This window comes from Ixodes scapularis, unplaced genomic scaffold (genome assembly GCF_016920785.2).
Source record: "Ixodes scapularis isolate PalLabHiFi unplaced genomic scaffold, ASM1692078v2 PGA_scaffold0__279_contigs__length_252992795, whole genome shotgun sequence".
NCBI classification, from domain to species: domain Eukaryota; kingdom Metazoa; phylum Arthropoda; class Arachnida; order Ixodida; family Ixodidae; genus Ixodes; species Ixodes scapularis.
The window spans coordinates 118216186-118287762 of NW_024609835.1; the positions used below are offsets into that span (position 1 = coordinate 118216186).

Consider the following 71577-nt stretch of genomic DNA (forward strand, 5'->3'; position numbering starts at 1 on the left):
GACTAAAAACACATCGAGGTACTCAGTTAGTCTGCTGTTGATTAAGTCAAAATTTGCTTTGCTGCAATCGTAATAATGTCTGACACTTTTAGGAGAATCACGCACGGTTGTACGTAAGTTGAAATGCAGAGCTGAATTATCACTAATGCCTGGTAAATAAGTAACAAGAGAGATAAGATTGGGAGCCGTAGTAAGAATGAGATATAATACACTAGCAGTTAAGTCAGTAATTCGGGTAGGCTCAAGCACAACATTAGAAAAGCTGAAATCAAAGCAAGGGTTAAGAAAGTCCAAATTCCGTGAAGAACAGCTTACAGCAGAAGGAAACTCGCCAGACCAATCAATGCACAGAAGGTTAAAATTGCCTAGTAAAAACATTGGTGTCAAAGAGAATCTAGAGCAAATAGCATTCAGAACGTCATGTAAATAAAAAAAAAAAGACCTGATTGATAAATGTTAAAAGCTTCAAAATGTTTAACAAACGCTGGTGAGAGACTTGGTCAAACGACTTCGAAGAATCAATAAAAATTACATAAATTTATGTCCGGGAATGGATGTTCTCATGCACATCAGCAAGAAATTCAAAAAGGAAATTTTTAAGGATCCTCCTTTACGGAAACCGTACTGGTTAGGAAAGAAGAGTTTATATCTGCGAGGTAACTATACAACGTGGCTGCAGATGACATGCTACTAATTACTACTACTCATTGCTACTACTAATCACTACTAATTACCAACACTTAAATGTACAAAACAACTCATGTTCAAGTACAGAACAGCGAGCGGAACAAACGGAACAAACATAGCTGAAAAGGAATCGCACGGCGAACGGATCCCGCAGCGCATTTCGTCTGCTACGTGCGGAAAAAAAAAAACAATCGCACGGTCGGGTGTAGTTACGTGACTTTCGCCACTCACTCTCTCCTCTCCACTTCTCCGTGCGGTGCGGGGGTTTCGGTTTCAAACAATTGCACCTTTTGGCTTTATTAAAAAAAAGATACCTGACTCTGTAGCAAAATATTTATTGGGTAGTATTCCGACCCCATAATGAATAAAAAAATTAAAAAAATTATTTGGGGGGTGTCAGTGTCCCTTTAACAATTTATCCATGAATCTATAGTATTCGCAATTCCTGCTCTAGATTAAAGCCGTTTTTTAGTATTAAGAAAGTTTTTAATGGTCTAGTAAAACAGGACTTTTGATTTTGAGATGCTATTTTTATTTTTTGGCACAAATATCTTTAGAGTTTCTAAAAGCTATTATTTGATAAAACTCCAGTTCTCTTCATTGATCTGAGATTTAAGGAACCCTGGAAGTCATGCAGGAACGTTTCAATGGATGGCGCAATATCGGAAGAATTTGCTCTGGCATTGTCAAAAATCAGCTTGTTTTCGCAACATTTCTTTAGAAACAGCAATGGTTCTATCTACCAAGCAGTGGCGTACCAACTTCTATTTAAGTGGGGTGCAAACCCGACCGCCCCCCCTCCCCTCCCCGAGGCCCCCCACCTCCACCCCAGGGCCGGGGGGTGGTGCCCTTAGTATCCCTTGGGCGCCGACGGCCAGTGTTTGCCCTGCCCAGTGGTGGCTGTTCCGAGGAGGAGGGGGGGGGGGGGGCAAAACACATGTTTTGGTCCCCCACTCTCACAACTGGGGGGGAGGGGGGGACACAAGCGCCCCCCTTGCCCCCCCCCCCCCCCCCTCCGGTTGGTACGCCCCATGCTACCAAGACAATTCTATGATCACTTGTTGCCGCAACGACATGCACAAATAATGTTAGGTCAAGGATCGATGAAAACAAAATTAGTCAAGAACATAATTTACATGCGTTAAAACGAACACAACCTGATCAAGTGAACAAGCTGTGCAAATGTCGATGAAGTCTCTACATTAAGAAACATTTCTACAATTACTATCAGGCACACACTGAACTCAGTCAATTTCAGGGAAATTAAAATCAACCCCAATATCTACGGGACGCTGATTATAACGCAGTGTTACGAAATTCAGAACACTGTACAAATATTGAATGAGCATGAAATCTGCATCTTGAGGTCTATAACAAACGTCTATCAAGATATAAGAACATTGCTAACTTAACTCGAACAAATCATATTTTAATATCAGTCTGTAATTCAACTCCCGAGGCGAACTTTTTTTTTTTTTTTTTAATTTGCACAAGGCACCTTTTTTTTTTTTTTTTTTTACAAAGATTCAGTTAAATTCAGTTTTTTTTTTACAAAGATTCATTAAAGAGCTCTGTATTGAAAGCTGGTCACTAGTTATATTACTTGAAAGCCACGTTTCGGTACCTAGAATAACCAAGATCTACGCACAGCGCGCACAACACGGACCATACTGATGGAAGGCCGATTCCCTATAAATAAATACTTTTGAATCATCCTTAATATATTGCAGCGCAGTACGTGATATATTAGAAAGTTCAGGCGTCATACACATGACTGATTCGAAACAGAAACGACAAAAGACTCAAATAAAATGAGCGACGCCTTTTTTTCTGTTAGTTAAAAGGACAGCTTTTAAATTCAATGGCACAGCCCGGACGCAAACAATTGTCCCAAGTAACTCGATTGAAATGAATATGGTGCGAATAATTTCAATCGAAACCTAGGCGTATTACCTTAATTTGGCACACGTGGCACTCTTATACTTGCTACCCATATATTTTAAAAATATATTTTAGTCAATATTTAATCCCAATAATAATTATTATATCAGTAGCCTAGCCTTCCGTAGTTGCTGTGTATAGCTGTCCCAATGGAGCTGCCCCTTTAAGGGCGTCATGCTTCAGTCGGCCCGAACTACTCCCAAATAAACAAAATTACAGAAGGACGCATAAGATTCGTCTTTAAGAGCGGAACGCGCTAGCTAAACATTTAAACCACACGCTAATTCCCAAGCCGTGAAAACGTGTCTGCGTGGCTCAATAAACAAAAACAAAAAAAAACAAAAGTGTCTGCGTGGCTTAGTGATTAACGTGTCTGGCTCGCAACCGAAGAGTCGCCCATTCGAATCCTGCCTCCACCTAAAATTCTTTCATTTTTTTTCTTTAGAGCAAATGAAAAACTTTATAAAGCAAAATCATTTCAGACAAGCGGCGACCTTTAATTCGCATTGAATGTCGTGTTTTTAATCACTTTCATTCAACGCGTGACGTTACGTTTCACGTGAGCGTTGTGGGTTGTTTGAAATCCCGCGCAAAGTCCTGTGTTTGTGACGTCATGACCCATTGACCAATCAGGATTTTCCGTCACACGCCGCCGATGCCAGCTTTTCTGCGACACGAGCTCCTTAAAACTATCACTTTAAAACTGAATTGTGCCACGGTTCGCATCCGAGGGTTATTCCTGTGTAGCCACTCTGCACCTCAGGCGCAAACTTCCCCTCTGACGTGCTCTTTCCTGGCGAGAAAGCGAGATAACAATAAATGCCAAACTGCAATTTCGTGTTTTTTTTGTTTTTTTTTTACGCGGCACAAAGGATGCTTTTCACGATAAGACTGACGGGGAAAGCCGAGATCCCGACTCTGCATTTCCGAAGGCGTCAATCTGAGTCGCGTACCAAGTTCTTGTCCTTTCACTATTTATTACCCTTCGCGGTAGCACGTGAGTCTGGAAATTCTATGCTACGTTTACCCCTAAGCTGACAGCGTAGTGGTATCTACGTGCTCGTTCGGCCTGTCATACGTCTAACTTTCGGCCCGTAATCACGCCCTCGCCTATACCCACATGCAGACAGTGGGGTCACATAATAAAAGGAAAGCAGTTGATTGGTCCGGCGAGTGCGTAGCTGCAACTGCACTGTCAGCTCAGGGGTAAACGGGCTATAATGAGGTAGCAACTTGAGAACTTCCAAACAGTCGAAATTTCTTTGGCATTCATCATCAAACCGTTTGCCGGTGCACCGGTTAAAGTTATGATTTTGCGGGGTGGACCGACTGCGGTTCGTATTCACCATAAAGTGTTCGATTTGAGTTTTAGTTTGGTGCATTGGTTCAACTCCCTGTTAAAGGGATCGTAACAGCCCCCCTCTGGTATGCATGTTAGCTGTCTATGCTCGATCATTGAAAATAGTCATAACAAGGCAAATGTACACCATACGACGTTCCATTCGGATCATTTCGAATACAGAGTTTAATGCGCAAGTTGTAATAATTAAAAGTGTAAAATTATACATTCGGTTCGTTTACAAGGTGCTGACACCCTTTTTTTTATATGCACAACAAATTAGCACTCGGGCTTTTAAGTATGACGTCCAATGTCTGGATCCCTTTAGTGTTGATGCTGTTGTTGTTTTTCTTTAGCATGTTAGAACTGTAATTTTTATACACATATTTTCTCTCTTTCAGAAAGCGATGACAACACGTCCTTCAATTAAATTTCATTCCAATGGTCAGGGCAATGAAATGGGGCGTTTTACCAGAAACCAACAAATTAGCACTTTTCTGAAACTCGTTCCAGGTTACTTGGTCATTCGAATCGCTGTTCACGCTCCTTCACGTACACTCAGGAAACGATTTCTTAAGTCTCCTTGTCACCATCTCAAAAGCAAGTATCCGTCAGTAAACAGCTAATTGTGCTTTAATAAAAAAAGTAGTCAAAGCGGTCTAAAAAGAATTGCGGACGAGAAAACGCGTGGTAGACGGTATATGCTGCACGCAATCCTGGGTCAAAGGTACCCTGTAATAGGATATTCAAATCTACGACAGCTGTAACATTGTGTCCTACACAACGCCACAATTTCTGACCTAAAAATACTATTTCAGTCCGCCCGTTCGCGGAACGAAAAGTATTTTATCTCTATTGCAGTAACGGCAAAACCACCGAAACAGCTGTTCGCCCCGAGCAACATGAGAATCAATTAATGCAAGACGCACCTAATTTGTTAGGCCATTACGAGGTACGGTTGTCCTTGCGGCCCTATCGTTGCTGTTGTTTTCATTGCCGTGGATACAACGAACGCTACTATACCCTCGCTCTACTTCGGTGGCCATCGCGCCAGCCGCCAACAAAATGAAATCAGGGAAGCCACAAAAGACAAGCAGAAAGCGCATAAGGACTTGCCCAATATCTGTTCCGGTCAGTACAGTGTTTGCCCGTTATGTGCCGTCCGTTTTGTTGTAGTCGTGAATATTGTCGCTTTGCCGTACAGCCTGCCCTTACTTTACTGCATTGCCCCTACTTTACAAGTATAAAAAATGTATTACTCAATATAAGAAGGGTGTAGCCAAGGATGCAGATCTCCTCTACGCCCTTTCTACACTCCTAAGGGCGTAAACTTTTAGTGTCGTGTCACCTTTGTTTTATTGAGAGTGCATGTCTATAATAAAGAAGAGTAACAATCGATATCCGTTAGTGGTCGAGCTAAACTGATTAAAAAACAACCGATGGTTAATGTTCCGAGGGCATCGCGGGGCGATATGCAAGTACTGGTAATGTATATAGTAGGCTCATTCAATGTACCTTCCCATCATGCACCAGCTGCACTTGGTACGCACCGCCGTATTCAATTTACGAGTTTGGAATATGAAAACGCAGCCCGAATTCGTTCTGAACTTTTCTGCACCACGCTACACGCGTCTGTTCCGGCGCAGTTGGGTGCAGTTAAATCGAAGAAGCCCAAATGACATCAGCAATAACTTACATGTTATAAGTTCAAAGCAACAAAAGGAGGTGCAGATACGAGCTGATAAAGGACAGGTGAGAAAAGTAGAAGTCAGGTTTAATACTTAAAGCAAATTTACAAAATAGCAGCGTTCGACACCAAAAATAAAAATTAAGAGCGAATAACATAAAAATTAAAAACAAGGGCTAATAGAAGAAAGTTTAAAGAAAAAGTAAATTAGAAAGGAGACATTAATGAATGAGCTGCATTGACTTTCCCGACAGTTTTGTACACTGTTGAAACGGAATCACGTACTTGGGCTAATTCTGGGTGTGGCTACCTGATTGTTCGTAAAAAGGAAGCCAGGCCATTCTGTGTTTGAATGCGAGGCCAGCTCTTCGGTCAAGTACGTTTTTGTCTGGGAAAGGTGGTGGGTGGCGACAGTTGTGGTTTTTCCTGTGCTTCCGGATTAAAGGCTCAGTGACTACAGTGCATCATTGGATAATACGCAATGCCTTCTCCAAGTTAAGGTAGGTTCTCGTTGGACCACAGATTCATCACATCACTGTCCGCGGTTCTCACCGCAATCCAGTTCTTCATACCCCTCACCTGATCTTCGGTGAAGTGGTTTTTCCAGTCTCCGATTACGCCCTTCCGTACAGAGTTTCTCATGAAAAGTATTTTCGCCAATAACCTGAAGGATACCTCGCTTGCTTCCTTGGGCGTTCTATTTTTCACCGGCGACGACTCGGTTGACGCCTCGGGAGGCGGCATAAATAGAAAGTTGCTTAACGTTTTCTTCGTGCTTTCACTGCTGCAGACATGCAGTATCCGTGCTACGATGCCCGGATCGTTTCGTAACCACTCGCCGTGGTCTTTTCCTTAAAATTCTGCGATTTTCAGCACCCCGCTTTTCGTGTCTTTCTTGAGGTCCTCGTAAGTCATAAAGAGGACGTTGGCGTCATTTCGATGCTCGTACTAAGAGCGGAGGCTCTCAAAGTAGTCACCGAACTCTACCTTCCCTTCTAGAAACATGTCCAAGAACTCCTCGAAGGTTCCCTCCTCCAAGGCGTAGGCAGGCGCGACTTTGATAGCGTAGAGACAGGAGACGCAGCAATCGTAAGGATTCCTCGCGAGATACAGGTACTTGGCCTGCTTCGAATATGGTTGTTTCGGGAAAGGAAGGTGCGTCTTAATGGCGATCGGTCTGGGAGTTCTGCCAATGTGTCCGCAAGCCTCCAAAAAGGGCATCTTCGACCAGAAGTCTTGACTGTTCACGGGGGGAACTCTGTCGTTGAAGATGGCGCACAGAATGTATTGGAGCCAGGTTGTCCCACGCTTCGGATAGGTCACGACGAACACGTCCTCTGGTTGCGCTTCGTAGGAAAGCGCCGAGCGAACGCAACCGTCATCAAAACAGTAGCTCAGGAATAGGCCTTGAAGCATCCTGTAAGCTTGACGATGTTTCCTGGTGTCCTTGTCGCTCTGCATCGTCTTTGTTAGTCGCCGTACCTACCGTAACCGGAAGAAAGCATTGGGCGTGATCAAAAGGCACGGAAGTAGACCGAATTTCGAAGTTATTTCATACTCCTATATGCTATTCAAGCAAGCCCTGAATAAAAAGCAGTTACCCTCGCTCTGCATAAAATTTTTACTAATAGAGGGGACCCACGTATTCCTTGATCCGGTAAAAAATCAATAAAAAAAATAGAGAGGAATGAGTCACATGGGATAAGCTGACAAGGAAAAAAAATCGCAAAATTCAAACTCTACTGGCATGTACGCCGTATAATGCCGAAGCAACCAGCCCCAACGCTTTGGGTCCCCCGAGGAGAATGTGGCATCTAAAACACCATATGCGGTCTTGTGCGCAGCAAGGACGACGACAAAAGGAAGGAACAGGACACAACAAGGCGCACAAGATTGCATAAGATGTCAAACCAACTCGCCCAAACAACCACTCTTCCAAAACACCAAGCTTCTTGGTGTACCGAAAGCTTTACAGTCCCCTATTCTAATACTCTCTAATAAATCAGCACGGGCACATTCCAGAAGTTATATATAGTCGGTGGCAGATTAATAAGCTCCCACTCGAGCGCGAGCATATTACCCAGTTTACCATATATTATGCTTGAGTTGTTTGCATAATGAAGCTCCGCATCTTGAACTCAGGGACTCTGGGGTCCACCCCTTCATCTAGATTTATACTTAGTAACTTCCCTTTCCCCATCAACCCCCACAATCCTTTCCCTCTTACCTCGGGAACATCAACCCTAGACAAGTGAACCTTTCATTAAATAAGACATGTTTTCTCCCTCTCTCTCTCTCTCTCTGTCTCTCTCTCTCTCTCTCTCTCTCTCTCGCAAATTGCTGAGTGAGTACTGCACCGGCAATGCGATCGGAACACCAATTATGACCTTCCGTTCGTTGAAGTCCAACCAGTGCGCCGCCATGTAGCAAACAGAATAATTGTATATGTTCCTAATTTCCACTGAGAACGCAACTGAACCAAACTGGTGGACGATTTTTGCCACTGAGGCATGATTTCTGGGGCGCATTGCCGCTTGCCATTCTCATTATGCAAATTTAATGAGGAAACCGAAATGATTGGTGTACAGTGCCTTGCGTGAGCTTCTAAGAGTGCAGTGTCTTAAAAAAAATTACACTTTTACTTCGAAGACCGAAAAAAGGGGAGGAGGGGGGGGGGGATTTTGTGGCAGGAATTATAATAGCGAATTCAGAAATACTGCTTCCGTGTTCAATTCAGACGGACTTCGACGCGACTTCAAGTAAACCTACCAAGTCCACACAAGTTCTGAAGGTAGCCAAAGGTGATTGAAACAACTTGTAAGGGAACTTTGCGGGTACCTCAACGTGGCAGTTGAAGTTCCGCCAATAAAATTATCCTATTACCAGGGTTCCGAAGACAAGAAGTTCCCAAACGAAAAGTCGGCTGCTATTCTGAGGCCTCCAGGAGGTTTGTTTTCAAATGCTACAAAATACCATTCCAGAAACGGTCTTCTGACCGCTGAGCGTTCGTATGGAGCATACTTTGCTCGCTTTCCGAAGCGACGACCAGCTAGGCTGTGCGAGGTCGGACGCAGAGCTCTGGTTTTTTAATGTTAGGTAGCCGCCTGGTCAAACATCAGACAAGTAAACATATAACTGAGCCCACCCCAAAACAATAAGAGATACGGATAAAAAAATACTACGATATGGTCATCATATTCTGCACCACATGTGACAATCCCCCGAAAAAGCAAAACAAAACAAAATGAAGTGCGGCAGTATAATCCGTGTTAGATAATGCAATGGCCTGACATAAAATAAATAAATAAATAAATTTCGGATAATCAACAAACGTTGTCCACGTAAAGGTTTTTCTTGCCTTCACGCGTAAGAAGATAAATGCAAATACCCCAAAGATGCTACAGATGGCTAACACGATAGCGAATTTATAAAAGGACAAAGCAGAACAGGCGGCCTGTAACTTCTTCTCTTCAGATATTTAATCCTATATAGGCTGTGCACTTTCAAGTTGAATAAGGTAAATGGCGAACGCAACGACCCCATGGGCCGATCAGAGCAACGGAGCGAACGAAGCAAGTGACGCGTACCTCTTTACGACTTGAGTGCACTTCTCCCCGGCGCCCTGATTCACTTGCCGTATTGTTCGCCTTGTTTCGGGTTATGCTGAAACCGAGTATCGTGGAGCTGCGAAAGTAATCTACTATCCTGTCGGTTCATTGTTCACCAATCTGGGGCTCATAGAGCCCCAGATTGGGGAAGCCTCGTTTCACAACCGGCGTGACATCGTGATAGTATTGATATTGATTCCCGTCATCTCACTACCGGAAGGTCTATGAAAAAATACTTCCCTGGGAAATGTACCGCGTGATGGTCGGATATTACGGCGGTTTATTTAGTTTTCGCGGAACTTGATTGAAAGCCGCGCCTTGTGTTCCACTAAATCTTTACATACTCGCGAGCAAAAAGTGAGCAATCCTGTATTACTCAACATCACAAATAGATTTCACACTGTAACGCCGCCACTACAATTTGTATTTCTTCTTTAATTCAATTTATCGGACGCTTAAAAGTGTAAGCAAAAAAAGTGGATTTTTGTTTTCCTCAGAATTAGTATATAAATGAATAATAAACATAAAATCAACTTTAATTTTTTTGTTGTTGTTGTTGTTTTTACGTACAATTACTTTGATGCTAATAAGGTCACTATAGTTGCTAAGAAGAAGAACCAAAACGTTGCCAGAGGAAATGCATGAGCTCTTTAGTGACATCCTCTTAAAAGCAAACATGAGGGTATTCAGCTTTCTGTTTGATCCGCATTTTGCGGCTCAGCATCCACCAGATTTCTTGCACATATGAAAATGGTCCGTCAAGATATTTGCCTGGCCGCTAACCCCTTTTCTCAACAACGACAAAAAAAAATTAAAAGAAGATACGCCAGAATTAGCGGAAAATCAGCGGAACTTAATAGGAGACTGGATTCTTACCTTTTTTTTTTTTTTTTCAGGTTTCGTTTGAAAATGAGATGAGGTTAGCAGACAGCGCTGGGGAAAATTTTAGTTTTGTGTAACTTTGCACTTTCCGAGCTGAATTCAATCCGATCGATCTAAAAAGACACGGTGCGCGAAAAACATTAATGCGCCTAACACCACTAATAATGTATCGTTAAAAAAAACCTGCTACTTTAGGTAGCACTATTACCTGCAGATATGCGTTCGATTGGCACATAAACACCAGTGTGTTATTTCCTTCTACCACGCATCTGCGTGAAACTCGCAAGGCAGGCGAGCTTGTTTGGAAACGACAACAGCTGGAAGAGGGCAAAGGAAAAAACAACATTCGTTTTCTGTTAAAAAAGAAAAAAAAAACAGAAGGCTCTGCCGCCTCATGCAGGTTGCCGAATAAAAATCAAGATGACCTCAATCGCAACTAAAATTACGATTTAAATCATGAATTAAATCAGATCGGTTTTACTGTGATCATTGAAATCAAACCTGTCCCGACAAAATAACCCCTATTATACTCCGCGACAACTTTTCTTGGCAATGCAGTGGAAGGTACGTCCCGCGTCCCCTCTCCCATTTTGAGCGTACGCAGGCTCTCCTCCTCTCCCATTTCCAGGGAGAGGAGGAGAGCCTGCGTACACTCAAAATGGGAGCCGGGACGCGGGACGTACCTTCCACTGCGTTGCCAAGAAAAGTTGTCGCGGAGTATAGAACGCTCGTTTTGACAAAAATCCGGCCCTGTCTTTAATTTGCCAGCGCTGGGGAGAAGGGGAGAGAGAGGGGGAGGAGGTGACGCGTGCGACGCTCTCATTCGTCCGAAGCGCTTACGTCAGCACGCGTGAACTTCTCCCTCTCTTCCTGGTGTTGGCAAACTGACAGACACCGCCGAGTTTTCGTCAAAACGAGCCCTTTCGTTTTCGTGAAAGGAGCGTCTCACATCTGGCGTGGAGCTAGAGAGGAGGAGGTGCCGCGGCGCGTTGGAATGCAAGCGTGCTCAGTTGCCGCTCTGCCGTCGCCGGTTGTTCTTCGCTCTGGATTTCCATAGTAGTGGTGCGTGGGCTGTGATGTATACGTCTGTAGTTAAAACGATGTATGCGGTTCCCTTCATGAGTAATATGGATGCGGTTCCTTCCACAAGTGGTATGGATGTGGTTCTTTCCACAAGTGATATGGATGACCGTATCCAACGGCGTCGACCAGGGTTGTAAAGTACATATGTACAAGTAAATGGAATTCGGTATCTATGTACGTTCGTTGTACCTCAGGTACAAACCTAGGTACTTTCATTTCTCGGTATCTGTATTTGTATCTCAGGTACATTTTCCAGTAACTCGTAACTAAGTGAAGTCACTTTTTACAGGTCCTTTTCTATTCACTTCGTCGAAACGGTAGAAATTATAAATCTTGAAGCATTGACACACTACCATGTGCAATGATTAACGTTGAGTTGGGTACGACCCGGGAGGCACTGACTTGAACGAACGACGTTTTAGCGAACGAAGCCCCGCCCATAATGTTTCATCGAACGACACTTTAGCGGATGGCGGTGTTCAATCGAGCGGACGGTGGATTAGCGATGCCGTTCGAGCGACACCAATGTATTGAATCGCTTCGGATTTCCGTTTAAGGAAAATGGCGACCTGCTTCCTTCATCTCAAACCGAAATCGACTTCGTGGCGTGCTTGAAGCTCCAAGATATGAGCAGTTTCTCTTGCCTGTATCTTGTCCTGGTGGTGGCTCTCTTCTGCCGTAAATACAATATAAAGTATAATTGAAAATAAATTATAATTACAATCGTAAAGCGATGTAACATCGCCGTATCTAATACAGTTTCCACTCAATAAATCGGATACAAATTTTGCAAGTATCGAAACTGAAAAGAGTTCTAAAACAAAAAAAGCTTATTTTTCTTTTCATTGGCGAAAGAAAAACAGAAACTAGGAAGCTTGAAGCCTTCCGCTCGTCGTCGCGAAGGTTAGGTGCATAATGCACTCGACTCGTGCGATTCTTGATGCGGCCGACGTCTTCTGGATCCGTCGACGTCAGCGCTGCGGCTGAGGGCAAGAACGTCGACAAGCGAGTTTCGGCGGTTTCGGCGTGACATGGTAAACAGTGGAAGCTGTAGCCTCAGTGAACCAATTGGAGCGTGGGGATAAGGCACGTGAGGACTCAGCTCCGATGTGGACATCGCATTGACACAGTAAAGCACATTTATCGAACTCGTTTTTACGTGTATCCTCGGTATCAAAAGCTTAATTTCTAATATAATCTGACAAGTTTCGGAAAAAATAAATAAAGAAAGTATTCTTTCTTCATCCATGACTTGAACCAACACGCTCTTCTACTAAGCAAAGAAAGTATTTTTGAAGTAACTGTACCTGTACCTAGGTACATTTTTAAGCGAATACGCACTAGGTACCTTTTCGGATGAGTAACTGTAAATGTATCTTAGGTACATTTTTGAAGTAACTTTTACAACCCTGGCGTTGACGAACTCTGACAAGCAGAGAACAAAAAAGGAGGACAAAATTACAGGAAGATCCATTGGTGGATTCTTAGGGATGCTTTAGCATGACCCTTGGGAAACTCCACACACGTCCCCCTCTGAGAATTGCTAACGCTGGCCCCTTCACTTCTCTGTTTTGGCTTTCGTTTTCGCTTCCTCTATTTTTAATGCCTCTTTCTGGCCTTGTTACGGGGCCAGTGTTAGTGATTCCCAAAATGGGGACATGTGTGGCGTTTCCCAAGGGTCATGCTAACACATCTCTAAGAATCCACCAATGGATCTTCCTGTTTGATTTCTATTTCAAAACAAGCCAAATGAGGCTTTAACTGGCCTGATTTTTTTGTATTTGTTTACTCTGACATGCAATAAAATATTATTATTGCTATTATTATTTATCATTACTATTATGATTACCGACATTTCCTTGAATAAAAAAGTAGCTACGGCTTTGTTGGGCGGAGCCTTACCTCGATTAAAAACGAAAGGTAAGAACGTCCGCTTTTTGAGGGTTGTATTTCAAACGATTAATTCGCCATTTGATTTATCTCATTTAACCAAACGCGCATTTGAACCCTCTCGTTTGAACCCCAGTTCTCAAAACATCTTAACAGGATATTGCTCACTTGAGAGCATTATAATTTGGTCCCGTTCGCACTATGACCGAATGGCACTAAATCGGCATGCTAGAAAAGCATCCAGCAAAAAACTTGTGTTCAATACACGACGTCGCAACATGTATTCCGGTCTATATAAAACATCGGCATATATTTTTCTGGACTTACAAAAAAAAAAAGGGGGGTTATAGCGTATGTTCCAAAGAAACATAGTGATCTTATTTCTCACACAAAACGCTGCTGCAAAAAGTCTACTGCATCCTAACAAGCACAGGTCCTGACCTTCGCTGGACGCTTCAAAATTAGAAACATTAGTCGAACCGTGGCAAAGGAACACGTTTTTGTGCAAAACGGGGAGGAGTCGCTGATTTTGTTTTAACAACAAAAAAGTTTTGTTTGTCACACACGGCCCTGCTGTCGCTGTCAGTCTTGGGGGATTTACGCAGAAGAGATTTCTTCACGGATCTAGTTGGTGCTTTGATACTCTTGGACCACCCGCGCTGCCGAACCCTATACAAAAAATTATGTCTTCACCCTAGAACGAACAGGCGTAAGGAGGTACCTAGCAGCATATCAAGCTCTTTGATCGTTGCTTTCTGCAAGTCGCAACAGGCGCTTTGATAAACGTAGCGGAGCTTTATAAACACAGCAGCTGATAGACTATACAACTAAGTGCATTTGTGTGCTTCGCATTTCACGAGAAATCAACACCTCCACAGCCAGTAAATAGCAGCCGGTCCACAGTGCATTCGGTACGTCCGATGGAACTGTGTGACGTTATTGGGTACGTACAAGGGAGACGTCTCTATCCCCAATTGGGAAGAGTTCCATGTTTCCGTGTTGATCCGGCACAATTTCCACCCAGTCTCGACTATCCTCGCCTTTAGGTTACTGTAATTGTCTCTCAGCCGAAAGTCCTTCCGGAAAGGGGTATCTTCCGTACAGCGTGTGGATCGAGTGTTTCCCATGAGTCACCATGTTGCCGTACACAGCTTGTCTGCAGTCTTCCATCTCAGCTGACACGAACACGTGACTGCCCCTGACAACCTTATCCATGCAGACCTTCTGCGTGTCACTCGCAGTGGAATCCTTGTTGGGCGATCGTCTCCGAGCGGCCGCCATGGCACCGATGATGTCCTGCTTGTCTGATCGCCGCAGAAGGCATTCAAATTAAGTGATGTTCTTCGCGCAGGGCAGCACTTTCCCAGATGCAAGCTTGAGACAGAGCTTTGTCACGGCGTCGTCGGCGGCCCGGTCACATCAGGAACTCAGGCTGAACGTCAGCTTGCTCTGTAACTAAACCGTAAGCGAGGGTCCACCGGTCGTTCAGCAGAAGAGCACGATACGTCCAGCCAGGACGCGCTCGAACCGTTTTGGTACAGGGTACGAGAAGAGCATTGGTGTTGGTACAATACAAACGCCACGCCTTATATATTATTGAGAAGTTATCTTCGCGAGATGTAGTTGACTAGACAAAGATTCAATGCACAGGCGACAATCGGAATTAGCAAAAAGATGAAGTTGATCATGGGTGCTTCACAAAGGACGACGTCTGCAAGAGTTGAAGGCTTGTGAACAGTGTAGAAGACAATAATTCTGTAGTAGAGGACGCCGGGAAAGAGAACGTGTCGCAATCGGTTTTCGGTGCACACACCCTTATCAACGATGATGTCCACCCTCCTCTCGGTGATGTCCGCCACCCATTGCTGAAAGTTCATTGTCACTAGTGTGTATTCAAGCCCTATAGAATCTCAAAAGATTCAACAATACAGTTCAGCCTTCGGTTGGCACATTCAGTGGCATACCACCCAGCGCGAGACATCGGTTCTTGGCAGCGAGGTTATTTGCAACTTTCAGCGATGGTGTTATTGGGCAGAAGATCGAACTATAGGGGGAGCCTAATGGAGCTTGTTGTCCCCACAGCCCGGTGTTTACTAACACAGCATAACAAAAAAATTTAACCTCGTCATGCACGGCCTTGGCACGAGCGCTTCGTTCTTACCAGAGCTCTGGTCGCACGAATCGGCATCTTCGATGTCGTTGATCAAAAACAAAAAAGAAAATTCGGTTTGTTGTCCCCACAGCTGAAGCGTGCCGCTAAAGCCGTGACTGCTCAATCTCCTCCCCAATACTGCGGTGCCAGAATTGGAATTCCTGGCTCCTGGATGATCGGCTTCGCAATAAAAGTACATGCCTACACCTTCCTGGCGCGGAACTAAGAAGCAAGGACCTTATATTGCTCATATTTCACAAAACTAATATTAGTTGCGCGTCGCAAACCCAACCTCGTATGCTGCTGACCTACGACGATCATTCAGATGACAGCCATTTTGGTAGCTAGGTACCAGTGCGCCCCCTATAAACCGTTTTACAGAAAAAAAGGCAAGAGAAAAAAGGGAAAAAGAACTGCCGGCGCTTTCCTTCCAACTGAATGGTTAGGAACGAGCGAAAGACCGCAGAAAGACGCCTTGGACGCGTGAGTTTCTCTATGTTCGGTTGTTTTCTTTGTGGTTTATTCTATTTTATTGTACTTCGAGATGTAATTAGATCTAGGGGAATCAATGACGACAATAACCTGGTCTTCGGGACATCCTTGTTCGGTAATAGTCTGCACGAATAACAACTGAAAGCGCAGAATATTATCGGAGGACATTTGTCCTCCGATAATATTCTGGGACCCGACAAGGTAACCACGGCCTCAACATCTCAAACTCCGCCGCTTTCTAAATGACCAAAACCTCCGGCGGTAATGGGTTGCTTCTGCAAACAGAAAATACTTTTTCCCGACGCCGTCCTTTCGAGAGTGCTCAGAAAATTTCGTGAATAGAGCGCGAACCGAACTTACCGCTGTTTGTCGATGGACATAAGCTACGTTCGCAAGGTAAGTGCAAGTTTTCCTGTGACAATCGCTGTTTCAGCTTGTAACTTTTCTTAACTTAATTTATTTTAACACTGATATTTTGCAGTGGTGACCTTGATCCGATTCTATTATCTAAAACGCTTCGTTGAAGGCTCATTTCTGCCGCCGGGTGTGACTAGGAACTGTCGAAAAGTTAGCACATCGGTTTTCCTTAATCGCGATCTCTTGCGCGATTGCAAAGAGCCGCGAACTTATGTTGACCGTCAGAACGCGACTGGGCTCTATTTAATTTTGCAAATCAGTTCCTAACGTATGGTTAAAAAGACAACTTCCATTTCTATTGTTAAAGCGTGCTTGTCATCATTTCGAATCGTTCATTCGTCGATCGACTCGCTTCAGCAATGGGCTCATCTCGACTTCGCTATTTTATTTCTAGACAAAGGACACACTCGTCGAAACGGGATCCTCAATTAAAACTTCTATAAAAATCTGCAAGCCGGAGGGAGCTGCCTTCGATCGTTTCTTGGAATGATATTATTTCGCGCGTCCTTGTTCACATTCTATTTCATTGTTGTGGACGACACAAAACTCCAAAACTATTATCGGTGTAGCGCATCTAAAACGACAAAATACCTGAAGCGAAATTCAATCGCTGTAAATGGATACAATATTATGAGTACTCACCTCCGATTGCTATCGATGTTCAGTGCCGGCCTTCTTGGCTTCGCCACACCGGTGATTGCCATAATGCGGGGAAAGAAACTTTCCCAATCAGCTGAAAAACGCCATCTGCGGCACACAAGAAAGAAGACGGACCCTAAGTCGGATTCCCATCACTTTGGAACACCTAACCAGCAGACCCAATGCCGGAGCGGTACCCCAAAAAGCACTCTCTCCAACGTTTCTAACCGCTCAGCATGGCCGCAGAACCTCACGCTCGCTTGATGGCTCTACACTATTCAAAATGGCGCTATCCACGATAAAACAGTCTATAAATCGTGATTTTCTTCTTTTTTTTTTGGGGGGGGGGGGGGGGGGGGAGGGGGGGCGGGGTTGATTTCTGAACCCTTCCCCCCTCCCCTCCTTGCCTACGCCACTGGTTACAATAGTCTTTTTGTGAGAGCCGGTGCAAAGAGCTAGCCCGATAGCGCATACTCCTGCCTCCCCTGGAGATCCAGCGGTGAAAGTCGCACTATTTACCAGCTTAAAATGCCCGTTAACAACTGCAAGCGCAAACTTGTTCTTGTTGCACGATGCAGCGTCTACATATAGAACTTCATCAAACCCGCCCAGAATCCTGCCTAGCGTCTTGGCCCTAGCGACCCATCTATTCGTATAAAGGGAAGAATGCATATTTCTAGGAAGTGGTTAGCAGATGGCATGATCCCTGATACATGAGGGTATCTCTGCATATTAGCACCTTAGCATGGCGTGGGTAATGGATTAGTATAGAGAGTCTGTTTAGAATTCCTCCGCCAGTCCTAGAACACGACAGACGAAGTATTTGAGCAGATTTGTGAGCCTCAATGAGTTCGGCAACTGTGTTGTGTAGCCCCAATTTAAGGAGTCTATCGTAGGAAGTGCAGGGCGGAAGGCCGAGCGCCGTCTTGTACACCCGACGAACGAGGGTATCTGTTTTATTTATATCCGTCCTCTTGAGGAGGAGGTTAGGGAGGGAGTAAGTAATTCTGGATAGGACAAAGGCCGAAATGAGCTTGCATATATGACTACCTCTTTCATGCCTCCTCTGCGATTGGAGATTTTCTTTATGAGATGCGAAATTTGGTACACCGTGGTATGAAGTTTTGCCATGGTCTCGCTTTTAGATCTGTTGTTGTGGAATGTGAGCCCGAGTATGCGGATGGTATCGACTCTGGAAACCCGGGTGTCGCCAATCTTGAGAACAATACTGTTAGGTGGGAGAGGAGGGTGTCTCTTGCCAGACTCTTCTTTGACAAGAAATTCGGATTTGTCGGGCGATAGATCTAAGCCAATTTCCCTAACATGTTCGCGGACCGTGTCGAAAGCTCGCTGCATGGCCTGTTCTATTGCAAAGATACTGCCTTTCGTGGTCCAAAGTGTTATATGATAAGCGTAGATAGAATGTTTGGTACCTGGGATCGCATCGGTGCGCACCGGTAGATTTAGCATAGCCAAATTAAAGAGAAGAGGTGAGAGCACGGCCCCTTGAGGAGTTCCCTTGTCGCCGAGCTTGATGGTGAAACTACAATCTCCGCCGACCATAATTTCAGCCGTACGGTTGCTGAGGAAGGATTGAATGTATTTGAAAGTGACCTAGCCCATGTTAAGCTGAGAGATTCTCTCTATGATTGGTTTATGAGCTACTTTGTCAAACGCCTTGTGCATATCAAGTCCTGCTACGAGCCTGTATCTCTTACTCTTGGCAATGACGCGTCCCGCTCCAACTGTAGCAGTACATCCTGCGTGGACAGGTGTGGTTGAAAGCCAAATGTGTTAACCGGGAAAAGGTCCAACTGGTCCATATACCTCTGCAGTCTATTGAGGACGTGTCCTAGGACCTTACCTACGCAAAATGTAAGAGAGATGGGTCTGACGTTGGTTATGTCAAGCTTTTTACCCGGTTTGGGGATAAATACGATTCTGGCGTTTCTATTCGGCTGGGACTTTTTCGGAGTTTCAAACACGGTTGAAGAAATCGATGAGAGACCCGACGGACGGAGAGTCCAGGTTTCTGAGCATACGATTTGTGACACCATCAGCACTCGGAGCAGACGTCGTTTTGACCCTGCCGAGCACATCCCTGACTTCAGCCACAATAATTGGGACATCTAAACGAGGGTTGGGCTTGCCCCGGTACGAGAGGCAAGGAGGTGTAGAGGACCTGTCGGTATTAAGGTACGTTAACATGAGGTCGCTGATTAGGGCTTCCGCGTCCTCTAAATGCCCGTGGCAGAACCTAATCATACTGTTCTCTTGAACAGACTTGGATTTCAGAGGGTCGAGCAGATGTCTGAGCAACGTTCAGGTGCTGCGAAGGCCCAGGTTTCCGTTCATGCGGACGCAAACCTGTCCCTAGTGAAGTCTATCTAGGTCCGCAGCATATTTCTCGAATACCCCTATCGGGCTTGGCAACTCTCCTTTTAAGACGACGATTGTGTTTGTCCATTTTTAAGGAAAGTTTGTTGTGCCTCCCACATATAAAAAATCTTTGGATCGACAACTTCTGACTTCAAGGCTACATCCGTTTCAGACGTGACTGCGTTAGCGTCCTTCGTAAGAGTCTCGATCCAACTTTGTAGACTGACGGTTTCGTTTATGTGAGAAGTGCCAGAGTGAGAAGTGAGAAGCCCTCGCTATGTATTGTATCCCAAATGGCAACGCCTTTCCTAAGCGAGCGACCCCCCACGCCTGATGTTAAGCGTTGAAATCACTCACCACAATAAAGGAGGCCCGACCAGCCGTTCGAGATGCATAACGTATGATGCTGGCTGCCTGTTCGGTAGTGTTTTTCGGCGAGCTGTACATATTAAGGAGATATGTACTGTACTGTCCTTTCGATTGCGGTACTAGTTTGAGCAAGGTATGGTTCAACCTAGAATCTTCGATATGCAACTGATTAACAGCGACAATTCTGTGAACGAAAACGACTGTAGCGGATTTGCAATTTTCTAAATCGACAAATTGTGGATGAAAGGAGGTGTACCCTGCTAACTTGAGCGGAGGGGTGACCTCCTCTAAAGAGATTAGGTGTGGCCTGTTATCCGATGGGAGATGCTGGATGTGTACCTGCAGGTTGCTCCGTTTGTGCCGGAGTCCCCTGCAGTTCCACTGCCAGATTTTAATCGTTTGTTGCTGGTGCGTGGTTTGTCTGGTCATATTTCTTAAGCACGGAGAGTTTGGCAAGAATGGCATTAAGTTAGTTTCGTTCATACGTTTCTCCAGCTTGTCCAACCGGTCCTCAACCTGGTCTAAATGCTCTTTGATGCGTCTGTGTATCGGGGCGAACAACGAAGAGACCGAGGAGACGTTATTTTCGTCGGACATAGAGTCTTCAGCGCCCCCGTTAGACCAAGCTTAACTACGCGTGGAGCGGAATCGTTAGGGGGCTCATACCCTGGGGTTGGACGTAAGGAGTGCTATTAGCTGCATACTGCGAGTGCAGGTTAGCAGTAGCTCGAGTAAAGGGATTAAACTGACCGCGCAACTGCTCGTTCTCTTTCCCTGAAAGATCTAATCTCTTTCAAAAAGATCTATAAGCGAGAATCATCGGAAGAATGTTGTTTGTCATTAACGGAGTCCTTACTGGCCCAACTTGCCTTTTTGTGCTGTGATTCCAGCGTCGCCTTCTTGGTCCGGCTTCTGCTGCGTCGCATCTCGAGGGGGGAAGGGGAGGAGGAAGGAGATTGAGTGATCCCTTATCCTCGACTTAGAGGCCCCTCGGGAACTCAAGCGCGCCCTACCTCCCTGCGTATCGCCTTGCTTGGTGTCCTGCGGAGCAGCCTTCGGTTGTGGATTCATCTTGGGCTTGGGAACGAAACGATGTTGGCAGTCCTTGGAGCCAGTTTCATGAGGACCGCCGCATACAATATAGCTCGGTGTGCAGGCGTTATCCGCATCTTGATGCTGAAGGTCTCTGCCACATTTGTGGCAGAGTGTTTGCTTGGTCACAGTGCAGACGTCGGCCCGGTGTCTGAGCTTGCGGCAGTTAAAGGGGCCTTGCACTCATATTTAAGTGTCTACCTTTTTTGCGGCTTCCACGTCTCTTGGGGTTCGGGCAACTCAGTAGGCACGGAGAGAGTAACTAAATATCAGTGCGTTAAATTTTAACCGGACTACGCGGAAACCCCCTCCACCTACGGGGGCGACCCGCGGTGCCGAGAGTGCGCTATATGTGACGACATCGTGACGTTTTTGGTGCTGGCCATACTACTGATCAGAGCCGCTAAAAGCTTTTCTTTTTTTTTTTTTTGTCGAAATACAAATATAAGTGGCGCGAACCGTTTCAATTATTTATGAAAGTAGTTTTTGTTCGGCATTTTAGATCAGAAAAGAAACAAATGCAGTTTATAAAATTAGGTACGGAAACAAGAAATGACCCGTCGACATACCCGCCACCAAGCTGTGGAAAAGGCGGCGCATACTAGAAAGGGGTAGTGGGATGGATGGATGGATGGATGGATGGATAGATGGTAATGGCTATACCCTTTGTAATTGAGATCAGGCCGCTGATCTCAATGGCGATTGCTGGATCGCGCATCCCCATGCACTTGTTTGCTGCAGCGCGAGTGCGACTACCGGACGGCCATCTTGCAAGCCGTTTTTTCTCGTTTGGCTAGCGTTGCAGAGGCCGGCGACAGCGTGCTAAAGACACGTTTTCTACTCGTTCGTCGTCATTCGCCGAAGTCGTTCTTTAAGATCCTGTCTGAGGCGTGATACTCGCCATAGAGAACACGTGGAAATTTTTACGAAAGCGCAGTGCTGCAGGGAAAAGGCACAACTCGTCAAAAGCAAGTTTCGCCGGTCTGGCGGCGTGTTCAAAGCTTCCTTGGCACGCCGAAGTGATGTGTGTGTGTCTCTGTGCCTTCGCACGTTTCAATAGCGATCAAGAATCGACGCCGTGTGAATGTGTTTTGCAAGTTGTATGTGTTGCGAGCCTCGCGCTTGTTGTTCTGACATCTCTGGCTCGCTCACTGCGGGCATCCAGGCATCTGACACCCTGACATCTGGCGCTTTTTCTGTCTTTTACGTGGCGTTTCAAGCGGCACACGACGGAAAATGCACATCAAGCTATTCTTGAACACGTGTCGCCATCTGTATTTATATTAAGAAACTGCAATTTGTCGTAACTGAATGGGAAAAGTTTGAGATATAATAACATTCTTAACCTGTAATATATCAATAAAAAAAGTTCTGTAAAACGTGATATCGAAGGATACTTCATAATTTAATGTCTCGTAATTTTGATTAGTTGACGTGATTCTGTTTTTATAGTGGCATAAAATAATACCATTTTAAACTTTATTTTTATTTTAAAATACACGTCATCTGTAAAGTTTGTTGTTTACTTTTTTATTTTTATTATATCCAACCGAACGCTCACGTAAAATAGTGTGGACGACGGGACGTTATAACTCGAGAAATATTTTTGTTTTGTTTTGTTTTCAATATTAGAGAGTGTGGTCTTTGAAAAGTTGAATAATTAAATAAAAAAAAACTAAAAAATAATCGTAATATCGAGACATTAAAATATCGTTGAAAAACAGCTCTTTAATTTGGCGTTGAATTTATAATTGTAAGAAACAGAAAAAGAAAGTTATAAGCCGTCAAAAAGCACCAAAACGTCATGCACGGTAGGGTTGCACCTTAAAGGGGCTGTGCAAGGACATTGGGTAGGAATATTTCTTACTTTACACCAGCCTCCTGGCACTAGTGAAACCCAAGTATACTCGAACGCAACACAACTGACCAAGAAGCGTCTTCGTCGCGGCGGAATTCAAAGGAAGAAAGCGGAGCTTTTCTTTCAGTCTTTCCATCCAAAGCCGTCTTTTGCTCCTTCGCGAAATTTGATGACGGAGCTGTGTGGACAATGGCAACAGTACGATCCCCGGGAATGCGTCGTCGAACTCTGCGGTGACGATATCCAAATGCTGCTCACATAGTAGACGCGAAGACTGCGTACGCATTCGACCTGGACTCGTGATAATTACTGCCTCGTGAGGCATTCAGGTAATGGCCCGTGTCCAATCGCTGCAACGCCGACAATAGCCGAGCCATAACAATGCCTGGAACTCGGCGCGTGTCCTGTGCTTTGCCAACCCCACTGCGTGGCTATGATCAACATTGGTGGCATATAATTGGCTCCAGATCACGTGGTCGCTTGTTCTGGCTGCGAGTTGATGGGGTGAACGGTGCTCGTTTTTCTTAAATTTTTTTTCTGGAACTTCTATTTCGTGGGGTGAAAAACGAACGCGTGTTTTATAGGTCATTAACGTCAGGGAACTGTTTTAAGCGGTATTTTCGCAAAGTAAAAAAATTGTTGCATCGCCCCTTTAACAGATTTGAGGTTCTTCCGTTTTCCCGCGAATCTGACACACACCTTATACATCGTGAAATTAAGACGGCCTGAGTACAGATTCGAAAGCTAAATTGCGAGATTCGTGCTTCGAAGGCCGCATGGTAATGAGTTCGAGGAGGAAACTTAGCACGCGGCATTCGAACAACGGATATTCCGGTGACTCGTGTTTGCAGACTGTATTTTTGTACGATGAATAGACCGATCTCACCAAGCGTTCCACGCATGCGTGCCGCCGCCATAACTGTAGTTCATAGGAGGCAAGCCAACCAGTTCACGATAGAGCTCATGCCGCCTCGTGCTCTGCTCGCGCAGACCTCCAGCGGGGTTGTCGCGCGTGCAGAAAGACTACAGCTCCCACGATGCATGGCGGAAGCGGTGGCGTACTCGAACTAGCTGTGAGATCGGTCTATTAAAGCGAGACTGCGGCTTGAAAAGTATTTCCACCGTATTTTTGATGGTCACCGATTTTTATAAAATGTTAACCATGTATTTAGGTGCCCTTCCTGAGCATGTCTATAAAACATCTCGGCAATATATTGGTTTTTTATAACAAAATTAATTTTTGAAATTTACGGATACACGCTCAAATCACTTGCTGCCGCTGTACTGCCAACACTGAGCAAGAACGGCGTACAGGGGCTGCCATGAAGGCGCTGCCGTTGCCGTGACGTCACACCCTGGTGAGTAAGTTGTGGAAGTAAGCAGTAATCAGCCGAAGCCACAAGCGCTCGGACGAGTGGAGCACACTCGGGTGCGCGCCCGTGAAATGCACTTTCACGAAGCCGAAGCTACACGCGCGAATGATGCCTCAAACGACGCCTTTACAGCGCGAGAATGGAAATTGAGGTCGCCAGGCCTTAACGATCTTCCGTCCCCGCGCTCGTGCTTTTTATCAATAGAGAGTTTTAGTAAATGGTTTTCAGAGACCCTCTATCACTCCGGGCTCGCGCGAAAGCACGCTTGGAAGTGGCAGACATAATTAAAAACAAAACAGCGCAAAGACAAGTACAAAGTAAAAGGTAACCGACACGACACAGCGCTGTCAATTTGAAACATTGAAAAGAGCCCGATGTATAAAAAAAAAGTTGATTAACGTGGAAGTGTGGGTTAGTTGGTATGCAGACATAATTAAAAACAAAACAGCGCAATGACGAGGACAAAGTAAAAGGTAACCGACAGGACACAGCGCTGTCAAATTAAAACATTAAAAAAAGACCTATGTATAAGAAATATAGTTGATTAACGAAGAAGTTTGGGCTAGTTGCTATGCAGACACAATTAAATACAAAACAGCAAAAAGACGAGGACAAAGTAAACGGTAGCCGACAGGGCACAGCCCGATCTTACGCCACGGAAGCGTTGCTTGAAAACACGGTGTACTAAAACCGTCTATTGTCAAACTCCAAGATTTAACAAAAAGTGTCTTCAGTCAAAAGGCATAACGTCGATCAGTTTTTCTCGGCGTGCTAGCAACAAAAGCTGCCTTATCATTCTCTCGGAGGCGATCCCGGCGGGTCTTAATAGAGAGTTTTAGTAGATCGTTCCCATGACTCCGATAACGATATCCCGATACTCCGCCACCGCCTCCCTTGCGCATGCATAGTATCGTTATTGGGGCTATCGGAGGTATCGGAACGATCTACTAAAACTCTCTAATGAGAACGGGTAATCGTCTATCTAGGGGCACGTTCTGATCGTTGCTCGATTCAGACGAATCTGATGAGTCCATATCGATATGCCGCACGAACGAAAAACAGTGACCTGCTGCAGGCGGGCCAGGCTCAAACTGCGCACGTGTGAATCCTTTTCATTTCAGTAGTTGGCCGACCGTTGGGTAGAGGGCGTCGGGTAGAGGCTGTTTGCAACCATCCTTAATTGGCGCATCTCATATTGGGCCGACGGTGCTGGTGTTCTCACCTAGCTACAAAACGGTTGCCGCAGAGATCGTCGACTGGATGACAACTTGTTCACCCTGACCCAATGTATTGAGATCGCTCGGTTGGAAAAGTGGAACCTTATTTGTTACTTTTTGGACGTTGCTAAAGCTTACGACAGTGTTCCCCATTCCTTGCTGATCAAGCGGCTCCAGCAGCTCAACATGCCGGAACCTTGGGAGGAGCTAATAAAGCGGCTATATGATGCAAATCAAGTTATGGAAACGTTCAACGGAGTCTTTTCTGGTGACGTTCCGGTGCGTAGGGGACTACGTCAGGGTTTGTCCGTTATCCCCCGTTCTGTACATGCTCTATACATCCGGCATGGAGAAGGGGCTAGAACACACAGGTATTGGCTTTACTCTGCGACACATGCAACACGGAGACATGGTTGAATGGCAGCTCTCCGGGCTCGCTTTCGCAGATGATCTAGTACTGATGGCCGACAACGTCTCAGATATGAGGAAACTTCTGATCACCTGCGAAGTGGAAGCGGCTCGGCTTCGACTGCAATTCAATGCCAACAAGTCGGCCGTGGTGCTTTTCTCCGGGCAGGGCGAGGGCCTTGAATCCCTCACCATCCAGAACACTGCGCTTCCTGTTAGTAGCCGATACAGATACCTTGGACTTGGAGTGACCCTAACCAGTGCAGAAGACTACCTAGCAGTGCACCATGAAAATCTCAAGGCGCGGAAGTCCGCGCCTACTCAAGTGACGTCACTGTGCACGTGACCCGGAAAACGATGCCCGAGTTGAGAGGCGGCAAAACCCTGGATCTTTTTCATTTTTTAAATAAAAACTAGGGTATCCAGACAAAATCTGTTTTCTGTAGTTCACTGCAGAAGTGTCAGGCATCAACTTCCACAATTATTTAAGCAAAGCCCTGAAATTGTTGCACAGCTCCTTTAAGGCAAAATAATTACTTTCAAAAGTGAAATCATATGAGACATACGGCGACATTTAATTTGCATTACATGTCATGTTTCAATCACTCTCATTCCACGCGTGATGTCACGTTTCACGTGAGCATTGTGGGTTCCTTGAAATTCTTGCGCGAGGATGATGTAGCTCTGACGTCAAGAACCTATCGACCAATCAGGATTTTTCAGTCACGCCACCGACATCGGCTTTTCTGCGACATGAGCTCCTTAACGCTATCGAGTTTAAATTATCAGTTAGCAAAAGTGATGCTCATTTGCAAATTAAATTGACCGGCATCTTGTCAAGAACAAACCTCAACAGCCAGGCTATGCCAGCTTATTCTGCATAAGAAAATGTTCACTTGGGCAAGCCCTATTTTGGGCCAGATTCGATCTGAGTGCGAAGGTGCGTGTAAATTAGAGTGAACAATTGCGATTACTTCTTGCTGGATGATTAGTGACATGCATGCGGTGCTGAGTGTAAACAATATTTGGTTAGAACAACAAGCATTTGGATTGCCGCTCGGTGTTTCTATAAAAAATAAACTGAAAGGAATTATCCTAAAACCTTTGTTACATCCTGAAAATTTCATTGCTTTTAGCTCAGTTGTGTCGTCATCATATACATTTATATTGTGAAGTGTATTTCGTAAACCTTATTTCATAATTAGCATGAGCACGAGGTGCTCATTTCATAATTTTATGTAATGTAATTAATTCCTTAGTTCAAGGACACAATCACGATTTCATTTTTAGCACTGCGACACAAAGTTGAACCAACCACGGGTATTTCAGGTGACCTACCACACTTTGCGACATTTTATACCGTGTAAATAGATCAGCTTGAACTTTTGAATTTTACTTAAACACGATGAAAGCACAATAAAACACAGTATAATTCTAAATTTGAAGCTGATCTATTTACAGGTATGCACCAACCCGCTCAACTCTTTACTCTCGTATTTAAACATTTTGATTCAGGTAAAAATATATGTTACTGGTAAACAAAGAAATGTGGAGTCGTATGAACATGATGTTATGTATGTTAATGTAGATTTTTTTCTACTCTTGCATCGAAATAAAAGAACTGAATTCAATATTTATGCTAACTAAAAACAAAAGTAAATTGCACGGACGATCGAAGAAACTATATACTTAATCGTTTCACGGCGTAAATAGTGTATATTGCCAGAACAACGCGAAAAATATATTCTCAATTTAGCGGTTCAAACCGGTTCGAACCGTTATTTTTTGCTCCCCGTAACTGAACCGGAACCGAACCGAAAGCCGTGAACCCGAACCGGAACCGAACCGATAAAAATTTCGGTTTGACACTCGATCTGCTTTCGTTCACGTTTGAAGCTTCAGTAAGCCTCTTCCCGCAGCGAAACAGCCGTTCTATAAACGAGTCGAGATGCTTGACGGCAGCCACTTTGACCGCACGGTCACTGGACTTGCGGTAGGCAGCAGTGACCTCGCGCATGCGCAGTCCATACCGAAGAGCCGATCGTATCGTATCGTATGTGCCAAAACGGTTCCCTAAAACCCCCTACTGTTTGGGGCATGTTTCTTCCTTGTATGAATGTACCGCGAAATTCGGTTTCTTAACCGATCGCGCTACGATTTTGGGCAGCGTTGCCCGCAGGTGGTGCCTTTTTTTCCACAAAAATTACAAAGAGCGAACTTACGTGAGAAAAAAGTGAAGAAAAAGGCTTAACTCCTATGGAAACCCAGCGAAGCCATCGGTCTTCAATCAATAGGGCAATTTATTCTTTTAAAGAGGGCAGGCAAAAGAAAAAAAGTGACTCGGTTATTACTTTACAAGTCTGTCTTCCCAATGGCAACAGAGAATGCAACACGAGTGGTCAATAGTTTGGGCCATGAGTACAATAACTGAAAAGAAACAATTGCCGTGCTCAGATCTTTCCTCTGCCCCGGGACTCTCTCTAGGAATAGGAGATGCGACTCTTGATTGTGTTTGTGACAAAGAAGCAGAACATGCACGCTAATAATTTTTGCTTTTAATAAAACCGCCCAAAGCACAAATAAAAAAATGTCTCCTAAAAAAAGATTAAACCATTTTGCACTGCACCTTCAAGAGCAAAATGAAACATTGGTAAACTGGAACTTTGAAACATTTATTAAAATAAATAGTTCATTTTCTCGCTTCATTGGTGTTTCAAGCAAAATTTTACATATTCATGACCCGACAAAAAACCCGAGTAATCAGTTTGCTTTGCCTGGTTCAGCAGAATAACACCATACTATGCAGTATCGAGTTAACTATTATGAAAAGAAAAACAATATACCTAGGCACAGTGAAAATACTTTTGTAACATGGCGACAGTAACACTAATGATTGTAGTAGACTGCGAGCAGGAATCGCCATTAGCTATTGCAGCAGAGCTACATAAACAGAATTCACAACTTAACAAAGAATTTGTAGTAACAGGATTTAAAAACTTTATACATGAACAAATCCCAATTATCACAACTGCCAGTATCCGTCATGTCTGTGTACGACATTTCTCATTACAAGCTTTTGCATGTGTAATAATAAAAATGTGTCCATTTAAAAACCAAACAAGGGCACTACATTCACTTTACACTGTCAGTACTCTTTTTTTTTTTTTCTCGAAAAGAACACATGCATGTTGTTTTACACTGCAGAAATCAACTCTACACCTTCACAAAATTTTTGACAGATAAATACTGCCAATTATGCACATTTATTGGTCAGTTGTACCCAGAAAACTCTTTCCGTACCTCAGAAGAAAAAGAAGATTGCTGCACAAGAAAGCTTAAAAGTCAACACAAAAAGTTATATCTTGAGGGATCCACAAAACAGTGAAAACATAGCATTAGTTAGGATGCAAAATAAAATTTCGAGTTAAACTTCATATCCACATCGTCTTTAATTTATAAGTAAATCAGCATTTCAGCAAGTATGACATGAGCCTATCCGTACCTGCCCACCCACAGACGCACACAAACTTGGTGTTAGTCGTCCCAAAGGTATAACTCCCAGCGGTCTCTCATCATCCATTAACAGTAGGCGACACAGTTGGCACCTCGTGGCCAGTGATTATAAGCAATGAACGCAGTACTGGTAAATTAGACTAATTTAATCCAGGTATCAAATGCCTATCCGGCCACTGCTGCTCCAAAATATTCTAGTATTTTAACAAACAAAAATCTGTTTCTAAAGCCCTTTTTCATAAAACAATTACAAAATAAATTTTTCTATCTGAAGGCAACCAGACAGCAAAAGCAAAACATGCCAGAATAGTGAGATGCCTGCACTTCAACGCAGCTTGTACACGGTGTAATGCATATCGCAAGTTTGTCCGCTTCTTGCGCAGGGGTTGCACTGACGTCCAAACACCGAGCTTTGATTCGCTCCAATGGAGGAATAGTGGGTAGACCCCAATGCTAGCTGCCTTGGGATCTACCCACGTGTTTTCCAATTGGAGCCAATCAGAGCTCGGCGTTTTGACGTCACCGCAACCCCAGCTCAAGAAGCAGACAAACTTGCAATCAGCATAGACATTTCGCCGGTGCCAGCAAGTTTCTGCCTAGCTATCTGGGCGTGTTGCCTCCACAAGTGTGCTAGTCTCTGGGTTATTATCTGGTCCCGTCTTCATCAGAATCCTGATTCCGGTGGAGGTATCTCTGGACCAGGCTGTACGAGACGCCGAGGGTCAGGAAGCCGACCACCGTGCCTTGGGCAGCCACTCGCAGCTGCATCATGTAGACGGATGTGTCGAAGAACTTGCGCCTCCTGTACATGTAGGCCCCGTAAGCACAGGCGCAGAGGCAGCCGGTAAGACCTGAAGAAAAGGAAGACCAGATACCACGCCATTTTGAATCCAAGCTGAAATATGGAAGATACATTGCACGAGAAAGGAGAACAGCAAGCAAACTGCACTGACAACAATGGCAACATAATGGACAGAACAGGGATTGTTCTCTCGTTAAAACCAGAATTTAAACAACAAAACAACACACAAAAGTTAAATATGCTTACTTAAATATTAACGGATATTGACTGCCACAACACCAGTCTAACATTAAAAAGCAAATGTACATAATGTGGAAGTGTTTTTATTATTTATTTTCAATCTTAACAACATTATGCCTGCATGCTGGTCCTAGCTGGTAGACCCCATTGGCAACAAACAGAGGTTAGCAATCTAATCTGAAAGCAAACTGGAATTTCCTCAAGGCAGCTAAGCTCGCAAGTAGGTCCCCCTTGTACAAGACTGGTTCAACCGAAAACAAATGAACCCAGTTGTAAGCTTATTAGGGTTTTGACCACTCTCAGTTGATAATCAAACCTGAGAAACCATTTTCTTAAGAAACAAAAATCCCAGACTTGTAAAGCACTCAGGCTAAGACACATTTTCTTTGCTTTGATGTGTATGCCATATATTTGCAAGCGCTCCTGGTTTGTCACAGAAACTCAACAAGACAGGTCAATTTCATTGGGAATAAATGAACTGATTCAAAATGTCACAAAGATTCGCGACCCAATTTAGGAAAGTCAAATTACATTATTCAGCCTATCTATCTTCTCCTCAACAAATGGGATAGCAAGAGAGCCTTCCAAAAAGGGTAGATTACCGTAAAATACCGGAAGCGCGCCCGACCCACTTTCACTGATAACTGGGTTAAACTAGGCATGGGTGCTTCCAGTCAAATCAGGTGCTTCCCATATATTTTGCAGAATTTCCAAATCTGGGAAAGGTTACTAGTGGGTGCTTGAACGAAGTGGGCGCTCCCATGGTCTTTTATGGTAGTCTAAGGAACTGTGCATCCAATAGATAAAAAGCGTTTTAACAGGCCTATTTGACGTCCTACCTGACAATGTAATCGAACGGGCTCATCGTCTCGGTACCCACTCGCCGAGTAAATGCCGTCCTATCATAGTCAAATTTTCAAGTTATAAAATAAAGGGGAATATACTTTCCGCGCGTACAAAATTGAACGCAACAAACGTAACGGTCAGTGAAGACTTCTCGCCCGCCACGCGACACGCGCGTAAGAAGTTAATTGCGTTTGCGAAAAACCAACCGGGCGCACCCACCTTCCAGCTGCGTTACAACAAAGTTATCATCAACAACAAGCATTACGTCTACCATCTGTTGAGTGATAGCGTAATCGAGCATGCGCCACTACTGGCACAAGTGAACAGTCATCCAAGCACCGCGGCACGTGCCACCACGTAGGGAAACGCGAGGGGCAGTGGACAAAACTTAGCGTTTGTATCATTTATTTTTTCTAACGTTCGCAGCATTGTTAACAAGCACGATTCCTTAACCTCTGCCATAGACACCTGCAATGCTGACGTAATAGTTTTAACCGAGACGTGGCTGCACTCGTATGTTCGGGATTGTGAAATTTTTTCGAGCGCTAATAATTTTTCCATTTATCGTTGCGATTGCACCTTTCGTCAGGGCGGTGGCGTCCTTCTGGCCATTTCCAAAGACTTCTCATCGCAATGCATTCATATTTCCAGTAACCTTGAAATTGTGTGGGCTCTCATTGAGCTAACTCATCAAAAATTAATTGTTGGTGCGTGTTATCGTCCCCCCACTTATTCCTCCACATTTGTGAATGAGCTTCACGACGCAACAAACATTGTTTCATCGCGCTTTCCCACGTTGCCTTTATTTTTGCTTGGCGATTTTAACATCCCGAACATAACATGGAACAGTGAACCACCCCTGATGCACCCTGTCTCCTCTCTAGCGAAGGAGTTTTTAGACTTTTGCTCTGTTTTTTCATTTACACAAGTTGTCAAGCAGCCTACGAAAATCACCCAGTCGGCAGCTAACACCCTTGACCTCGTATTGTCCTCCAGATCTGATTTCATTTCGGACATTACTTATTTGCCTGGTTTAAGCGACCATGCCCTCCTTTCATTTCACGTTAACCTGTCGAGACCTTTAGCTCCTAAAAAGTCGAAAACTTTTCGAAACTATAAAAAAGCTAATTTTGAAGCTATCAATAATGAACTATCAGCTTTCCTTGACATATTTTTGAAGGATTTCAATCTTCGTAGCGTACAAGCTAACTGGAATTTATATTTGGCGAAAGTTAACGAGCTAACCAATAAATACATCCCTACTTATACTGTTCGTCATAATCGTAACGCACCATGGTACAATCTTCACATCAAGCGTTTGTCAAACAAAAAAAAACGTCTTTTTAAATCAGCCAAGCGATCTTCAAATGATGACCGCAGGATACCTTACAAACAGGCTGCCGACGAATATGTCTCAGCAGTAAAAAAAGCCAAGGAAGAATTTCAACAGCAAACGTTACCTTTAATGCTAGCAACCGACACTAAAACGTTCTGGCGCATTATAAATCCGAAAGATGATAATAAAATAATCCTCATCGACGATACTGATAATGTAATCCCATCTAACCTGTGCGCGTCCACTCTTAATGAATGTTTTATACGCAACTTTTCAGAATCTGCGGATCCCTCTCTACCCTTCGTTCATTCGTACGATTACGCAGTAATGTTTCCCATATTGATTGAGCCAGCTGGGGTAGAACACCTACTTAGATCATTAAAGCCTTCTTCTGCCCCTGGTTGCGATCTAGTTAATCCAAAATTCTTAAAAAGCACAAGTGTTTATTCCTCTATCATACTAACAAAGATCTTTCAGCAGTCACTCGACAATGGTTTTCTACCCGCGGAATGGAAAGTCGGGAAGGTGATTCCACGCCACAAATCAGGTAAAAAGACCTCTGCACTCAACTACCGACCCATATCACTCACCAGTATCCCCTGTAAAATTCTTGAACATATTCTGTTTTCCAATCTTGCTAACTTTCTCGAATCGAATTCATTTTTTACATTCGCGCAACATGGTTTTCGAAAAACTTACTCCTGTGAAACACAACTGGTGTCCTTCATGCATAAAATGAATATCATCCTCGACCACTCATCATCAGCAGATTGCATATTTTTAGATTTTTCCAAAGCATTCGATAAGGTCTGTCATAAGCTGCTGCTCTATAAACTGCGTCAACTAAACCTTGGTCACAAACTTCTCACGTGGCTTGAATTCTTTCTTATTAACCGTTCACAATTTTTTTCAGCTAACGATCTAACATCCGAGCCGCGCAGTGTCCACTCTGGTGTACCGCAAGGCTCGGTGCTTGGTCCTCTTCTTTTTCTTATTTACATTAATGATCTCGCGTCAACTGTTTCCTCCCACATTCACTTGTTTGCTGATGACTGCGTACTTTTTCGTGAAATAACTTGCGATAATGACATAATCTGCCTTCAATCTGACCTTAACGCTATCTCTGTCTGGTGCGAAGCATGGCGCATGGAATTAAATATTAACAAGTGTAAACTAAGGCATGTGTCCAGAAAACCTTGCCAATTGCCAAAATACTGCCTTAATAACATACCCCTTGACCCTGTATCCTCATACAAGTATCTTGGCATTCATATTTCCCATGATCTGACTTGGACCGCCCATACCACATACGTGATTAATAATGCTAACCGGATGTTGGGATACCTTCGACGTAACTTTGCCCGAGCATCTTCGTCATTAAAACTACTGCTTTACACCACACTAATTCGCTCTAAATTGGAATACGCCACGTCAGTTTGGGATCCCAGCCAAGAAAACCTAATAAACTCACTCGAAATGGTCCAAAATAATTCTGTTCGTTTTATACTTTCTAACTATAACCGAACCGCGAGCATAAGTTCAATGAAGTCTAGCCTCAGCCTGCCATCTCTCGCATCTTGCCGTAAAGCTTTTCGTCTCAGTCTCTTTCATAAATTGTTTTACCATTCACATCTGCACGACAAACTTATTTTACCTCCTCAGTACATCTCATCTCGGTTTGATCAAGCTAATAAGGTTGGAATTCCATCAGCCAGAACTAACGCTTTCTTTCAGTCATTTCTGCCACGCACATCTGACGAGTGGAATCGCCTTCCTGCTTCAATAGCCACTATCGAAGACTCCCATCACTTCAAGAACGCCTTAGCTAACATTGTATGATTATATGCCATTTTTTGTTTATTTGTATTACCATTTTTGCTGTACTCTGTTTGTTTAATTTCTTCTTGATTGTAACCACTCCCCTCTCTAATGCCTTTGGCCCTGAGGGTATACTAAATAAATAAATAAATAAATATTACCAATTCATCCATTCAGATATTTTCATTGGCAACCTAACGTGGGGAAGCGAGTTGAGGCAGCTCTTTACTCATCATCGTTATAATTGCAGTGTTCATTGCAATACATAAAAATAAAGTCATGTGCAGGTGCTTCTATCATTACTTTCACTAACTGGATATAGCCAATCACTATTGATACCCCAGATTATAGCTGTGGCAGGGTCGTGATGGTTTACTTGTGAGTAATGCTCATACAGTAATATCTCGTTAGTATGGACGCCTCAGCTCCCCCCAAACATCGTTCATAATGTGAGTTGTCCAGATTAATGAGACAAAAATGCATGTATTTTCCAAGTTTGTTCCCGAAAACGGTGTCCACATTGTGGGGTATCCATAATAACTGAGTCCATATTAATGTGATATGACAATCATGAAACAATTTATCTAAACAATCTTCTGAAGAATTATTATTTCAGACTCTACACTTTGCTACAACTTTGCTTGCGAATCAAAAACAGATTTAACACAATTACCATAATATCCTAAGAGTTAATTTGATCCTGGAAACGACCTACCACCTCCCGTTCCATAGTCAAAACTCCCGTTTTTCGGGAACCACCCAAAGAGTTCACCACTAGACACTGTATCACTTGGTTCACATGCAGACTGAAACGAAACTAAACTAAATGCAGAACCACTGCAATTGCTCAGGCAAGCTAGTTATCTCTCATAGGGCCATCACTCAGCTGATAATGGAACAAGGAATTAGTACCTTTTGCAGTTGCACATTACTAAGCAGGGAGAAGGGAATGTCATAAAAGGGGAATCGGAGAAGTTGCTCCAGTTCCCGGTCAAAGATAAATGACTACTTCAGTATACAAAGGGAAAGTGAGGCAAAACTTTAGTACTAAATGATGTGGACTGCAAGGGTAGGGCAAATTATAGCAGGACCCATGCCAGCTTGGACTGGGGAGAAGACAAGGCGACTATGAACCGCAGCTAAGAAAATTGAATACATCAACCCAAATGAAAAAAAAGAAAGCAAACCCTCAAGATTTCGCAGTAATATTCAATGCAATCTCAACGGGCACATTGTGGATAACCGGTTCTAATGACGTCTGTTACTGGAGGGTTGATCTAACCTACAGAGAGATCAGACCCATCACAATGGCAATAAGTGAGTGAATAGGTGTCGGGACATTGGAAAAATTTGGGAATGAGAGGGGGATCTCCCTTCCCTTCCCTTCCCCAAACTGTTTACTAGAAATGTTGAAAGAAACGGAGGGGGGGAGAGTGGCCTTCTTCTGTTGCAATGCCATAGATAAATGCCTTTCTTCACTTTTATAAAGAAACAATGTTTAGTCTTTAAATCACCTGCTAGGACTAGTCGGTATGCTTGTGTCATGACTGCATCTTACGCAGGGGTTCTGGTGACGTCAAAACGCCGGGCTTCGATCGGAAAGATAGTGCCTAGACCTCATTGCTAGCTGCCTTGAAGTCTACCCACTAACTTTCCAATCAGAGCCAATCAGAGCTCGGCATCCTGACATCACTGCAACCCCTGCGCAAGGAGCAGACGAACTTGCACTTTGCATTATTGAAGACATGAGCACGGGAAGATAGGGTCCAAGTTCAATTCCTTTTGGTCATATCCCTAGGTCTAAAAACTAAAAAATTAGTCCATTCTCTCTTTCAACCAAGTAACTTTTCCTAAATTAGGCTTAAGCTACCTTTAAAGGAATACTTGAACGAAATTTGAAATATTCCCCTCGTGTTCAAAACTAGGTTGAATATGATCCACAATATCCGTAAACGACAATCGCACATTTGTATTTTGAGCCTGATGGCTGTATTTTTTGCTATAAACGGCCCACTCTGGCAAGCGCTCGGAGAAGTCCCAGCGGAGACCAAGTGACATCCAACGCAATCGTGACGTAGGTCGTCTCAAGACGAGCAAAGCTACGGCGAGGCTGACGTCGAGAGGACGGCCTCGTCGTTCCAGCCACCGAAGTGGCTGCTTTTGTACGAATTTTGAGTGACGGGTTAATTTTCTGTAATCTTGTAGGGGGACAATAGCGACTTCTGCGACACACAAAAGGCATTCTCGGGAAGAGGGGAGTTCCTCCTGCTCCTCTTCTCTCGTCGTGGCCGGAGACGAGACAACCTCCGTCACTAGCTGTCAAGGTTCCTAGACGGGCATTACAAACGAGGCATTAGCGACATCCACCAGGTGCTCTTTGCTAATCGTTTAATCTGTTTTAAAATTACTTTTTGTGACTTTTTTAACAAGATATTGGTGTGCTCGATGTGATGCTGCTTTTTTGAACACATATAGACCGAAAAATGAGCACCGAAATTTCGTTGTAGTATCCCTTTAACCCTTTAACTGTCTTTTCCACAGGTGCGGGAAAGCCTGGACCCTCAGATGGACAAAGTTGACTAAATAAAGTTTGCACAAGCCATTAGCCGGTAATATACCACTAAGCAAAAATTTGCTTTCGTTGATTGCCCATTAATGGTGATACACAAAAATTTTGGCAGCTTGAGTTTAGCCGTTGAATGGTGGAAAGTTGCACGGGAGCATGTCCGAGTATAGGGCTGTGCGGCTGAAGTTACGCTGCGCATATGCAGCACCACTCCTCCCCCTGGCGAGACACGCCGATACTTGTTAGAAGCACGAGGAGCAGACGACGCGGGAGGCTGGTGCGCTTGTCGTGCTGGATTCGTGCTTGTTAAAGTAATGTACCCAATGAAAAAGGTACCAAAATGACACAGCATCGCGTTAAACACAAAAGTACATCTGTCTCCCGAAAAGGTTTGTTTGGTCCCTGGGAGGCGATTCAAGAAAGACCGCCAGAAGCATGAATCGCCCGCTGTGCGGAGGACAGGTTTAATTATTGCTTCTCTATCTTGTCACATGATTCAGTAACGCAGCTACGCTTGCTTGTCACATTTATAGGGACTTTTCGTAGGTCACACACGAGAGCATGCAGGAGTTTTGCATTGCTTCAGGGAGGACTGAGCTGGCGCCCATGGGGCCCGCAATCCATGGCTGACATTTTACGATAAGTCCTTAATGTAATAGCTACGATGGTTCCCCATGGCGGTCCACAAACGAAACCCGAATATGCAGCTACCATTTTTTTATAAACAACTTTAACTTTGAGAATTAAGCTGACTTTGCTTGCCCGCCAATTTCGTTCCCCGATGTTAACAAGAGAAAGCGGGTAACCGGCAAAAGACTTGAGGAAAAATTAGGCAGATAATCGTAGCCCCTATTGCATACTGACTTGAACGCATAATTGAAAGGAAATTGACGGCTGTATTCTAGATTCCCTATATATTATTTAGATGATGTAGTTAGCCCACAACAAGTATAATTACTTCCTAAAGGTCTGTCAAAATTAGATACTAGAACGTCCTAGGTCGACCAATTTGAGCGTGTTGGCAATGTTAGATGTTCCTAATGTAATAGCTAGGATGGTTCCCCGTGGGTGTCAACAAAATAAACTTGATTATGCAGTTACTATTTTTTAAACAGGATTAAATTTGAGAACCCAGCTCACTTTGCTTACCTGCCAATTTTCCATTTTGATGAATTAGTGGAGACTGGGTCGAGAAAACTAGAAGCATCAACCGTGGAAGAGACAGAAGAAGGTATCTTTCTTACACGCTTGATATTTTTAGTTCTTTCGATCCAGTATCTGGGCAATTCATCCATATTGTTAATATACACACAAGCCCACCTGCGCTCTCACAGTAATTTCTACCAATTTCGTTCCCCAATGCTTGCAAAAAAAGGCGAGTAAGCAGCGAAAGACATGAGCGCAGATGATACAGATAATCATAGCCCATATTGCGCACTGACTTGATTGCATAGTTGAAAAGGGATTTACACTGACGGCTGTACTCTAGTTCTTTTTTATAGTATTAAAAGGATGTAGTCAACCTACAGCAAGCATTATTTTTGCAAGGAACTTTAAAACATCAAACCCTAGGACATTCCTCGGTCAACCAATAAGAGTGTGTTGGCAATGTTAAACGTATAAATTGAAAGCTCCATAAAGAGGACGAAGACAGGGCACGTCACAAAGGCCAGTAACTAAACATTCAGGACTGAAACTTAAAATTAAATAATCTTTTCTTGCAGAGAGAGAGTGAAGGAATTTGGACGATCCCTTTTTGGCACAAAGACTCAAGATATATAAAATTTAATTGTGCCTAAAGAGCAAACAAGACGAATAGTGACGCATATTTGTTTTATTAGTTGTGAACCGCAACAGTGTTCAAAATTATCATTCTGCGGTCACATAAAAAATAGGCTAAAAACAGGCGGCGCTATAACGATGAAAATGCAAGTCGATTGGAGACCACTCTCTTCACTAATAAAATTATAAGTGGGTTATACGCACGTACATGAATTGCGATTCTACCACTGACGGCAGCGACAGATGTGCACTAACATAGCAAGGTGTCGCGGCGAATAGTAATATTTTTTTTATTTTGTTGTTTGGCCCGCTCAAAATACCTCGGAACAGATAAGCGGACGCCTTATTGACGTACGATTTCGGTTTTTTATTAGAGCTTGATCCAGTGTTGTGATTAGGCTGTGCGTGCTTCGTCATTTACTTCATTCGGATGAATCTGAACAAGCGCAGCATGCTTCCAACAGTCGGTAACTCAGAGTTTCTAAGAGCACTGACCTTTTCGTGCACAGCTGTGCTGTGCACAAAAATACAATTTAAACAATATTGCATCCTCATCTTTGTCTTAATATTCCCGACTTCGAACAGCTAGCGAAACCATAAAGAAAAAGAGCATTTATCTCGAGGCGGATGTTACAGTCGACGCTGTCTTGCACTTGCGAGACACACTTCGCAAACGGCAAATGTTTTTATGCCTGGATCATTTCCTCCACCCCGGATACCTGACAAACAAGCAACCTTTCTTAGCAGAAGTTCGCCTCCCTAAAAAAATTATCACAGTTTTTTAACAGACAGAAAGCTTTAACTCAGTGCTCGCCGTTGCAACTGGCAGCGCAATGGGACGAGCAAACGGCTAATTAGGACGAATTCGCGCCACGGCGCGGTGCCACTGGGATCGCTCCAGCGCGCCCCCAGCCCAGCCGAACGGTCCCAAACTCGGGCATGGCACTCAAAGGGTTACGGATATGACAATAATTCTCTTTCTCAAGATAACCTTAACATAACAACCTATGTCTGAAACATCTAGAATTCCAGTGAATGATGCCTGAAACCAATCCCCACCAGCACCTGCGGTGTCATGAACAACTGAATCACCACTCTCACGGCAGCCATATACTTGGCGTACAACAGACTGTGACTCCCGAGCACAAGGAAAAGTGCCATTGAAGTTTTCCATAAGGATGTGGAAGAATAAGCAGACCAGATTACGAAAAGTGTGAACTTAGGTAAAAGTGCTTCCTTAATCCCATTACAAACATAAGTCGTCATATCAGTTAAATTGTTTCATACTAGAATTCACGTTTTGGTGCATTTGGTGCAACAAAATGTACACCACATAAAGCCTAGCGAATTTTACCCACCCAATATTATGCTTGCAAGAGTATAAATTTTAACGGAACAAAACTGAAGAGTAAAAAATATGAGGAAGTTCCAAGTTTGTTCAAACAACATGGCTATGATAGGGTACAACACCCACAGCTTCTGTACGGAAGGTCATCCCTCATCATTTATATCCCGTGCAACTGGCACTATCTTAACAGAAGGAACACTTTGGAATCAACAACAGGTGGCACCAAGCTCTTACCAAACACCATGAATGGTGACTCTTTGTACTTTCGCTTTAATTTCGACGTCGTCGTTTCCTCAGTGATCGTGGGTTCGAATATGGCTGCCGGCGTTGCCATCTCTGTACGGTCCTCCGTCATAAAGATCTGGAAAATGAATGCAAAAAGAGTGACAAGTTTGTTGTAAATTATGCATTGTATGTCAATTGAAGAAGTCGAAGACAACCTGGCTTGCAACACTATGTAGTTATTTATTTTAACCATAAAGGCCCTTTCGGGCATTATATAAGGGGAACATGATACAAAGATTGTTACAACTGAACCAAGTGGCAACAAAAAGAGACAAAGATAAAAATACAAAGGTACAAGGCATAAATTGAATGCAGAATGCATTTGGCACAATTCGGCCCCCAAACATAAAAGATGGCACTCAATAAAAACATGTACATCAGAAACAAGACTTTTGTGAACATGTACAGTCGGGAGCAAAAGTTTGCGGGGCACGGGAGCGCGTGCCGAAATGCATTGCCGCGCCGTGCAACGGCGCTCCGCCGCATTACTAAGCCGTGCTTTGCGCATGCGCGCCATTCGTGCTGGGAGACAGGTCTCTTTCGCTCGTTTCTGTCCGACTCACTCCTGATAACCGGAGTCGGCGTCAGGGGCGCAAGTTGCTGTTTCGTTGGCTGTCATGTTTCGCGTCCTCTTCAGCTGCCTCAGCAGCCGCGCTGGGTGACGGAGCGCCTGGTTAACCCCCCCCCCCCCCCCCCCCCCCCCCTCTTCCCCCTACGCGACCTCCATGACAAAGCGCGGTGGCTGAGGCGGCAGAAGCAGACGCACAGCATGACAACCAGCGAAGAGCTAACTCGCGCCCCTGGCGCCGACTCCTCTTATCAGGAGCGCGTCGAAAAGAAACGAGCGTTTGCGAGCACGAAAGCCGCGCATGCGCAAAGCGCATCTCCTTAATGCGGCGGCGCGCCGTCGGACGGCGCGGCGATGCATTTCGGCACGCGCTCCGGTGCCCCGCAAACTTTTGCTCCCGACTGTACATCAGAAACAAGACTCTTGCAGAATCTGTGCTCTCATTATCATCAGAAACTTTTACTTGGTTTATAGCAAGAAAGGCAAACTTTCAACACCATCATAATGTAGGATGCAAGCTCAATAAATTGCCATTCTTTTAACTGTCTATAATCTGCTCTCCAGATCACATATGATGCTGCCAAAACTACTAAAATTGCTTGGCCTAGCACTTCAGTAGCACATGCTCTTGTGAAAATAAAGCCAAGAGCGTGCGCCAGTGGCTTCAACAGCATGGTACACTATAGAGGTTGAGAAGGGCAGGAAGATTTAGTTGTCCTGCCCCCAGTGCAAGTTTTCTAACTTTGATAATGCCTCGGCGTCTTGGAAGCCTCGAGTGTGCCCGCACAGCCGAAGCATGGTGGAGGGCAATGAGCATGTGCTGGAAGTCAGACATTCGAATGGGATGCCTAACCGTTTTCGTCCTCCCTGTAACTGTAGTATGAGAATTTTATGATTCAGTTTTGTAGCGTTACAAGAGAAGGCAGGGACCTTGATGCCTCGTTTTGCCAATGGGTGTCATCCTGTGAACATTTGGAGCTGTGCTACGCTCGTTTTTCTGCCCACAATTGCGAGAACTATGGCGATTTCAGCATGGACCGCAAACCAGAGCAAGAGTGAACATTCAATATGTATCAAACTCGGAAAATCTGAAACAAATACCTTTGAAATGATTTGGCAGGTTTATGTCAAAAAAGCAGTGAAGCATGCGAGTTGTTTTGAGTGGCACTCACACTTCAAGAATGGCAAAACATCACTGGAAGATGAAGAGAAGTGCAGAATAAGTTCGAAGGTCTTTGTATCAGATTTGCTGAGTTCGACACAGAATTTATGTTTGCTGTCGCTCAGGCCTGCGGTCCATGCTGAAATTGCAGTCGTTCTTGCGCATGTGGTCGGAAAACCTCGTTTAGCACAGCTTCATATGTTCCCAGAATGACGCTCTTTGGCGTAACGAAACAAAACAATAGCTGCACACTTATCACCGTGCTGCCTTCTCTTTTCGTGCTAAAAAAAACCAGTACCAGAATTTTCGGATCGCACCTCGTATGAATACAAGCAAAAATTTCGGTTCAACACGATAAATCATTTCTAACACTAATATTTTGAATTCATTGCCTCCAGAAAGTAACCGAGTACTAGAAAGTTAAAAACGATGTTCATATCAATATATTTTTCTAAAAAATATTTAAATTAAATTTCACTAAATTACATCAAATTTTTTTTTTCTTGCGCGCGCGGCAGGAACGTTTAGTAATCGTTTTTATAGCTCAGCTCCTGCCTTTGACATTTGCCAGTCGCCGCGCCAAGATCGACGTCCGCACACCGTGAGACATTCACTCGTCAAGGTCGCTTCATTCGACAAGGTCGAGCTGCAACCCAGAAATTGGAGGGCACGGCAGGCCGAAAATACAAGCTAGCTAAATTCAAACACCAGGCATTCCTTGTAGTAGCACAACATGTAAATGCCGGTTCCTTTTTTCGACGCCAAAGACCGGAGCGGCACGACCCATTCATTCATTCATCCTCAGTCGTCCGCTGGCAGTGTGAAATCACGGTGCACCGCCTCGTGCGTTATCAAAACCTAGGCCAAGTGAACGCGACGATTCCATCATTTCGAGAGGAGATTCTGACTAAACGAAATGCTTCACTTACCGTGCAGAGAAGGTGGAATGGCAGAAGTAGCAGGCTACCAGCAGGGCAACCGACCTTGTGATACGTCAACTGGCGCCGGGATCTTACACAATCGAGAGGAAATCCTTTGATGTGGAAATCCTTGCGCCACTTTCACTTGCGTCTTTTTGCTAGCAGGTTAAAAACTACGAGGTGACGTCATAATCACTTTTTTGTACCAGTTTGAAGTTTTATTTGTAAAAAATGATGAAAACCGTGCCGACCGTGCACTCGTAAATTTTTCCTTTAAATTTATTTAAAATTGTTAATGACTAATTGAATCACAGTTGTAAATAAAACTTGCAAAAGGGAGGAAACCGTTTCTAATTAAAGAGTTTTAAAACACAAAGAGACACAAATGTCATGAACTTGATACACTTTTTTACGAAGGAACACGTCGTTACTTTTACTTGATTCCGGTTCCGGTTGTTTTGTTGGTTTTGTGCTGCGTCGGGCGTCGTCGGCGGCGTTCCTGTCGGCTCGTGCAGAGGAGACGAAACGCAAGCGTAGCACCGCGGCGGTTGCAAGTACACGTGTACGAACAATTGCTCTGTCCGGTGCGCGTTTTACCCTCACGATGCGTAGCAGCAGCATTTTATTTATTCAGGTTACATTGCTAATTTTGAGCACCACATCTCTATGTGACCCAACAATGAAAGATATCAAATGCGAAGGTGAGTATCGCTTTAAGTTCTCTCCACGAAAACTTTGACCGGCTAAGTGGCACGTTCTCCCTGCCAATTTTCCAGTTTGCAGAGCCCTTGTAAAGGAATCCGTGGATCTAATCGCGAAAGCCGATCCGAAAAAGAAGATCCCCGTGGGAAGTTTCCGACTACGAGCTGACGGCACGCAGGAACAGAAAACGGTAAAACCACCCAACCGAACCGTCGTCAGATGCAATTTTAATAAATATCGTCGCGTGTCCAAGTAGCAGCGGGCCTACTGTGGAAGCCCGGGGACACTGCAAAGTCTAATCTAAACTTTTTTTTTTTTTTTTTTGCTTTAAGATGAGGCGCACTCTTGTGCGCGGATGAGATGCCTCTGAAAAGAGTCCACCTAGCCTGTACCACATCTTGCACTTCAAGGTGTCCCCAGTGTCTTTCTATGAATAAGCCAATGAACTATGTGCCCTTAAACTTTTCACAAGTGTGTTTTTGGGTGATGCATTAGTCATATTCAAAATTCGTAAATGTAAATTTCTAAAAAAAAAAAAAAAAAAAAAAAAAAAAAGTTATTAAAATATGCACAGAGAGAAAAACGTAAAGAAACTGTCCGGCTGACTCTGCTACTCACTACTAATTTTAATCCTGTGCTTTCGAATTATCAATTCATGTCAGGATTTTGATTTTCTGTCCCCGAAATGAATCGGCATAGAAAGAAACAAGAGAACACAGATAAAGTAACTGCTTCAGTAGGTGGAAGATTTATCTGACGAGCTAAAAGCAGTAGGGTTCTTTTTTTGCCAAAACATGAGTTCACTGCTCATGGTGGTGTTTCAAGCATATGTTTTTAAAGCTCGATGGAGGCATTCATAGAAAAATATTCGCCACTCTTCTGAACTCCAAAGGGGCTTTGAACTTCGTATATGGAGTCATATTAAGCCGGGGTCACACTGCTTATACATCACACAAAAGACAGTCTCCATATATAGATTTGAACGCAAGATCCGTGCCTTGAATGCCGCATGGCAATGAGTTCAAGGAGGAACTTGGCACACGGCATTCAAACCACAGATATTGCAGTGACTCGTGTTTGCAGACTGTCTTTTGTCATATGTATGAGCAGTGTGACCCCAGCCTTGGTGTTGGTGCATTGTGGTACAGTTATGAACACAGCTTGGTGAAAGTCGATATATTTTTTTGGAAGTGGGTCACATTTATACAAGCCCACTCTCAGTGAGAACACCCACCAGCTATTGCAGTTTAACTATTACAAGGCCCTGTGTATGAACATACATATTGGTTATCAAGAATACTGATTTTATCAGTTTGGTGTTTTCTGTCCACCATAAAAATTTGTCTTGAATCCTTTAACTCGCAAATAGCCCTGAAATTTTGCTGTCAGATTCGGCGGTGTTTCTTACCGATTTTGTTTTCATAAAGTCACAAACAATAAACAAACAAGAGCTCTGCATTGGGTACACAACATTTGGGATATGAGGTATTAAGTTCAGAAATATTGGTACTTGTTTGTCTGCTGCTGATTTCATTAATGAAAACAGGAGTGAAGGGTTTGAGTATAACATCAAACATTTCAATCAGCTTGGACTGGGGTGCAATCATTGTACCCCAGTCCAAGCCGAGCACAGACAGGCTGCTTGTATTTAATTCATGAGCCACATTTCATCATCCTCCCCCAGGAAGCTGTATACCTAGTAGTCATGGGATGCCATGATCATACTCTGAAACCACTGTCTCTAGTCTTTAAATTAGAAATTTGAGGTTAAGCTTCTGGCTCATCAGCATCATGTGTTTTCATGCTTATGTTTTGGTTTGCTTGTGTATAGCTTGAATCCTGTATCCCTTCATGGCTCTTTAAAATTCTCCATGAGTCCGTTTCACTTACATTCTGTTCTGCTTTTGTGTCTGTGCTCACCTCCTTTGTTTGGCATATTGAATAGCTGAAGGTCTCTAAGAACTTTAAGAAGCTCGGTCGGTAACTGATATGTCGGTCGGTAACTGATGCTACGCACAATCAATATAAAAGATTATACAGAGCATAAAGGCTCTCGTCAAAAGCCCAGATGCTGCGTTGTCTTGATCAAACGTTCCTTTCATTAGATATGACTGTAGCATCATATGTGGCTCTTTGTGCATTACCTAATGTAACAAATATGTGTCCGAGGGGGGTTTCCAAGTTGCGTAGTTGAGGCTCTTGTTTGCATTTTGCATTTTCCCTTTCGAGCATCCTATGGTGATCCCCAAAAGTTGGCTTTGTGACTGGGGCAAGTCTGTGTGGTGCTTGTTTTTCCGTGGATTGCTTGTGGAAGTCTGTGAAAAAAGTTTATAAGGTTTGCTTCATTCCAAAAATAAACTATGTGTCGCAGAGCGCTCAATCTCTACCTACATGTAGCGCCAGCAGTCTGTAGAAAACGTTGAAGTTTTACAGCTTGACGTTATCCAATTAAAAAGTTATAAGCGATTTTCTCAAAGTTTAACGAGGAAGTAGCTGCTGACAAAGCCCACATTTATATGGGGATGGATGGCGTTGGCTACTGGGAATGGGCCATATTTTGTCAATAAATATTTATGAAAGTCGTTTATAATTTTTTAATCAGACAAGGACAAGGGCAAAGTTCAGCATCCAATACTTTTCATGTGTTTATTTTTGTGTTTTATCTGTGATACTAAACTTTGAACTGTTATTATTCCTTTCAATCAATCTTTCATTCTCCAAAAGTGAATGGCTACCATTAAGCATCTATCTACCGTGTTTTTGTACTGTAGTCCATCGGCTATACGTGTTTAAAAGTTTAAATTTTATGTGGTGTTCACTATGTGCAGGTGTAGACTGTACAAGCTTGTGTTTCTTGTGTTTTTCTAGATTGTTCATTATGATGAGACATGACATATTTTGCAAATGACAAAATATGCCAATATGCAAAATATGACAAAATATCATTGATGTATGTCACAAGCTTCTCTGTGAGCCAATAAAGCGAACATTTGTGAAAATGTGCTTTGTATGTGAAGTTTTTACATGCGGACTAGGCACCACGTTCAGATTATGCAACGCATGCAGACTAGCTAAGGAGGAACTTTTTATTTTATTACAAAATTTGTCTTTGTTAACTGTAGTCCTAAAATTTTGGTATATTTCTCCCTGTTGATCAGCATCCTAAATCATTCCATACACTTCAGAATGTCTCCCACTCGTAACCATCAAGACTCCAGAAAGAGAACTTGAAATGTTGGACATAATAAACTAGCAAAAACTAAATTGCTCTTTTTTTTTTTTTTTTTCTTTTTTTCTTTTTAGGTACTCTATGCGGGCTCAGAAACACACATGCATGACCTCTTGGAACAGGTGTGTTCCTCCCTGGACAACTATGCTCAGGCTACTCACAAGGAAAATGGCGAACTGATCCTTGTCAACCTGAACAAGGACATTGGAAAACTGAGCACTTACCAGGTTCTGGCCAACCCTGACGAAAACGGAAAGCTCCGGAAGCTTGTGAGTTATCTCGAGAAAATATATGAGCATTGCTACAGTGTCGACATACAAAACAATGGCACCTCTCTCACAAATTTTATGCAGCTGAGGTCGTGTGTGCGTGTATCGGTGCCTTTAACTGCAGCGCCTCCTTGTGTTCCTGACCCGTAATACTAGAAAAATATTACAATCCCTATCATTTGAGGTGCTCAACCCAATAGACCAGTGGTTCTCGAATGGGGGTCCGCAAAGGCATCAGGGGTCCGCGAAGCCCGACAATGAAGGTTACCTTTTTTCAGATTGAGAAGAAATGTTTCAATTTTTGTGTAGGTTTTCTCATGTGTATGTCAGTGAGAGAAGTCTACTTCACTTAAGCCTTAGATATATCCATTTATTGAATCATTATTGTAATTCAGCTATACCTTTCCCTACCCCTTTTCACGAGCAGGGTCCTCCATCATCTTCGTTGATCCACAAGGGCTCAGCGAAGCATAGATGGTTGAGAACCACTGCGATAGAATAAAATGAGTCATTGACATACATTCAAATCATATCAAATCATTCAAACCAAAACATTAAAACTCGGCACTTTCATCAAGGGCTGCAGACGCGATGCGGCGGATACGGTTCTTGGTCTTAATATTGTGGATAAGGTAAAAACTCTTGGTCCTGTCTGTAAACTCTTCGGGTGACCGCAAGTTGCCAAAGATAAGGAAATTGCAAGGCTGAATAGTGATAAATGGAAGGCATATGGGGTTTTGATCTGCTCTGCACTGGTGTCAGTAATGGCCGCCATTATAAAAAGAGTGAAATCATCTTTTGCAAGCTCGATAGGTGCTAAAAGCAAGGGTTTGTGGACGTAAGCAGCCATCTGCTCGAAGCTGCGGTGCTGAGTGGTTCACTTGCTGCATTATAACACGCCAGAAATCTGGCAGCACATAAACCGGATGATGAGACATCTTTTTTTTGACGAGCACCCACTTCTCACGATTTAGTGCCTGGGTTATCACTTCTTTCATTTGACACATAACCTTTGAAGCCAACAACCAGGACCCAAGTGCCTGCTACACCCCCTCTACCTCTACCTCTTCCCAGTTTTCCACAAGCAGGCGTCAGCTGACTGCTTCGTGTCCTAACAATGGAGCAGGAGTTTAAATTGGCCACCACTTCAAAATTTGGTCTCACCCAGAACGGCAGGAAAGAGAGAGACAGCTGATATCCATTGACAGCCTGTAGATCTGTACCTCACAAACTAACATCATGACATGCTGCCCAATGGTGCCATGTGTTCGAGCTATCATTAGATATCAACTCTCAACATGTTCCATGGCTCTAAAGCACATATCTTGTTGCTTTTATACTCAGGGACTACCTTTCTTAACATTTTCAAAGAAAGAAGGAGAATGCACACACAGCTTTAATCAGCATTGCCAAGAAGATTATAAGTAACTGCATTAACTGACCATTAACTGCATTGCGAAGAAGAGTATTATAAGTAAAACGACTTCTTAAGCTAGGTAATAGCCGTGTCCGTTTGTAGCTTGTACTATGTACACAATCTGGATTCTGCAAGCATGAGCACAGAACCCTGGTGTATCAGCAACCTGCAAGTTTGCTACAAGTTGAATGTCTCAAATTATTTTTACTTGTATACCTACTTTCCTGCTGATCGCCCCTTATTGCTTTGTATTCTCTTCTATGCTGCATGGGCAAGCAGTCATAAATCTTCTTTGTTATTTTTCTATAACTAGGTTGTGGGTTTTTGGTGTTTATTTATTTACTTATTTTCAAATTTCTGTGGTTTTTTTTTTTTGGCGGAGGGATTTTTTTTTTACATTTAATGTTTTTTTGTGTGAATTGGTTATAATTTAACCAGTTCGCAAAAAAAAAGCAAAAAAAAAAATACCCCAAATCTGTTTTAAAAAATACCCCTCGCCCAAAAAAAAATGAGATAAAAGAAAAAGTAAAGGTTGAAAACATTAAATTTCTTCTATACACCTACTCATGTTTACAAACAAACCGGAGTGCCCCTAGCGGACGCCACCGGCGCCGCGCATGCGCGATGGATGGTGGGCAAGAAGCCCGCCGTCGCCCATAAACAAACTATTGAATTGCGTTGTTGTCGGCGTCGGTGGGAGTCCCCGTGCTCTTTTTCACGTTGGAATTGTTGATTCTATGTCCTCCTAACAATGTCTGACTACTTGAACGGCTTCAGCAAAACTAACGAGGAAAAACTTTGCGTGAATAATGTGATGTGCGGCGATTCATTTCACGTGGACGCCGCAGAATAGGCGCTAAAGCCTGACTCCCACGACGAGATTCTGCTCGCTGTTTTCAGACGCGACGTTGATTGGACTGCAAAAGCGTGGACCGTAGCTGAGATGGTAGACGTCGATACTGAAAACCGCAAGTAGAATCGGGCATTGCAAGTCGGTGATGGCCTCTGGTAACAATAATGATCAACATCTTCTTGTATCTGTATACACTTAGCCTACTTCCCCAACCAACCTTCAAAAGTGTTTTGAGGCCTGCACTTAGTTCTTATCGCAATTACCGAGTCAACGTTTGGTTTACGGGCCGCTGTCATTTGAACGAGCTAACGACAAAAAGCAGCCAATTTTGAAAGAGCAGACGACAGTTCGAACGCATGCGTAATGGGGTACGGGCAAGAAGCACCGTCGTCCCGCGTCAACAAACCACTCGAACGTCACGTTGTCGGCGTCTGTGTGAGTCTGCATACACTTTTTCGCGTTGGAATTGTCGATTCTACGTCCTCATCGCAATGTCTTACCACTTTAATCGCCTAAGCGAAATTACCAAGGCTCGTTACGCCGCTAAACTTTCTGTAAATAATTTGACGTGCGGCGATTCATTCGCCTGAACGCCGCAGAATAGACGCCAAAACCATGATGAGATTCTTCTAGCTATTTTCGGTAGCGACGTTGCTCGTGTTGCAAAAGTGTAGAAGATAGCGGCGATGATCGACGTCGATACTAAAATCAGAAGCGGGAACAGACCAAGCGTAACAAGCCGGTGATGGCCACCGGTACCTATGATCAACATCTTGTATCTACTGTTTGCACCGAGCCTACTTAAGTCTTTTGAGGCCTGCAATTACTCCTTATTGCAATCACCAGGTCAAAGTTTGGTCTGTGGGCTGCTTTTGTTTGAACGAGCAGACGACGAAGAGCAGACATTTGAAAGAGCAGACGAAAGTTCGAACGATCAGGCGGCCGTGTTAATTTGAAGACACACTAAACCCGTGGGTGGTTCGGACAACTTGGCGATTTTCTCTCGTTTATGTTGGAACAAAGCAAATACATCTGGCGACCACAAAGTGTTGCCCGTACACGCAATCGTAGTTCGACAGCGTCTGGTTTGCCCTTTTCACGGCTACTATCCACGTTCTCGGACGAACGGAGGGGGCAAAAACACATAAAAACTGATCTTGAAACCTTTCTAGACTCTCTTGGTACAACCCCCGTCGCAGCATTTTGACGAGCAGGCAGGTTTTTGTCTCGTTTCTTCCAAAGGAACGCGGGAATGCATGTCTGGCACGGCGACTTCTGCCCACCGCCCCAGACCGGAAGTGCGTGCGGCGCGCCACCAGCGCGGCGTGACGTAGGAGAGTTGAGTTCGTGTATAACACAGTTCTGATTAGATGTGGACTTATTTTTGAACTTAGTCTTGAAGTATAACTGAAACTGTCCGTCTATAACTAGGTTTTGGGTTTTCTGTGTTTATTTATTTTACAATTACAGCGTTTTCTTTTTCTTTTTTTTTTTCAAGGAAGGTTTTTTTTTTTCTTTTCAGATTCAGTATTTCTTGTGTGAATTGGTTATAACTTAACCAGTTTGAAAAAATAAAAAAAAAAAACAATCTGTAAGAAAAAATATCCCCCCCCCCCCAAAAAAAAAGAAGAAAAAAGTGAATTTTAAAAAAAAGAAGTGAACATCAAAAACATTGATTTTCATCTATAACACATTTGTAATTAGATGTGGACTTATTTTTGAACTTAGTTTTAAAGGATAACTGCAACCAAATTTTACAGTTTGTTGCTTCCTCTGTGCAAAGGAGTGTGCTACGAGCATCTCACTCTTAACCATATATCTGCTCATGCAATTGGCACATTGCTTATATCCTAGGCCTGGGCATCTATTTTTTCGTGAAGCACACAGAGATTCAATAGTGGCAGTCTGCGAAATGAACTAAGCAAATGATGGTGCCTAGGGAAAGTTGTTCCCTAATCTGGTCTGCACTGATTTCGGGGTATGAAAATGTCATTGCTCACTGTCCAGTATCCGTTTTGGTCAAGTATGTTGTTTCTGGCTCGTAAGTTGTTCGCAGGTTGCTATGATTATCTATTTTTGTGCTCCCTGGGATAGTCAAAGCAAGGGCCTTGTTCACAATGAGTGCAATTGCTATTCACGTAAATATGGTAATATTTTGTAATAAGCTACAAAGGCAGTTATTGAGTATTGTGTTTTTGGGGGTGGAACCATTGCTGAGTGCACACCTCAACATTATTTTGCAGTGTGAAGACATGCTTGGAGAGTTCGAAGATGAATACATCCGGGTTTTCTCAAAGCAAAAAGTCAGAGTTGAACCTCAAGCATTCAAGTTGTTCTGCGAAGGCAATGAAGGTAACCCTCTTAATACTTTTCTATCATGGCTCTGTAATATTAGAAACTAACAATCATGAGCAATATTTGGAAATTATCTAAATTGAGTCCACTTTAGGGTGTTAAATAGCTGATGTTAATATCATATACCTATGCTGCAGAAACCACAAAAAAAAAGTGTTAGCAGTTTATAAAGTTGCTGCCAAATGAGCCATAGAATCGGGGAGAAACTTAATTAAATGCTTGGCAGTACAGTGCACTCTGCTTGTAGTCACCATGATGGGTTCTGGACAAAGTGTGACCGTAACTGGAGTGGGACTACAGTCAGAGTGCCGCTGAATACAATGCATTTCATAGTGCCCACCTCCCTCCATGAACTTCACAATCACATTCACACTGCCCAAAGCAACATGTTCCATATCCCCAAGGAGTATGTCCTGTCGTTTGGTAGTCATTGCTTTAAAGGACATTGACACCCCTCAAAATATTTTTTTTTAATCTTTTGCCAAGCGGTTTATTATGGTGTTAGAAGACCACCCGATCAATGTTTTGCTACAACATCACATATATCTTTAATAAAGTAAAAAAACTCAAAGGCTCGAAACCGAAACTGAACTGGGGAGGAAGAAGAAATATAGAGGAGGAGAGTGTTGGTAAAAGTCACGTTGCTGTGCAACTTTTTTAATGCATTAGCTGTCCCATGGAGCAAACCGACGTCATCAGCTTTAAAACCACGCCAAATGTTGGCCAAACGACAGCTAAAATGCCCTTTCCCAAGTGAAGGCGATTCCTGATGGATTATGCTCTCATTGGCGGGCCTGCGTATCAAGGAACGAGGCTCCCATTGGCTCTTGCACGGCACACTTCCAAAAAAAGCCACCAGAGAAGCCCTCTCTATGGCGGCGCAGCGCACGCAGCGGCCTGGCAGCAGCGCCCGCTTGGGCTAACTCCGGGGAGGGCGCACGGCCAAGCTCAGCACAGCGCGGCCGTTTGACAAGAGCGCGCGCTCGGCCTTCGGCCGGGGAATTATGGCCGTCCACGCCACGCACCGCAGACGAACTAAGGGAGTGGAAGAATGACATTCATGCTTTTACATTCACAACTCATGAGAAGTGCTTAGGTGTCCTTGGACTTTTTTTTTTAATCAACTTATTTGCAGCTTCTTAGAAGACACAAAAAATAGGTATCATATTTCCTTTCTATTTTAAATATTGAATGAGTGCCTTCGATGACCCCCGACTTCAATTTTACTTGGCCGTTTTGTCTTAACCAGGGGTTCTCAAACTGGGTTCCGGGGAACACAGGTGTTCCACGAGCTGGTCTCAATTGCAACCCCCCCCCCCCCTCCCCTCCCCCGCCGCAGGCTGCGCGACAGGACCATGCGAAGCGCCTTCATCTCACTTTGTACTGACAACGCGATTGATATGGTGGGGATATATGGGAAGCAACACAAGCGAAATGACCTACAATTGTGCATCTGTCGCTTCTCGGTCGGCAAATATAATGGGGGGGGGGGGGGGGGGGGGGTTCCGCAGCAGTTTTTGAGGCTTTCTGGGGTTCCGTGAGACCAAAAAATTTGAGAACCCCTGGTCTAAACCATAGAAAATGGCACATGACCTCGGAGAAAAGAGCGAGCGTGATTCAAACCAACCAATTCTCGATCAACGGTTTCCAGACGGAAAGAAAAAAAATTTTGAGCTGAAAATTCTGTTCTGTGTAGTTGAGCTCTCATATGTTATGTACAAATAAAAACCTTGGTGAGCATAGATACCCTGCCAGTGCCCCCTTAAAGGGGCCCTGCAAGGACTTCTTTTCTGGTTTTTAATTTTCACCGAACCTAAGCGCACTGAACGTAGTAACTTAATAAAACTCTTCTTTTCTCGAATTTCGCTTTATTTTAAAAGCTATAGGCTAATTAAAATTACAAAAACAAGCAAAAAATAACCTCCTTCACGAGTTCCTTGGTTGCTTGAGTGGCCGTGAGCTAGAGGAGGGGTAGTGAGCTCAGCGAGCGCTTACGGCTGCCGCACTCTGTGTCGACGGCGCGAGAGGGCGCCACTAAAGCACGTTTTGGATAGGCTGTATGCAGCGGGCAGCCAGAGCGGCTCTCATGGCATTTGCTGCGCGATTAAACACTAATTCAGCATGACACTTCATTGAGCACAAACGACAACAAACACGGGGTAAAGATCAGTTCAGAATGGAAGCCACTTCGCGCTTCCATACCACAAAACGGCCAAACCGCAAGACGAAGCTGCTCGCCGAAGGCGTTCCGAACGCTCGGAGCTAGTTGGATCCTCCAGTCCATACGGCCGCAGCGCCGCCGCATGCATTCGGGACCTTTCCGTGTTGGCACCTGATCCTACTACTCCTTTCTAGTATGCACCGCCTTTTCCACCGCTTGGCGGCGGGTATGTCGACAGGTCATTTCTTGTTTCCGTACTTTATAAACTGCATTTGATTCTTTTCTGATCTAAAATACTGAAGAAAAACTACTTTTATAAATAGTTGAAACAGTTCACGCCACTTATATTTTGTATTTCGACTAAAAAGAAGCTTTTAGCGGCTCTGACCTGTAGTAACCCCAGGACCAAAGACGTCGCATATCGCGCGCTTTCGGTACCGCGGGTCACCCCCGTCGGTGGAGGAGGTTTCTTCGTCGTCCGGTTAAAATATGATGCACTCATATTTAGTTACTCTTTCCGTGCCCGCTGGCTTGCCCGAACCCCAAGAGACGTGGAAACCGCAAAAAAGGCAGACGCTTAATTATGATTGCAGGGCCTCTTTAAAGGGACACTGACAGGGTATTTATGCTCGCCAAGGCTTTTATTTGTAGATGATATATAAGAGCCCAACTACACAGAAAACAATTTGCGGCTCGAAATTTGTTTTCTTTTTGCCTGAAAGCCGCCGATCGAGAACTGGCCGGTTTGAGTCACGCTCACTCTCTTCTTCGTAATCACGGGCTGTTTTCTAAGGTTCAGACACAACCACCAAGTGTAATCAAAGTTGTTGGTCATTGAGGGCACACACACAATACTAAGAATGGAAAAGAAATGTGATACCCATTTTTTGTGGCTTCTAAAAAGCTGCAAATATGTTGATTCGAGAGAAAGAAGCTGCACAGCCACGTGACTTCCGCCAACTCTCTCCTCTATATTTCTTCTTCCTCCCCAGTCCGGTTTCGGTTTCGAGCAGTTGTGTTTTTTTACTTTATTAAGAATATATGTGACGCTGTAGCAAAATATTGACTGGGTGGTCTTCCGACGCCATAATCACCTGGCAAAAAATTTAAAAAAAATTATTGGGGGATGTTAGTGTCTCGTTAACAGTGACAAGCTTTTAAATTTTGCATGTTGATCAGTACCCAAAACGAGTTGCCTCTATAGGTTATGAAGTATGCACCTTTTAAAACAGGAATAAATAAGAGCTAGATTTTTTAATGTTCATTTGAGTGCGGTAGTTCTAGGTTGTGTCATTGGTTTGGGCAGTCTTTGAGAGGCCGAAGATTAGTAGCGCTATTGGCATCTAATACCTTTAAAAAAATCTCAATTTAAAAGCCGACCAACAAGCAGAGAGGAGGAAACTCTCCCTCGATTCCTCCGTTCCATTTGAGAAAGAGGAAGACCCTCCTCCCCCTCCACCGGGAGTACTTCAGAGATCCGCTCCTGTGTGGAGAGGAGGGGAAAAGTGGGCGAGTGGGAATGGAGAGAAGGAAACTGGGAACCGTTTTTTTCCCCATAGATGATGATTCTGTAGGTCAGACTTTAAAGAAGATATTGTCTGTATAATAGAGCAATATTTGAAATTTCCCTCAACATAAACTCTAGCACTATGAATCCTTCCGTGGTTTGTTTCTTCCCCTCTTCCTACTAGTAATTAAAATTTTTTGATTCCGGCATAGTTGCACGTATGTGGCAGCAAATAATCCAGCTTTTCTGATCAGTCTTGTGAATTTTCCATTTCTGATTTTATTATGTCTACATTTTCAGATATCTGTGAATCAAGAGCTACAAAACAAGAATTGTAGTCATGTTCCAAATAGGGATACATTTTGCACAGTTGGACATTTGTTACTTTATCGTTTTGTTGCATTTTCCTGGGCATTTTCCACATTTACAAAAGCATGCTACTCCATTTTTATTTATATCTTGCATACAATGATCTTGGCTGGCCCCATGTGATATTTTCATCAATGAAACGAGTTACGGTCGAACTGTGACACTAAAGAATGTTCTTCACCTTGTCGCCTTTTTTGGGAGGAATTGCAATGGCTCTAGACGCACATTATCTTAGTGGAAATGTAGCTTGATTTTTTAAACAAATATGCAGGTGTGTGAATGGGTATACTTTAGAATAAAGGAAACGTTTGCTTATGAATCCTGACTTTTCTTTTGTGGACGGAAGACACTGCAATGGTATGCAAACCAGGAGAGTCCTCACAACCTTGACTGATAATGTGCCAGATGCTTTTCAGTCGTACGTGTAGTGCTGTTAGTTACCGGCAGGTAACTAACAGCATTACCTAACCTAACAATACTAACCTGTTTTTTACACACTATCATAGAGGGCACCACCTTACTGTTACGTTTTGTATATAAGCCGTGAATAAAGCCTGCTGCAGGTCTTTGCCTGTCCGGCCCAGATGATATTGTTTGGTCCCAGTCTCTACACGGTGTCAGGAGTGGTTTGCCAGGCTGCCTTCTGCGGCAGCGGCAAAGTTTGGAAACCATGCTACAGGCAAGCCAGCAGGAGCCGGGGTGGGACCCGTAACAGTGGGTGTACCAAGCCTACGCCCGCCGCCACAGTTTGACTTGGGTAACCCTGGAGAGTGGCAACAGTGGCGGCAGCAATTCGAAGACTACTGCTAGTCTACTACACATCGGGCCACTATGCCGCCACTGACAAAGTTTGACTGCGGACATTGCTGTATTGCATGGGACGCAAGGCATGCGACATTCTGAGCCCGCTGCAAGTGGAAGAGGCGGACCTCGGCGAATTCAACCACGTTGCCGAGAAGTTTGATGGTTACTTCATCCATCCCGCCAACAAACTGTACAAGAGTGCATGCTTTCATTGGCACGTCCAGCAAGCCAGTGAGTCGGCCGACTTTTTGCACAGTTCTGGGAGAATTTGTAAAAAAAATGCAACTATCCTTTTTCGCGCGAAGTGGAGGAGCGTTTGATACGGGACCGCTTCTTGATCCGCCTTCAAAACGTCAAGTTGTCAGACAAGCTTTGTCGCAATCCAAAGCTGACACTCAAAAAACAGCGAATGCCACAAGAAGGGCCTTTTCGCAGCGGTATGTTGCTCCGGCGCAAAGTTCGAGAAGCACAGCAAGAGGCTCACGTCGATTGAATTAGGTGCTGTCGGTTTGAACTGCAGTACTCAAGCGAAGTTCGTCGAAATGAAAATCAACGGGATTCCACTGAGTTTCAAGGTCGACAGCGGGGCCGAAGTCAAAGTCACCCCCAGCACATTTTATGGGTATCCGGCGCGGCTCAAGCCGCCGGACGGACAGCGCTAACTGATCCAGTGGACCAGCCCTTGGACGTTTTCACGGCGTTCGTCGCCACTCAAATCGAAGAACAAGGTGATCAAGCGGAAGATGTACGTGTTCCGGTCCCAGGTCGTTCTGTTCCTGCAATTTCCAGGTATCCAGGCGCTCGGCATGGTCAAGTTCGTCGAGCCGGTGGCTGCCGTTCAGCGAGGAAGGAACGATACTTCGATGATGGGTGGTTCTAAGTGTTGGGTGAGCTCAAGGAGGAGTACATCATCTGCCTTCAACCCGATGCGATCCCTTTCTCGCTTCATGTTTCTAGAAGAGTTCCTATCCCCTTGCGCGACATTGTGAAGACGGAGTTGGACCAAATGGAAGCCCAGGGTGCGATCCAGCGGGTGTCAGATCCTACGCCATGGTGCACGGGAATGGTTGTCATGCCTAAGTCGTCGGGTGCCTACCGCATCTGCATCAACCTCACAAGGCTGAATAAGGTGGTGCTTTGAGAGCATCATATTCTTCCTACGGTGTGCCAGCTCTTGGGACTTCTTGGTGAAGCTCGAGTTTTTTCGAAGCTGGACGCTACATCCAGTTTCCATCAAGTGAAGTTTTCTGAAGTCTGTCAGGAACTGATGACAGTTATAACCCCGTTCGGGCGCTACTGTTTCCACTTGTTGCCCTTCGGGATTACATCGGTGCCAGAGTTTTTCCAGCGCCAAATGAGTTACATCCTCAAGGGTCAAGACGGCTTCGTCAACATGATAGACAATGTCCTCGTCTTCGGCCGGGATAGTGCTGAACACGAACGCCGACTGGTGGAAGTTTTCGATCGTCTGGCAAGGGCAGGGCTGACCTTGAACAAAACCAAATGCAGGTTTGGCATCACAAGCGTCGGTTTCCTTGGCGTGATCGTGAGCAAAGATGGATTGCACCAGATCTGGAGAAGGTGGCAACCGTGCAGTGTATGGAACTGCCAATTGACAACGGCGGGGTTCACAGGATCTTTGGCATGGTCAACCATGTGGGGAGATTTCTGCCACATCTGTCCAACGTTACAAGCACCAATTCTTTAGCAACCGAACAAGCGGAGTGTTTGGATTTGGGGTCGAACTTGGCAAACGGCATTCCAAAGACTGAAGGACATGATTTCTTCCGATGTCTCCATGGAAAACTACCACCCACAGTACCCCACCATCATATCTGCAGATTCCAGCTCGTTTGGACTCGGGGCAGTTTTGCTGCAGGACCAACCAACGGGCAAACGGCAAGTGGTGGCTTTCACATCCCGTGTACTCACGCCAACTGAGCAAAGGTATAGCCAAACCGAAAAAGAGGCCCTGGCAGTCGTTTGGGCTGTACAACGCTTCGTCAAGTACGTCAGAAGTCTATAATTCACCGTGGAGATAGACCACCAGCCTTTGAACTGGGACAAATGGGTGTGGTCGTTTCGCCTCCAAGGATCCAACGGCTGAGGATCAAGCTTATGAGGAACCAATACAGGATCTATGTTCCCTGGAAGCTGTTGGCTGCAGCCGACACACTGTCCAGGGCCTCATTGACATCAGCCGTAGGAGCGAGCTCCTTGGAGCTTTTCAGACAGAACGTCGTCCCATCCAGGAAGGTTCTCCGGTCAGCCCCAAAGATTCCTGTTGGAACCAAGCATCAGACGGCGAGTGCGTAACACTGGAGAAGTTCTGCAACCACAACTGGCCTCAGAGGAACAAGCTTTCCTGCCACTTCATGAAGTACTGGAACTTCCGTGGTGAGCCGAGTGTGCATTGGGCTGCTTCTCAAGGGTAGTCATGTAGTGATCCCAGCAGCACTGCAACCAGAAGTCTTGCAGTTGATCCATGAAGGACACCAGGGGGTGAACAGGTGCAAAGTGCTGGCCCAAAACTCAGTTTGGCTTTGTCGCATGTTGGAAAACAGATTCAGGCCATGGTGCAAACCTGCGAATGGTGTGCATCTACAGAAACGTAACAAGCTGAGCCGGTGCTGCCAATGCCTCCGGTGGATCTACCATGGAAACAGGTGGGAGATGATCTGTTCCATCGGGATGGGCAGGACTTCCTTCTGGTGGACTACCGCTCTTGTTAACCAAAAGTTGTAACACTGCGAAGTATGTCAAGCCAGGCTGCGATTTTAGCAATCAAGAACGCCGTGGCTCGCTTGTGTATACCGGAAGTACTAAGCAGTTACAACGGGCCACAGTTTTTCTCACATGAATTCGCAAGAGACTACAGTTTCGAGCATATCGCTAGTAGCTAGCCCCGGCTACCTCGGGGAGGTGGAGCGCGCTTTGAGAACCATTCAGTGCCTTTTTTGCAAGAGTGGCAATGTCTTTTTGGCACTGTTGTCACACCAGGACACGCCAAGTGTGTCAGGTTTCAGCCTGATGCAATTGCTGATGGGGCAACGTCTGCGTTCTTGGATTCGAAGGGCCAAAGAGAAGCTGCGTCCTGAGGTGTCACCCCTGAGTGCCCAAGAGAGGAACTGTGCGGAGAGGCGGCAGCAGGCGGCGGACTTCAGCAGTCACCATGGGTAGCAGGTGCTTCGGGACCTCTCGCCAGGAGAGGAAGTCTGGGTGATGGATGCTCAGTGCTCTGCTCAGGTGCTCAGCGGTGCGCAGCAGTCACATTCTTATGTTGTGGAAATTCAACGGGGCATGCTACAGCAAAATCAGCAACATCTTTTACCTTGCGATGCTCACGCTCCTGGGGCTCCAGTCCCGGGGAGCCTGTGGCTGGTCCTCCAGTTCTTGAGGAGCCTGTTGCTGGTCTTCCAGCCCCGCCTTCAGAGATGTCGACTGAACAGCAACAACAATGATTGGCAGCGACAAGTACAAGTTTATGGATGGCCCAAAGTTTGACATCAAACGACTTCCGGCAGCAGGAGCATCGCTGCACAAGATCAGGGTGATGAAAGAAGCGTTGGTTTGGAAGAAGCGTTGGTTCAGAAAGAAGCGTTGGTTTGGCTGCCTGTGAGACTGGACTTGTGATTGTTGTTAGTTCGGCTGAGAGGAGTGCATCCTTCTGGAAGGGGGGATAGAGTGTTGTTAGTTGCCGACAGGTGTTCCTCTTACCAATATTAGCCTTATTCTAATACACTATCATAGGAGGCGCTGCCGGCCGTGGGTTTTTGACCGTCCGGCCCAGCTGAGATTGTCTGGTCCCGGTCTCAATTTACAATTTTGTTGGTGTTTTCTGCTGCCACAGGGCAGCAGATGGTAGGGGGAAGTCTCGTGCATCTATGTACTTCCAGAACATGATGGAAGCGACCAATGCAACATGTATAAATGGATCCAAGTATACAACAAGATACCTTCTCAGTTCTCCTACAATAATGCAATCTGCTAGGACAATGGACATGAAGTTTCGTGTGCTCAGAACCCGATGGAGATGTAATTTTTATTTTCCAAGCTTCTGTGTAGATCACACTGATGGGCTCGTGTGTGCGATTGTACCTAGATCGTGGCTGCTTCCACGTCTGTGGGTAGTATGTGTGAATGCTGCTCCAAAGTGCTTACCCTGCCACATCTTGCTATATTCCGCCAAAATATGATGAATTTGCGCCAGCATTTCGCCAAAACGTAATTTCACTTTATTATTGAAATATAATAGCTCAGGCCCCGCTGTACAACCGCATCGTTACGCAGGCTGGTGCTAACATTCAGAACTTTCTTACCGCCTCAAATAACTTACTACTTTGTGTCAAGCACCGACAATACTCGGACGTCTCGCAATATTTCTTGTGTTTATGGTGTGTTCTGGCTGGTTAGTGCTTCGTTGAGCGCGCTTCTCGCCGCGCTTCGGGGCACTGCCGTGAAGCGAGAACTGCGCAGTAGGATCTAGGGTGACCACCTTCCTGCTGGCGACATGCGGGATATCCCGACCGAAAAGGGGGGGGGGGGGGGGGGGGGGGGGGGGGGGGGGGGCGGCGGCGGCGGCTATAAAAGGTGGACGGTATTTTAACGCCTCATTAAAGGTAATTCACCAACACGCACACCCCAAAATCTTGTGCTGTCCAAAAGCGTTTTATACACCTGCAAAGGGTTTTGCAACAATTAAGCTAAAATAATTTTCACTCAGTGATATATTCCTTGTTTAATTGTATTTGTAAATATTGTATTAAAGGTATCGAAGTTGCGAAGTTGAAAACATAAATATCGACTGCGAGACACCCCTATGAATGAAAACGAAATAAGAAACAGTACATTTTTTTTTCCGGCTCATTGTTTTCTGTCGATACTTATTCTTATACTAACATGCTCCTGCACAAAATTAGAACCTAATGGTGTAGCTTTTTCGCCCGTTGTGAGTTGTAGGCTTTTTTGCCTTATGTAACTGTCTTCACTAAAAAAAAAAAAAAAAAAAAAAGCATTCCAAAACAACTCTTGCGCGACACAGTATGATTTGCAAATAACTACAATAGTTTATTTTTCAACTTTTAGCGAGCAACTTTCACTTGCAATGTTGTGCCATCAAGGCCAGAGGCGCAACGGCGCAGGCGCGTCTGTCTTCTGCAAGAATAATGGTCACTTTCCGCAGTGCTTGTATATAAAAGGGCCGACCATCGAGATTCACACGTTTATCAGTGACCTCTGCGCTTCCCCGTGGCCCGTTGTTAGGAAGCGCCATAATTTGCGTAGTGGATGTTGCGACAGTGTAAAATGCGGGACATTTTGAAGATTTGGGTATTTCTTGCGGGACGCGGGACACGAGCGCTCATTGCGGGACAGTCCCGCGAGTCGCGGGACGGCTGGTCACCCTAGTGGGATCGCGATTTTGCGTATCTTGCTTCGCCTCAGTACAGTCGCGTGCTAAGGGAGATGCACTCCTCCAGAGCGGGATGTCTCACTTGCGTATAATAAAAAAGAAGAGACTTCAGTTAGTGTTGGCATAACCAACCCTTCCTTTTCAGTAAAAATTTCAGATTAAAACAGCAACTAATATATACAATTTCTTTCTTTTTGTCAAATAAAAGAAAAAAAGCCGTGAAAGCTACACTAATGCTATCTGCCAGTGAGTTATACGGCTAGGTGGGCATGTGATCAAAGGGGAACGCAACTAAAAGATGACTAATCAACAAAATTTTACTGATACTTGTTTAATTAGACACTTTAGGTCACATGGTTATATTAACGATATGGATGTCAATCAATGTTGAAGTCTAGCCCAGTTTTTTTTTTTTTTTTTTTTTTTTAGCAATATTGGATGGATCACGCAGTTGGTCATTGTCAAATAATTTTGTTCTGGAAATCTGCCAATACAATTGGCGGAAACTTTTCAATCTACCGGGGGGCGAGGGGTAATTGAAAACTTTCCGCCTATAGCATCTGAAAACTCCCCCTAGCTCTCTCTCTCTCTCTCTTTCTCGTTCTCATTCATTCATTCAATCTTTTTTGCTAGCCCGTTTTTATTTTACTGACGATCGGACGTGTCTCAGGTCGAAACATATCGATTGAAACTTCCGTTGTTTACATAATTTTTTTTTTTTTTTGTTCTCTTTCATTACTGCTTTATAAGACACCACTGCTTTATGAACGAGAACAACATGTCCATATATATATATATATATATATATATATATGGGCATGTTACCTTGGAGGCCGAAGGCGTAGAAGACCGATGCAGAATGACGGTAGAAAACAAACCAGGAGGATTTTATTCGACCTGAGGCAGGTCTTCGTCAGGTAGGTTTGTGCTAAAATTCAGGCTTCTGTGTTGACCTGAGGCAGGCATGGGGGGGGGGGGGGGGGGGGGGGGGGGGCAGGCAGGGGCAGGGGGGAGGCGACTCGCTGAGCGTCGTCCAGAACCCCTAAATCAGTCATTTTCAGAAAAGCTTTCAGCGCGTGAGAAGCGTAGTAGCGCACTAAAGTTACCACTCGTGGAGCAGGTACAAGGCTAGCGGTTGCGGTATGGCGCCCACGCAATTTTTCCGCCTCTTAACTAGCCCCAGCCTTGTACCTGCTCCACGAGTGGTAACATCAGCGCACTACTGCGCTTCTCACGCGCTCAAAGTCTTTCTAAAAATGACTGGTTTAGGGGTTTTGGATGACGCTCAGCAAGTTTCTAATTGGAACCATATGTCTATTTCCACTAATTAAAAAGTTAATTAACGAATTTTAATTAATTAGCCGACTTGTCCCAAACATTAGCCACCCACATAATGTCCGCCTGGAGGCATAACCCACATCCACCAACCGCATTAGTGTAGCTTTCACTTTTTTTTTTTTTTAAACAAATGTTTAAGAATAAAAAAAAAACACCCTGTATATATACGGCACGTAACGTTAGGATATATATATATATATATGGGTGGTTTCATCTCAAATCGTGCAGGCAAAAAGGGTCGAATTTTTAATTTCGGTGAAAAAAAAAATATGTTATGGCGCCGTTTCTAAAAACGCAGTCGCCACAAACCGCAAGTACGTCGGATTTTTTGTTCTCGATTTATGAATTTTTAAAGAGGCCGCGGCGAAAAGTAGTGTTTTTCACACCCGTCGTGGGTGATGTTTCGCTTGATCTCCCGCCGTGGATTTTCAGTCCACATTATATTAACTTTTTTCGAGCACTCTGTGGACTCATTTAAAAGGCTCCAATACCATTAAATAATTTTAGGCGTTCTGCTGTTTTTCTGTAAAAATGTCAAAAACTCCCCCTCGGTCAATTGTTGACCAACTTTGACAATTAATTACTGGTGATATACTTGGGTTACATTGATATTTTTATGTCCACGGAGAGCCCAAAACACGCTCTTTATATGTATTATAAAAGGACTCGGCTGTATGAAATATTCTTTGCGGTAGGTTTACGTTAATGTTATGCGAAAACCAAAAAGTGCCATTTTTGAAATTGATTTTCTCAAAAACCCATTTTTTATTTTTTTTATTTTTTGTTAAAATGTAGATGTGATAGTTTTATACACGAAAATCAAATCTAGAAAGTGTGTATTTTGTTTGTATGTTCTATATTTAGGCATCAGTATCGTACAAAAACATGTTTTTACGGCTCGAAATGTACTTGCGAATTGCGCGTCTTCACAAACTTGGAAATATTTTTGCCTTTTCCAACCTTCCTACATAACAATCAGATATAGTAGTTCCACCCTGTTATATGTATTGATTATTTAAATTGTATTATAGGTGGCAAGCTACATCGGAGGAGTTCAAAAGAGAAAGCAACACTTCTTAACAGATCAGCAGGTGTTGTAAATTTTTAACGTGTAGGATTCGGCAGACGTCGTATTGATTCGGGGCCCTCATTGGCCTGCATGAACGTCCCGCCCTTTCGGAGCCAGCAGATGGCCACGACCTTTCGCGCCCGTTGTGTTAGATAGGACGGCTCGTGATAGTAAAGCGAGCAGCGCACCCTCGAGGAGTGAAATGGTACGAATGTGTCGTTGACTCGGCGAACAGTGACAGCCACCCAGGAGGAGTCAGTCAGAGTATCGCATAAGGGAAAGCAAAGGAATCGTTGCCTGAAAGGATGAGGACACCACGGCCTTACAATATCGACGGTCAACAACTCTTCTGCCAACCAAAACAACGCCGCGAGCGCGCTAAAGCCGGCGGCGCGGGACACAAATCCCGCAGACGCACACACGAAAATGGGCCGGTTTCGTTAGGGATGTGGGGAAATTTGAAACCAGCCATCCATGCATGCGTGAATCGATACCGCCTGTTTGCCCTAGCTTCGAGCGCCCTATCCTTACCTTGAAATGGCCGTGCTCTATCTCTCTCCGGGGAGATCCGATAGCACCGAAGAATTATCTATTAAACTTGAGGAAGAAAACGAGAAGGGACTGTTTAAGTTTAATTACTCCCACCAAACCGCTCGTTCTGTCCTTATAAAGGGTTATCTTTTTTGGAAACAGCAAAAGCCCGCGCACCACCTCGGAAATATAAATATTGCGCTGTAAAACACAGGAGAACTAATTTTAAACATAATTAAACGATTTCAAATTCTCATCTGGTGGATGGGGGGAAGTTCTCGTGACATCACTTGTGGCATAATAGCAGCGCCGTTCTGCGGCAATACGGCGTGCCGGCAGAGTTCGCCTAGGCCTGAACGCGTTTGCAAAGCCTTGGCGGAGAAAGCCAAAGCGTAGTTGGCCACAGTGAGCTCGTTCTCGTTGCGGCTCTTTGCACGACACGACCCGAGCATGCTTCTGGCACGGCCGGTATTATAGTTGCTGCGAGTCGCGAGCTGCGAGCCGACGTTAAAAAGGATATGTTTGAACTACGAGGGTGTCAGCAAGAGCCACGCAAAGACCTGTTCGCACTCGGAGCGGACGCGCGCGTTTGATCGAAGTGCTGGATTCGCTCTGTTAGACCGCGTTTCGATAAGCGCTTCTGGATCGATCTTTTACGATTGCAACTCGATACTGACATGACACTCGGCAAAGAAAGGTTAGACCGACATCGCGTAGCTCCCACGAACTGCTATAGCTCGACAGTGACGTAGCGTCGAGTCAGAATAAAAATGGCATACTAATAACAGAGTGTACATACCGAGTTGCGAAGGTAATCCGTATGGCGTTTATTTGAGCTCTATATCACACAAAACAAGGAGATAGAACCAATGAGGGTCCCTTTTCGACGACAGCGTTCGTCACCGCTGTCTCGGAAAACAAGGAGACCGAGATGACAAGCGGAAAATATTGACCTCTGAAATTTAGTTCAGGGATCAAACTACTCATCCGGTAAGGGTACACAAGGGTCGCGCGGGCATATTCCATTCAGCAGGCCAGCCGGTCATGGACAGACGGTCTTGGCCAAGGACCGCCGGAGCAACGGTGCGCCGAGTCGATGTTGCTGCTAGGCCTACTATATTCTGCCGAGCTCGCTCGGTCGGCAGAATCGTGGCCGTTGTAGCTCTTCTCGTGTGTTTGTGGATCCTGCGTTCTTGATCGTCGTGGTCTGTTTTAAGTACTCCTTCCTTTTTTCTTGCTGGTTGAAGTCGGGACGCACGAGAAGAGCACGTAGAAAAATAAATGTCCGTTGGTGGCCGATACCAAGTAACTGAGCGACGCTGCCGGCCTTGTTGATTTGATCGTAAAAAGTGCGTAAAACAGCTTCGGAGCTGTCGTAGGATTCTGTCGTAACCTGCGCAAAGGTTACGACAGAATCGTTTCGAGAATACGGGTTTTCTCTCAAATTTGTTGTAAGCACTTTTTTCGTCGTGAGTTCGCTTTGAGATTCCGGCCTCAGAGCTGGTTTTGTCAGTGCCGCCGTGGTTGCCGACATGCCGTGGTGCAGCGTGCGTGCAGCCCTTGCACATCTCAAACGGCCACGTTGTCACAGGTTGGATGGATGGATGGATGAATACGGCTGAGCCCTTTGGATCGGGCGGTAGCTTACGCCACCTAGCCATTTTGTTTTACCATTTAAGCTTAGAATATTTAAATGTGAAATCTATATTCACTCCGCAGTGCAAAGAAAGTGAGGCTATGAAACCCCCTTGCCATCAGTCAACGTTACTAAAACACTCAGTTGGGAAACTCGCCGTCGGAACCTGGGCCGCTGGCGTCCACCGAGACCGAGCTAAATGCGACAACAGCGCCACTCTTTATCATTTGTCGGTACTGTGGTCAGCTTGAGCTTTTTGAAAGCCTGTTTTTGCGTAAAAACAAACGGAAAAGACTCTTTTTGCATGAAATTTATTGGAGTTTAGTACAAAAAGGGGGGCGCGTTATGTTTTTAAAATCTTTAGTTTGCAGGGTTTTGCGGTAAAATTAATATTGTTTTTATTCAACCATGCCTCAGCCGGCCTTTCAGGTAGCGCGTCCCGCCCTAGGTGCATTTTGACTTCGATAGTTGAACGCGGCGCCAGCGGCGCGTCTGCCGGGGCCACGGGGGGTGGTACCCCTGTAACCTCTACCGCTGTACCAAAATGGATGTCACGTGTACTTCCTCGATTGGCCGCTGCGGGAGAAATGGTGGCGTTGTGTTCGTCATTAGCTCGGTGCTCGGAGACAGATTGGAGCCACTTTTTCAAAGCTGTCTCTATGGGAGTTTCCCAACTGAGTGTTTTAGTAACGTTGCCATCAGTGGATAAGAAAATACCTAGTTTTCTCTCGATTTCTGCCACCATTCACTTAATCTTTGCTTGGTAATCTCTACTAGTGATGGGACGAATCACCGGAGATTCGGATTCGGACAGATTCGGAAATTTCCGAACTTCCCGCGACGAATATTCGGCAGATTCGGAGATTCGTCAGGTTCGTCGCTGGTTGCAGTCGACAGCGTGAAACTTGTCGTAAACCTCGCGAATACGGTCAGTTGTGTTTTCTTTTTAGGTATTGTTACTGCATATTACCAGATTTCGTCTTGTTTATTTCAACGTATATTATGCACTGCACTGTTAAACCCTGGCACGCGACCGGTCCAGCTGAGCTGAGCTGATCGGTGTGGTTGACGTAGGCCTAACCAATGCACGGTCTCGGTTTCTGTGCGATTTCGCGGTGATCGGCAAAATGTAGCGAAAGGCAGTGTATTATTCATAATGTGGCGCAGCGCACAATAAATATATTCAGGTAAGGAAATGATTCGCCTCCTTCTTTAGAGCTGCGTGTGTCTACCTGTAAGGCGCGAGAGCGAGATGAATGTTGCTCGTCTCAACTTCGACCGCGTACCGGCACGCACGGTTCCGGCACCGGCGGCAAAGGAAAACCTCGCTAATTCGCACTTGTTCTCCGCTCTCGGCAGCAAGTCGGCCGTGAAAGGTTATGCGTTGCACATCTTCGGAAGCAACACAACAGATACTAGAAGAAACGGACAAAGGGCTTAGTCCATTTTAGGTGCGCCGTTCGTGGTTTGCAAGACGAACTATCTGGAATACCAATCTGCATTTCTCACAGGAGCTTAACCATACTCAATGCTCCTGGAACTACCTGTCCAAGCAAGTGTTGTCAGAAATAAATAATAGTTTTATTGCACTCGCTGCTTCTCTTGCAGAAAAATGAACACGTCGAAACAGTAAAAGTTAAAAGGACTAGGAGTGGTTCATTAACACTTAAACAATCGCCACTCGAAGGTCAGCTTTTCCAGGAATGTTTCTTGCGGTTCAGACTGTTCCAGCTGTGCTTGCCTATGCCTCCATGCCCTGCTCATGTGAATGAAGCTGATGGTGGCCACATTCTGCAGTGTGAGGCGGTTCCTTCTGACGATCTTGACGGCCCCTGCAGGGTAGATACGCCCCCTGTGTACACACACTGATTGGCAGGCAGGCAAGATATCCAGTGGCTAAGGTGTACAGGTCAGGGTACAGGTACACCCCTAATCACACTTAGCTACAACAAGCAGTCCGTGGTTCTCCTGTCCTCCCAGCACCCACATAGAAAGTGCACTCCAAAACGTTGCGCAGTTTGGAAGAACAAGTTCACTGTATTTGTGTTTGTAAGCAGGTGTGCTTACAAATAACTGTATTTGTAAGCACACCTGCTTACAGTATTTGTAAGCAGGTGTGCTTACAAATACGCATGTGGCGTATTTGTAAGCACACCTGCTATGTCGGCGATTAGAGGACGGAAAAACCACGGACTGCTTGTTGTAGCTAAGTGTGACTATACCTGTAGTTTTTTTTCTTCCAGTATAGATGATGAGATTGCTTCGCAAGTTAATTAAGCATTCCACTTCCTCGTCTTCCAGGTAAGCATCAGCTTGTGCACTGATGACCGTTGTGGTTTGTCTCTTCCGTCGTGGCCCTTGAGTAGTGTGCTTAGTTTTACTGCAGTTGCCGCTTATCGTTTGCAGGAAAATTAACAACTTGAAACAGTATGTTATAGGCTATTGGGAGTGATGCAAGGGCACTTTAGCAGTCGCCACTCTCAAAGATCATCTTTTCCAGAAAAGGCTCTTCCGGTTCAGACAGTTCCTCCTCAGCTGCGCTGGCCTGTGCTGTCTCTGCTGCACTGCTGAGGCTGTTGGCTACTCTTGCAGGCAGAATGTTGGGGATCCATTCCCTGTTCATCCGAATGAAACTGAGGGTGGCCACATTCTTCGGTGTGAGACGGTTCCTTCTGTCGGTCACGATGGCTCCTGCAGAGCTGAATACCCTCTCGGAGTACACACTGGTTGGAGGGCAGGCAAGGTATCCAACAGCTACGGCGTACAGGTCAGGCCACAGGTACCGCTTTTTCTCCCAGTAGACGGTGGGATTGCTGTGCGAGTTGTAGCATTCCACTTCCTCGTCTTCCAGGAAGGCATCAAGTTGCGCCTTGACGACCGTTATGGTTTGCCGCCTTTCCTGTCGTGGCCTGGGAGTTGTTGTGCTCGATGTCTTATACCATGAATGAAAATCACTGGGTGGTGAGCTGCCTGAGGAGGTGCTGGGGGCGCTCTGGGGTGATGATTCAGCCACACTCTTGTCCTTGCATGCCTGGCTATGGACATCCTGGAGTCTCTGCTGCAGGTAGCTTCGCACAATTTCCAATTTTGGGGATGCAGAAACCTCTTCGCTTGTGTGAGTGGAAAGTGTGTCCCTGAAACGAGGATCCAGTAGGGTAGCAGCCCAGTACTGAACATCTGTCTTCACAGCATTCAAATGTCGACTGAGGCTCAGTTCATTGAGCAGACATGACGCAAGGCAGAAGGCCGGGGTGTCCAGCTCTGCACCTGTCATAGTGTGGGTGACTGTTCTCTCGATGAATGTGAGGAGGGGCAACACTTGTCCCAGCGTCGACGTGTCCATGCAGAGGAGGCGTGTTGCCTCCTCAAACGGCTTCAAAACGGTTGCCATGGCCTTGAGCAGAGCCCATTGCCGTGGCGCAAGGTAGTGCTTCGTGCTGTCTTCGAAGAACTCGCTGACAGCTCTCTGCTGCTCAGAGAGTCTCTCAATCATGTAGAATGTGCTGTTCCATCTGGTGGGAACATCTTGCAGAAGTTTGTGAACTGGCAGCCCGTGACGAAGTTGGATAGCTTCCAGTTGCCTCTGGGCACTCGCAGAGTGTCGGAAATGGCCAACAATGGCACGTGCTGCCTTGAGAGTCTCCTCCAGCTCTGCACCAGACTTGGTCAGCGATGCTTTTACTACCAAGTTAAGGCAGTGGGCCATGCATGGAGCGCGCTTCATCCCTCTGTCGTTCAGTGCTTTCACCACATTTTGTGCGTTGTCGCTTGTTACAATGCCCACTTTCACCCCCAAAGGGACTAGCCATGTCTCTATGACATCCTCGAGCTTCTTGCCGATGTTGTACGCCGTATGCTGCTGTCCAAACCCGGACATGTCGAGGACGGCATTGTTTCTGGTCAGGGATCCTTTGGAGTCTGGAGCTATCCAGTGTGCCGTCACAGACATAAAGTCATTGACTTGGCGGCTCGACCAAATGTCGGTTGTCAGGTGGACTTCCCCCACGCACTCTTTAAGTTGTACCTTTAAAGCCTCTGCAATGACAGTCTCCAGCGCTGGGATGGCCGAGTTTGCAAAATAGCCCCTGCTCGGAATGTTCCATTGCGGAACACAGAACCGCATAAAATCTATGAATGCAGGGTCTTCAACCATGGAGAATGGCTTCATTGACTTTGCTATGTATTCTGCCAGTTGCTTGTTGTGCGCCATTGCCAATGGGTGCGTCGAAGTCCAGCACTGCTTGCGATTCATGGCCTCTAGTAAGGTCAGCTGGGTTTGGGGTGATTTTGCAACACAGGATGTCACGAATGATGCTGCTGGTGTTGATGCAGACGTTGCTGTTGGCGCAGCAGGAGTCCTCTTTAACAAGTGGGGATGGTTTCGCTTCATATGATTATGAAGTGCAGTTGTTCCAATCTTTTGGCATCCACCTTCTTTTCCAAGCCGTACAGTCTTGCGGCATTGTTTACATACTGCCTGATACTGGCCTGTTCTCTCGAAATGGACCCATATTGATGATTCTTTTGCACGCTTGGCGGGTGGGGGCAGGTTCCGGTCCTCGTGGATATCTGGACTGGGTCCACTCTGTGGCGCTCTGCTGCTGGAACTCGGTGTTTGGTCCACTTGAGCGTCCACTGGAGGTGTCAGCGTTGGATCTGATAATTAAAGTTTAAAAAGAGTAACAAATAGTTATGTAGGTGATTACCATGTACCTCATAGCTACTGTTTTTTTGGATCACTGCAATTGGATCTACACAATTTTTGCATAGAGTAACGCTGGTGTGCATGATGTAGTTATGAAACTTCCATTATTTGAGTGCCTGCAGTTCCATATTTTACATAGTGAATAAGCTCCTCAAAGACAAGAACAGAAAACCAAGACGACATTGAGCACTACTTACAACTGTATTGTTTATTGAAAAACGCTATCTGTACACAAAACTGGGCTCCTGGCATAAGGCGAACTCATCAGTTAGATGCAGCGACGATGCACTTCTGCCTACCGTGTTTGCTCACTAGTCAAGCCCTTAAAGCGCAGAAAAAATTGCAGTCTAGAGAAGCAAAGGCTGACTAAGAATAATTATGAGCAAGGATCAGTTACCATTCTAAAAAAGAGGTTACGCTGATATCAGGCGGTAATATCTTGTGTGCTGAATTTACGCCCTAAGCAGTTGTGTCGATTGGCAGCGTACATCTAAAAATGAGATCTGATGAAATATAATTTGAC

At 44.7% G+C, this 71577-nt stretch overlaps 4 protein-coding genes across 4 annotated transcripts; 1 reads left to right on the forward strand and 3 right to left on the reverse strand.

The window, feature by feature from the left end:
- Positions 1-6602: 6602 nt before the first annotated feature.
- LOC120845940 (sulfotransferase 2B1-like) lies at positions 6603-7115 on the reverse strand. The gene has a single exon (XM_040217503.1). The coding sequence runs from the start codon at positions 7113-7115 to the stop codon at positions 6603-6605; it is 513 nt and encodes a 170-aa protein (XP_040073437.1).
- A 21049-nt stretch (positions 7116-28164) lies between these two features.
- LOC8037053 (HIG1 domain family member 1A, mitochondrial-like) lies at positions 28165-40279 on the reverse strand. Its single transcript, XM_042289584.1, has 2 exons — positions 39999-40279; positions 28165-29877 (listed from the first exon to the last, which is right to left on the reverse strand). The coding sequence occupies exons 1-2, from the start codon at positions 40258-40260 to the stop codon at positions 29672-29674; spliced, it is 468 nt and encodes a 155-aa protein (XP_042145518.1). The 5' UTR covers positions 40261-40279; the 3' UTR covers positions 28165-29671.
- Positions 40280-43173: 2894 nt separating this feature from the next.
- On the forward strand, positions 43174-55880 carry LOC8037052 (protein canopy homolog 2). Its single transcript, XM_029968778.3, has 5 exons — positions 43174-43400; positions 43476-43591; positions 46705-46899; positions 51413-51521; positions 55493-55880. Exons 1-5 carry the CDS (start codon positions 43304-43306, stop codon positions 55528-55530), a joined length of 555 nt encoding a protein of 184 aa, XP_029824638.2. The 5' UTR covers positions 43174-43303; the 3' UTR covers positions 55531-55880.
- Positions 55881-68813: 12933 nt separating this feature from the next.
- Positions 68814-70559, reverse strand: LOC120845939 (zinc finger BED domain-containing protein 4-like). Its single transcript, XM_040217501.1, has one exon. It carries the CDS (start codon positions 70557-70559, stop codon positions 68814-68816), a length of 1746 nt encoding a protein of 581 aa, XP_040073435.1.
- Positions 70560-71577: the final 1018 nt, after the last annotated feature.

Bases quoted from the DNA above. Each gene is read 5' to 3' on its own strand.
- LOC120845940 (XM_040217503.1), bottom strand. From the start codon at position 7,115: ATGCAGAGCGACAAGGACACCAGGAAACATCGTCAAGCTTACAGGATG.
- LOC8037053 (XM_042289584.1), bottom strand. From the start codon at position 40,260: ATGCCCGAAAGGGCCTTTATGGTTAAAATAAATAACTACATAGTGTTG. The intron at 29,878-39,998 runs GTAAGAGCTTGG...CCTTTTCTTCAG, and splicing joins GTCACCATTCATGGTGTTTG to GTCTTACCGGCTGCCTCTGC.
- LOC8037052 (XM_029968778.3), top strand. From the start codon at position 43,304: ATGCGTAGCAGCAGCATTTTATTTATTCAGGTTACATTGCTAATTTTG. The intron at 43,592-46,704 runs GTAAAACCACCC...TTTTCTTTTTAG, and splicing joins GCACGCAGGAACAGAAAACG to GTACTCTATGCGGGCTCAGA. The intron at 46,900-51,412 runs GTGAGTTATCTC...ATTATTTTGCAG, and splicing joins ACGGAAAGCTCCGGAAGCTT to TGTGAAGACATGCTTGGAGA.
- LOC120845939 (XM_040217501.1), bottom strand. From the start codon at position 70,559: ATGGCGCACAACAAGCAACTGGCAGAATACATAGCAAAGTCAATGAAG.